The following is a 71,339-nucleotide window of genomic DNA, read 5'->3' as shown; positions in this document are numbered from 1 at the left end:
CATTTTTTAACTCTTTCAATCCTTGTCTAGAATTTATTGAAAGCCTCTTCACAGCTATATCTTTTCCTTCAGGCAATGTACCCTGAAAAATAAAATTGTCGGTATATCTTTGAAAATAATAAAATATAATTGAACTAGTTATATTATTATTTACCTTGTACACAGGTCCAAAGCCACCATCTCCCAACTTGTTGTTGCTTGAAAAATTATCAGTTGCATTAGCTATGACTGCCAAATCAAATAATATCGCTAACTCCATATCTTCCTTCCCGGATTCATTGTCACAATCCTTTCTATAACTTCCTTTGGTCATTCCTGAAATAACAAGAGATGCATGAGCATGAAAAATCTTTGACAAATCTTTTAAAAAAGCAAATTACCCTCCAATCTATTCTCCATGAAAGACCTACTTACTTAAATTTCTTAGCTAAATTGACTATCATGAATCAATCATTATCAGTGTCCGATTGTTACAAATTTACCTTGATTTTTGAGTTTCTTCTTCCATATGAATGTTGAGCCAGCTATTATCATTCCCACAATTAGTAATGTTGAGCCAACTATAATTCCTACTAGTTTCCTCGTGTTGGATTGCCTCTTTTTCTCAACATGACCTGAAAGATCAAAAAGAGTCAGGTGACTTTGAGAATAACTCGTCAAATTATATATGCATTTCGGCCTAGGATAACTGAAGAAAAGAAAGAGACTTTATTTTGTCCATAGTCTGGACTGGGGAAATGGGTGAGAGTAAGAGATGAGGTGGATAAAGCAGTTGAGCTCAACACCACCACAGACACCAATTCCTAGTTTCCCTAGCATTACAAATTGTCTAGCTTGGGGTTGTACGATCAGCTTATTAAGCAAGCTTTGAAATATATTATCTAATGTCTATCAGTGTTGGTTATCCCCCTTAACCTCAGAAAACATGCAGGACAAAGTCCGAAGAAACATATAATAAGCTTGAATAAACATGCAAGACAATGTCTCTGTTTATCAGTATTAGTTTTGATTTAGTATCATGCTGATGATTACTGTGCAGCCAAGCAGAAAATGTCATCTAAATGGTGGGAATCCGCTAATTTTCTATTGCAGGCCCGTTGTTTGTATCATGTGATTTCCCATAGAAAATGTCATCTAAATGGTGGAACTTCCAAATGAAAAAGCTTCTCAGCAGTAGGCAAATATGCATGCTCAAATGTTTTATAGCTCATATGCTTGCAACTGTTTAAAGAAGATGAAATGCTAGTACATATATAAAATCTTCCATCTGCACCATTCGTTAAAATATAAGAACCAAAAAAAAATTTAGAAAAAAAAAAAAGGAAAATCCAAAGAGAAAATAGAAGTGAAATCGTACCCAGTTCTGAAATGGCCATCCTTAAATAGAGGTCTTGCCCACTCTCACCGAGTTCTCTTGTATCAATAAGAATATCAAACCAAAGCAGGCAGCCGCTTCCTCCATTCCTGACATCTAAACTAGCATATGCTGTACAGGAGCAGTTTTTCAAACACATTCCTTCACATTCCTGGAGGGTCATGCTCTTGTTATACCAGGAAGAAGATGTGTCCGGCAATTTCGCCCCCGTATGCTTCAGGAATCCATCTCTGTCATTGCATTCCAATGGAGTCCTTCGAACACACCCATCAGACCAATCTGCTGAATCCCAATCTTTCGGAGACTTGGGTAAGAATCCTTCCAAGCATGCACATACAGGAGAGTTACTGATGTTGCAGGTAGCATATCCACCGCATAACGCATAATTTTCACACTGATCTGCCTGGGATGTAAAGAGATGCTCCCAACTCTGTGTTCGATCCACCCACTGGGATCCTTGCCCAAGGCCTGTTGGGTATATCACAAATATTGTGAAAACAGAAGTGTTAAGGAGTTTGGACATGTAATAGACCTCCTTCTCATTCAATACGAATTCATACTCATATACTGGATTCGGTCTTAACCTACCAGCCGTAAAACGAAGGCCATTCCATGACCCTGGTCTAGCCCTTATTTTAGCTCCCTCCATATTAACCCACTGTGGATACCCACGAAGATCTATCCGTACAGAATACTCACCTTGAGCAGGATCGTCCGTGCTCTTCCAAGATGATAAAAACCTCTCTAGACCAGTTACTAAGTTCCATCCAAGCTTCATTTCCGGTAGGAGTGTGTCACAAGGATAATCAAAACTCTGCCACAAAAACTTCTCTGGATCATCATTATTCCCATTTTTGACAACAAGATTTCCAGTGTCCAAGAGCTGTGCAACTGGATTTTGTGGGGTTGTTGATGTATTAGATGACCAAACAGTACCATTGGTGCTATTAAGAAGCACAAGAACTCCATCATCAGTGACCTTTAAAACTCCCGAGTGATCGCCAAGCGGAGCGTCTCTGTTGGCTACCCATACAGCTTTCTCCGAAGATACTGTGTACCAAATTCCCACGTATCGACTATTGGAATTACCTGGGCTGAAGAATCCCAATTGAAATGATCCGCTAGCTGAAACTAAGGTGTCACCGTCTCTAGAGATTGAGTTGGAGTAACAGTACTGTCTTGTGTAATGGAGATTCTAATCAGAGAGAAGAAGACAGAGTAGACGAAAAGATGGGTAATTGCTCCCATTGATTTTCAAATGGTTCTTTTCTCATTCACTGAAAGTTGTATATCCATAGAAGTTGAGATTTAAGCAGCAACAGAGCCCATTTTATTTCTTCGGAGTCTACCCACCCTTCCTCTCTGTGTTTTTTTTGTTTTCTACAAATTTGATATCAGGAAGAGTTTATGGGCTGTAATGTGACTTGAAAGCCATCAAAAGTCGTTCATGGTGCCCAAGATTGGAAAACCAAGGCAAGGTAAGAACATTCGTTTCAATGGCTGCTGCGTCAACCGTTGGGATCTCTGACACTTCCACAAGGTTGAAAAACCAAGGCGAAGCAAGCCAATCCATTTCCACATCTTTCACCTTCTGCTTTGTCTCTTATGTTTTAGTTTCATTCTCTGTTTTGAATGGATTGTTGGTATTTTGTATATTATATTATTATTTATGGGTTGGTGTTGACTTTGGAAGCTTCCCTCCAGTGGCTCTCCGAGACTTTCACAAGGTTGAAAAATCAAGTCAAAGTAAGCAAGCCATTTCATTTTCATTTCTAGAAGCATTTTACATCGCAAGAAGTGATCTCACGAAAACTTGCTATTTGATATACTTTCTTTCTTTCTTTTTTTTTTCTTTTTTTTCTTTTTTTCAGAGCCAGCTATTTGATACACTTACTGACGTATTGTGACACATTATCTTGAACTCAAGTTCGACAAATGATGTCTTACTTGACAAGTTCTTATTTTCTTGGAGCTATTAAATAGATTTTCCTCTATAAATATATGATATTAACATTTACAATAATGTGGGTAATTATTGTGGGAACTTCAATTGGGAAAGTTGCTTCTTTCTCACCTATGTTTTGCTGATGATCTTTTAATATTCTCGGCTCCTACATTGTAATCTGCTCTAGCTATCAAAGCTGTTTTGGCTGAATTTGATGGGTTGTCGGGTTTGAAGGCTAATCCAAGCAAAAGCTCTGTTTTTTGTTCTGGTGTATCACTGGCTGAGAAGGAGCTTGTGCTCCATTGCATTCCAATGGAGTCCTCCGAACACACCCATCAGACCAATCTACAGAATTCCAATCTTTTTCGAGATTTGGATACAAATCCCTTCAAGCATGCACATACAGTGGAGTTGCTGGGATTGCAGGTGGCATATGAACCACAGAAGGCATAAATTTCACATTGATCTAACTGGGCTGTGGAGAAACGCTCCCAACTCTGTGTCTGATCGTCCCGCAATGCCTGATGGGTTCAACACAAATCTTGTAAGAATTGAAGTGTTTAGGAGTTTGTTCTTGTAATAGACCTCCCGCTCGTTCAACACAAATTCATACTCAAATAATGGATTCGGTCTTAACGAGGGAGTTAAGACCCTGCTCTAGCCTTTATTTGATGATATGCCCAAAGCAATGAATTTTGTGGAAGGTATGCCCAAAGCAATGAATTTTGGACATACGTTTCTTAATTGGAACTTATAGCTAGAGGATGCAAACAAAATACCTTCCAGATTGTGCTGCACTGAGCCACCCCATACCCTTCTTTTTGGCAGACAGATTATTTTGTTGATCGTCACTGCTTGGAAGAAGCCAAGACACTATGGGTGATTGGCGGCACTAATGCCAGCACTTTAGTCTACTTTCCGGTAAACTATAATGAAGTGGCAACAATAGGATCTCCAGAAGCAGTTCTTGAAGTGTGTTGCCTATGTTAAGTGTGCAGGGTGGGCTAGCCCCAAACCAAAGGCATTCTTGAACGGACAAGGGCTTGGAAAGGACTGCTATCATCGGCATCTGTGTTTTGGTTGTAGAGAAGATGAATTTCCTGCTATCATGTCTTTGTTTTTATCAATTTAAAAACTTGCAGAGAAAAGCCACCGGATATTCTTAAGATTTTCAATTATCCCTGTTTGCCCCCCCAATCCATCAGCATTCCAGCGTTTGCAGATAAGGTAATTTCAAGTATTTGGACAAAGACATGAATATTTTTCTACCTTGATTCATTTTTTTGTTTGTATCATAAGAGAATGGGGAAGGATAGAAGGAAATTTTGGAAAAAGAGCAAAAGCAAACAATGCTTTTGTTTGGGATCGTTTATCACGACATATTTTTCTCAGCTCTTTCCAAATCCAATTTCACCACCCTGCTCTTTCTAACAAAACTCCTAACATCAACAATTTTCGCCATTACTGCGACATATAGGACTGACGTGAAAGGGATATATATATATATACACTTGTGGTCGTGGACGAGGAGGAAACATCCTAGTTCTTGATTGATCCAACTTGGGAGCGGCTGTTAATTGTTTATCAAGTTTCCAACATTTTCTTACCGATGTAAAGTGATTTAGATTAAAAAAAAAAAAAAAAAAAACAACAACAACAACAAAGCTTAGAAAACAATGAAATTCAAAATTTTATTAACTTTCAAAATTCATTATTCAACTCCACTTCAATAATGAATTTTGCATGTTTATGTCTGAGTATGTTTTCTTAAGTAACCTACTAGCGTGCAGTCAACTATACAAACACTTTGAAATATGCATAATCACCATTACCGTCCTTGAAACATTGTAGTGGAGATTCCGTTTGTTGAAAAAGTTTCATGCTTGCTAAATGAAGAACTTGCTTCATGTGAATCGGTAAAGAAACCCGGTTGTTTCGGCTTAGGCAATAAATTCTCACTGCTCAACATTTGAACCACTGACGACATGTTTGGTCTATCTTCTGGTCTTTGTTGCACACATAACAGACCCACATGAATGTGTCGTAATACATTGGATATAGAGCACAAGTCACCTTCCAATTCATCCATCAATTCCACTAGCCTATCTTCAATCCATAGTTTCCATGCCTGAAAAAAATTGAAAATAAAATTTTTGTTGGTCAAACTACCTTCAAATTGGCCCATGACTCTTAAAAGAGCATTAGAATAACATAGGCATCATGTGACCCGCTATACGGTTTGTAATTGCAATGTTAATAAGAGCTTTCTTTCAAAAAAGTAAATGAATTAGTAGGAGTTGCCACTCTTTATGCTTACATGTCCGAGAAGATTAAGGTGGTGGTCTGGGTGAAAAAATCCTCTGTTCTTCTTTCCACTTACTATCTCTAGTACTAAGACTCCAAAGCTAAATACATCAGATTTTATTGAGTACTGTCCATGCACCGCATACTCAGGAGACATATAACCACTGTAAAATACCATTGCAAAGAAAATACATTAGAAACATATAAACTTAACCTATAAAAGAAGTTAAAGCATACTTACTATGTTCCAATAATCTTATTGGTTTTGGAATCTATTTGATCTCCTCCAAATGATCTAGCTAGGCCAAAGTCCGAAATTTTTGGATTCATATTGTTATCTAGAAGGATATTACTAGCTTTGAGATCCCTGTGAATAATTCTCAGTCTGGAGTCTTCGTGAAGATAAAGAAGCCCTTTAGCAATACCATGAATAATGTTAAGGCGCTTATGCCAATCTAGTAATTTACTCTTTGCTTGATCTGTCCAATTTCACATGTATGTTAGTACATACCTTGCTATATTCTCAACAAACAATTTCATTGATGAAAGAGGATAAGACTAAACACAAATCCGCTAAATCAGGTAAAGGTCAAGGTACAAACCAAAAATAAAGTAGTCCAAGCTTTTGTTGGGCATGTATTCATAGATTAACATGCTTTCATTTTCTTGAATGCAACAACCAAGAAGCTTTACAAGATTGCGATGTTGAAGTTTGGCAACCAAACTAACTTCATTTTTTAACTCACTCAATCCTTGTCTAGAATTCATTGAAAGCCTCTTCACAGCTATATCTTTCCCTTTAAGCAGTGTACCCTGAAAATCAAATTGTCGGTACATTTTTGAAAATAATAAAGATAACTTGACTAGTTATATTACTATTTACCTTGTACACAGCTCCAAAGCCACCTTCTCCCAACTACTTGTTGCTTGAAAAATTATCGGTTGCATTAGCTATGACTGCCAAATCAAATAACATCGCTAACTCCATATCTTCCTTCTCACCTTCATTGTCACAATCCTTCCTCTCACTTCTTTTTGTCATTCCTGAAATAACAAGAGATGCATGAGCATGAAAAATCTGTTAAAAAAAGCAAATTACTCACCCCCGAATCTGTTCTCCAAGAAAGACCTACTTATTTAAATTTCTTAGCTATAAATTGACTATCATGAATCAAATGTTATCCGAATCCATTTTTCACAAATCTACCTTTGTTTCTGAGTTTCTTCTTCCATATATATGAGACCAGTCCAACTATTATCATTCCCACAACTAGTAATGTTGAGCCAACTATAATTCCTACTAGTTTCTTCGTGTTGGATTGCCTCTTTTTCTCAAGATGACCTGAAAGATCAAAACAGGTGACTTTGAGAATAACTCATCAAATTATATATGCATTTCGGCCAAGGATAACGGAAGAAAAGAAAGAGACTTTAGACTATATTTTGTCCATAGTCTAGACTGGGGAAATGGGTAAGAGATGAGGTGGATAAAGCAGTTGAGCTCAACACCACCAATTCCTAGCTTCCCTGGCATCACAAATCGTCTAGCTTTCGGTTGTATGATCAGCTTATTAAGCAAGCTTTGAAAGATATTATATGCAGTGTTGTATGATCAGCTTATGTAATGTGTATCAGTGTTGGTTATCCCCCTTCACCTCAGAAAACATGCAGGACAAAGTCTGAACAAACATATAATAAACCTGAACAAACAAATAAGAAATCTGAGCAGACATATAATAAGCTTGAACAAACATATAAGAAGTCTGAACAAACATGCAGGACAATGTCTCTGTTTTTCAGTATTAGTTTTGATTTAGTATCACTTGTTGATGATTAGTGCAGCCAAGCAGAGAACTATGGGAATCCGCTAATTTTCTATTGTAGGCCAGTTGTTTGTATCATGTGATTTCCCATAGAGAATGTCATCTAAATGGTGGAACTTCCAAATGAAAAAGCTTCTCAGCAGTAAGCAAATATGCATGCTCAAATGTTTTATAGCTCATATGCTTGCAACTGTTTAAAGAAGATGAAATGCTAGCACATATATATTTCATTCCCTTGCTGTCGCATGCTAAAAGTGAAACTGTTCCAGCGGTCAAAATTAAAACCTTCCATCTGCACCATTCGTTAAAATAAAATAAAAGAAAAAAAAAAAAAGAAAAAAAAAAGGAAAATCCAAAGAGAAAATAGAAGTGAAATCGTACCCAGTTCTGAAATGGCCATCCTTAAATAGAGGTCTTGCCCACTCTCACCGAGTTCCCTTATATCAACAAGGCTATCAAACCAAAGCAGGCAGCCGCTTCCTCCATTCCTGACATCTAAACTAGCATATGCTGTACAGGAGCAGTTTTTCAAACACATTCCTTGACATTCCTGGAGGGTCATGCTTTTGTTATACCAGGAAGTAGATGTGTCGGGCAATTTCACCCCCGTATGCTTCCAGAATCCATCTCGGTCATTGCATTCCAAAGGAGTCCTTCGAACACACCCATCTGACCAATCTGCTGAATCCCGATCTTTTGGAGACTTGGGTAAGAATCCTTCCAAGCATGCACATACAGGAGAGTTATTGATGTTGCAGGTAGTATTTCCACCGCATAACGCATAGTTTGTGCACCGATCTGCCGGGGATGTAAAGAAAGTCTCCAACCTCTGTGTTCGATCCATCCACTGGGATCCTTGCACAACGCTTGATGGCTTTACCACAATTATTGCGAAAACAGTGTTAAGGAGTTTGTACTCGAAATAGACCTCCTTCTCATTCAACACGAATTCATACTCAAGTTCTGGATTCGGTCTTACCCAACGACCAGCAGCCGTAAAACGAAGGCCATTCCATGACCCTGCTCTAACCCTTATTTTAGGTCCCTCCATATCAACCCACTGTGGATACCCACGAAGATCTATCCGTACAGAATTCTCACCTTGAGCAGGATCTTCCGTGCTCTTCCAAGATGATAAAAACCTCTCTTGACCAGTTACTAAGTTCCATCCAAGCTTCATTTCCGGTAGGAGTGTGTCACAAGGATAATCAAAACTCTGCCACAAAAACTTCTCTGGATCATCATCATTTCTATTATCTTTGACAACAAGATTTCCCGTGTCCAAGAGCTGTGCAACTGGATTTTGTGGGGTTGTTGATGTATTAGATGACCAAACAGTACCATTGGTGCTATTAAGAAGCACAAGAACTCCAGCATCAGCAAGCTTTAAAACTCCCGAGTGATCGCTAAGCGAAGCTTCTCTATTGGCTACCCATACAACTGTGTCCGAAGATACTGTGTACCAAATTCCCACGTATCGTCTATTGGAATTACCTGGGCTGAAGAATCCCAATTGAAATGATCCGCCAGCTGAAACTAAGGTGTCACCGTCTGTTAGAGATTGAGTTGGAGTAATAGTATCTTGTGTAACGGAGATTCTAAAGAGGGAGAATAAGAAAGAGTAGACAAAAAGATGGGTAAAGGCTTCCATTGATTTTCTAATGTTTATCTTTTCTCATTCAGGGAAAGTAGTATATTCATAGAAGTTGAGATTTAAGCAGCAACAGAGCCCATTATTTCTTCGGAGTCTACCCACCCTTCCTCTCCGTGTTTTTTTTTTTTTCTACAAATTTGATATCAGGAAGAGTTTATGGGCTGTAATGTGACTTGAAAGCCATCAAAATTCGTTCATGGTGCCCAAGATTGGAAAACCAAGTCAAGGTAAGAACATTCGTTTCAATGGCTGCTGCGTCAACCGTTGGGATCTCTGACACTTCCACAAGGTTGAAAAACTAAGGCGAAGCAAGCCATTTCATTTCCACATCTTTCACTTTCTGCTTTGTCTATTATGTTTTAATTTCGTTCTCTGCTTTGAATGTGTTGGTATTTTGAATTACTGGACCCATTCGAGAAGCTTCCCTCCGGTGGCCCGAGACTTTAACAAGGTTGAAAAATCAAGTCAAAATAAGCAAGTCATTTTGTTGTTTTTTTTTTTTAACGGGAATCTTTGCAATTTGATTGATAATAAGATTAGGACCATAAAATTCTTACATTACATAGCATAAAATTTTGAAAAGTTATAGCCCAAAGCTATAAGGTTATGACGTCATAAATACAATATAGATCTTACAATTAAGTATTATATATGACCTCAATTTTTTCGCTAACCCATGTACAACTGCACAAATCTACTCTTGGGCAAACTAGATCTAAGACATAAGTAGCCATATTTCACGATCTTTATTCTAATCCTGCTTGACCCAATAGTCAGGAGAATAAATCCTTCACTCCATAGATCCCTCATGAGGGCAGATCTAAAGAGAAAAAAACTCTTATTCAAAAAACAAAAACAAAACACAAAAGGGGCGAATGAGATGATGTGCACTAGCCGGCATTGGCTAGTGGTAAAGCGAAAATCGGTTGAAAAGAGTAGATCTAAGTTTAAAGACCTGAGCGATGTTAGAATATATTTGAATGACTCTAAAGTTAGGGGTTTGATGAAGATTAGATTAGCCTAATTTAGAGATTTGATTATGACTTGATCACTGTAAATTAGGAGATTTGATTAAGATTGCATATATGCGTGGATTGGGATCCCCAGCAATAGCTGGGGAATTGCCCATCAAAAATGGCTGAAATCCTAGCCATTGAATTTCATCTAATGGTTTATACACCACCACATGTCCATCTAATAAAAAAATACTAAAATAATATGTAAGTTTTAAAAAGAAAATATAAAACAAAATAATAAAAAAATTAAAAAAATTTTAAAAAAAAAGTATGGGGTGGCCGAAGCCACCCCCAAGTGCCGGTTGGGGGTGGTCGGAGCCACCCCCATGGCCCTAGGGGGTGGTTCGGCCGCCCACTAAGGCCAAACCAAAAAAAGAAATTTTTGGGTTTGGCTCTAGGGGGTGGCCAAACCACCCCCTTGTGAAGCCACCCCCAAGGATCTGTTGGGTGGCGGAAGCCACCCCCTAAGGCCATAAACCATCCCTTAGGGCCAAATCCCAAAAAAAAAAAAAAAAAATTGGGTTTGGTTTGGCCACCCCCAACCGGCCATTGTCTCAGGCCACCCCATACTTTTTTTATAATTTTTTATTTTTTTATTATTTTGTTTTATATTTTCTTTTTAAAACTTAAATAATATTTTAGTATTTTTTAATTAAAGGGACATGTGGCAAACTATAGAACACTGGATGAAATTCAATGGCTAGGATTTCAGCCATTTTTTATGGGCAATTCCCTAGCTATTGCTGAGGATCCCAATCCTATATGTGTAAGCTCTATAAATAGAGCATTTTGTATTATAAACAAATCAATTTAATGAGAGTCTAATATAGCTATTTGGGCTTTATCTGTGAACGTACGTTATAGACTGAACTACGTAAAATCTTTGTGTTATTTATTTTATTATTTTCGCATTTGTTTATGAATTTCTTCATGGCATCAAACTACTTACCAAGTGACAAGGATTAAAAAAAATATTAACTTGCACGTGAGGGAGGGTGTTGAAGAATAATTCCACGTTGCTTGTAGACAAGATCTTAGCAATGTTTATAAAGAATGGGCAACACTCTCTTATTGAACCGGTTTTATAAAATGAATTAGGCTCACGAATTTCTTCAAGCCACACAACACAGAGGGGAACGGAGAGAAAATGCCAAAGTTGCTGGTATGGTTAGAGAGTACAAAAAAAATAATAATAATAATAATAAAGAATAAAAAAAGGAAAAAACCAGAAGGGGAGGGGAAGAAGAGAAGGAAGTAAATCAGATCTGGTTTTCTGAGGAGAGAGGAGAAAAGAGGAGACTCTTCGCAAAAAGAAAGCATTTTACATCGCAAGAAGTGATCTCAAGAAAACTTGCTATTTGATACCCAAATCGATGGATTTGGGTTCCTTCTCCCAAGGGTGTTTTTTCAACTCATGAGGTGGTAGCTTTGGATAGTTCAAGTAGACCCTCACCTTTTTCTCCTGAAGATTGGAATTGCCTTTGGGGCTTGAAATTACAGCATTGATTAAAACATCTTCTTTGGAAGATTACTTGGGATATGCTCCCTGTTAGAGCTAAAATAGGCAGAATTATTCCCTCTCAGGATCCTGATGCTTGGATTTGTCCTTTTTGCAATGGTCCTGAGGAGACTTTGCAACATATTTTCCTTGGTTGTTCTTTTGCTAGGATTCTTTGGAGGAACATACAATGGCCTATTGATACTTCTTCTTTCAGCACCTTGCCTATTTCTCACTGGATTATGGCTGTTGTCAAGCCTCATCAATTTCTATCCATTCCCAAGGAAGATGTTTGGAGATTTCAAATCTGTGCAGCAGTGGTTTTGGACCACATTTGGTTTTCTAGGAATCAAATCATTTATAAAGCTCAACATCCGGAGATCAAAACTTCAATCAGGCAGATTTTCACCTCGTTCAGAACTCACTTCTCAACTTGGCATTCATCTGTATCCAACTTTGTTTGGTCTCCTCCGCCTGCTGGGATTTTCAAGGCCAACTTTGATGTGGCTATTAGAAATGATTTTTTTGTGGCAGCAGCTGTGCTTTCTGATTCTTATGGCTGTATTCTTGCTGCTGCTTCAAAACGTTTATCTTCTGTTGATATTACCTTAGGGGAATCTCATGCTGCCTTGTTAGCCTCTCAACTTGCTGCTTCCACTTACTTCTTGAAGGGGACGTTCTCACGGTGATAACTGCCATTGATAACCCCTTGTTGTTTAGAGATTGGAACTTTTCTAGTGTAGTGAAGGATATCTCTCTTATTTTTTCTTCTTTTCAAAGTTGTAAGACTTTGAAAGTGTCACGTTGTGTTAATTTTAGGGCACATTGGTTTGCTAAGTGAGCCGCTTCTAACCTTGAGTTCGGAAGCATTCCCATAGGATCTCTCATTCTCTCTTCCATTAGGATCAAGAGTGGGAATGATCTTCCCTTGTAACATTTTCCCGCATTTGATTTTAAAAAATAATAAAAAATAAAAAATAAAAAATAAAAAAATAAAAATAAAAATAAAAAGAGAGACACGCTTACTGACATATTGTGACACATTATCTTGAGCTCAAGTTCGACAAATGATGCCTTACATGACAAGTTCTTATTTTCTTAGAGCAATTAAATAGATTTTCCTCTATAAATATATGATATTAACATGTACAATAATGTAGGTAATTATTGTGGGAACTTCAATTGGGAAAGTGGGGTTTCGTGGAGAGAAGTATCAAAAGCTCTTGTGTTTGACCCATATTGAGACCTTTAAGTTATTCATCTTTTCCCATTAACTGGTATTTACGTTACAGAAAATATATCCTTACTGTGAGAATCATTGTTAGAATATATTATGGAGTTTGATTTAGAGATTTGATTATTAATTGTAATCTCCTACGATGAGATTTGATGTAATCATATATATATATATATATATATATATATATATATAAAAGCCGAGTTTTGACGTAAGGAATGCTTAGAATTGCGACACATGTCCTCCTAACTCCATCCCCCACGTCTCTCTCTCTCTCTCTATCTCAACTTAAATGTCATAAACTAATTATATGGTTTAAGACATTTAATTAATTGTGCTAACTCTCACTCTCCCATAATTTGTGTTTCAACCGTTTCCATCTCCCACGTCTCTCTCTCTCTCCCTCTATCTCAACTTAAATGTCATAAACTAATTATATGGTTTAAGGCATTTAATTAATTGTACTAACTCTCACTCTCCCATAATTTGTGTTTCAACCATTTTTTTTTTTTCTCTCTCTCCCTCTATCTCCACTTAAATGTCTTAAACTAATTCTATGGTTTAAGACAATTAATTGTGCTAACTTTTACTCTCCCATAATTTGTGTTCAATCGTTTTTTTTTTTTTTTTTAATTAATTGTGCTAACTCTCATTCTCCCATAATCTCTCTCCCTCCCATAATTTATGTTTCGACCGTTTTTTTTAATATAATTTTATGTTTGAACCTTTTCTTTTCTCACTCTAAAGTAATTATATGGTTTAAGTGTCTTAATTATTTCTCTCTCCCATAATTTTGTCTCTCTCTCTCTCTCTCTCTCCCTCTATCTCCACTTAAATGTCTTAAATCTTTCTCCCATAATTTTATATCTGAATTCTTTTTTTTTTTTTTTAATTAATTGTGCTAACTCTCATCATATTAAATGTATATATATATAAAGCGAGTTTGACATGGCAGAATGCTTAAATTGGAAACCGATGTCCTCTTAACTCCATCTCCCATCTCTCTCTCTCCCTCTCCCTCTGCTCACCGACTTAAATTATGCAATTATATGGTTTAAGACATTTAATTAATTATCTTAACTCTCATTCTCTATAATTTGTGTTTGATGGATTTGTCCCGCGATCTCTATATATCTCTCCTCTATCTCAACTTAAATGTCATAAACTAATTATATGGTTTAAGACATTTAATTAGTGTCTAACTCTCACTCTCCCATAATTTGTGTTTCAACCGTTTTTTTTTTTTTTCTCTCTCTCCCTCAATCTCCACTTAAATGTCTTAAACTAATTCTATGGCTTAAGACAATTAATTGTACTAACTTTTACTCTCCCATAATTTGTGTTCAATCGTTTTTTTTTTTTTTTTAATTAATTGTGCTAACTCTCATTCTCCCATAATCTCTCTCCCTCCCATAATTTATTTATATATATAAAAGCCGAGTTTTAACGCAGGGAATGCTTAGAATTGCGACACGTGTCCTCCTAACTCCATCTCCCATGTCTCTCTCTCTCTCCCTCTATCTCAACTTAAATGTCATAAACTAATTATATGGTTTAAGACATTTAATTAATTGTACTAACTTTCACTCTCCCATAATTTGTGTTTCAACCGTTTCCATCTCCCACGTCTCTCTCTCTCTCCCTCTATCTCAACTTAAATGTCATAAACTAATTATATGATTTAAAACATTTAATTAATTGTGCTAACTCTCACTCTCCCATAATTTGTGTTTCAACCGTTTTTTTTTTTTCTCTCTCTCCCTCTATCTCTACTTAAATGTCTTAAACTAATTCTATGGTTTAAGACAATTAATTGTGCTAACTTTTACTCTCCCATAATTTGTGTTCAATCGTTTTTTTTTTTTTTTTAATTAATTGTGCTAACTCTTATTCTCTCATAATCTCTCTCCCTCCCATAATTTATATTTCGACCGTTTTTTTTAATATAATTTTATGTTTGAACCTTTTCTTTTCTCACTCTAAAGTAATTATATGGTTTAAGTGTCTTAATTATTTCTCTTCCCATAATTTTGTCTCTCTCTCTCTCTCCCTCTATCTCCACTTAAATGTCTTAAATCTTTCTCCCATAATTTTATATCTGAATTCATTTTTTTTTTTTAATTAATTGTGCTAACTCTCATCATATATATATATATATATATATATATATATATATATATATATATATATAAAAGCAGAGTTTGGCCGTAGGGAATGCTTAGATTGCACACGGGTCCTCCTCTAACTCCATCTCCCGTCTCTCTCTCTCTCTCTCTCTCTCTCCCTCTATCTCAATTTAAATGTCATAAACTAATTATATGGTTTAAGATATTTAATTAATTGTGCTAACTCTCACTCTCCCATAATTTGTGTTTCAACCGTTTCCATCTCCCACGTCTCTCTCTCTCTCCCTTTATCTCAACTTAAATGTCATAAACTAATTATATGGTTTAAGACATTTAATTAATTGTGCTAACTCTCACTTTCCCATAATTTGTGTTTCAACCGTTTTTTTTTTTCTCTATCCCTCTATCTCCACTTAATTATCTTAAATCTTTCTCTCATAATTTTATATCTGAATTCATTTTTTTTTTTTAATTAATTGTGCTAACTCTCATTCTCCCATAAAAGCCGAGTTTTGACGTAGGGAGTACTTAAAATTGCGACACGTGTCCTCCTGGTCTTAACTCTCTCTCCCATAAATCCGTAGTTCAACTCCTGAAAGACAAAATTTTACCATAATGGGTTGTGTAGTGGAGGAGATGTGGTGTCATTGATTAATCTATGTATTGAGCAAAACTATGGTTTAAAAGGATCTTATGAACATTTGTCATTTTTGGTGCTAATTAGTTAATTAAGAGAAGAAAATAAAAATTGTTGTTGATAATCTTTTAAAGACTTTTTGAGTAAATTACAAAAAAAAAAAAAAAAAAAACCCGGTGCGTAGGACGGGCTCTAAGCTAGTAAAATCTGATTGATTAGTCATAACCAAACAGCTTTTGTTCCTCAAAGAAGCATTTTGAAGAATGTTCTTTTTGCTTAAGGGCTGGTTTATGATTATCATAAGGAGAAAGGGAGTCCTCGTTGCACTATCAATGTAGATTTGATGAAAGCATATGACTCAGTTAATTGGGAGTTCATTCTCTGCTGTTTGAAGAGTCTCGGGGCCCCGGCAAAATTTGTGAATTGGATAATCGAGTACATAACCAACCCGAGGTTCTCTGTGGCCATTAATGGCACTTTAGTTGGTTATTTTCAAGGTGGTCGGGTGATTCTACAGGAAGACCCTATTTCACCTTATCTGTTTGTTATCTCTATGGAAGTCCTCTCGAAATTGTTTGCTGAAGCTTTGAGAGAAGGATTCATTGATTTTCATCCTAAGTGCTCAAAGCTGCTTCTTTCTCACCTATGTTTTGCTGATGATCTTTTCATATTCTCGGCTGCTACATTGAAATCTGCTCTAGCTATCAAACCTGTTTTGGCTGAATTTGATGGGTTTTCGGGTTTGAAGGCTAATCCAAATAAAAGCTCTCTTTTTTGTTCTGGTGTATCACTGGCCGAGAAGGAGCTTGTGCTCAATTGTTTGAATATGAAGGAGGCCACTCTTTCTATGAGGTGCCAGGGAATTCCTCTCTTATCCAAAAAGTTATCAGCAGCAGATTGTGGAGGTTTGGTTGAGAAGGTGTTGGCTCAAATCAATTCATGGCTGTCAAAGAAGCTTTCTTTTGCAGTTAGATTGCAATTGATCTCATCTATTCTGTACAGTGTTCAAGTGTATTGGTCCTCTGTTTTGATCCTCCCTAAACAGATTATAGGCTATTGGAACAAAAATTTAATAGAAGGTTGTCCTGAAAAAATGCAGCTTACAGATCCTTTTTGCTTGGCTAAATATATTGAATTATTACATAAATCACAGAGGAAACATCTCCCCTTCTGCTCCAACTAATGATATTTACCGTGCTTCTAACAATGTAATGCTGGTTTCATTTGCTGAATAAGTTGCATGCTTGCTAGATGAAGAATCTGTTTTAGGTGAATCTGTATAGAATCCTGGATGCCTTGGCTTAGGCAATAAACTCTCACCGCTTAACATTAAAACCACAGATGACATGGTTGGTCTATCTTCTGGTATTTGTTGCACGCATAACAGACCCACATGAATGCATCGTAACACTTCAGATAGAGTGCACGAGTCTCCTAACGCTTCATCGACCAGTCCCATTGGCCTATCCTCAATCCACAATCTCCACGCCTGAAACAAATCAGAACCATATCAGACTACCTTAAAATATTCTCATGTCTAACAAAGAGCATTAGAAAAAAAGAGCATCGTATGAACCTCCGTACTCTAAGAAACTGCAATGTTAATCACATGTTTTATTTAAGAAGGTAAATTAGGAAAGTTTCATCCTTCATGCTTACATGTCCAAGAAGATTAAGATGGTGGCCGGGATGACAGAATCCACTATTCTTCTTCCCACTGACTATCTCTAATACTAAAACTCCAAAACTAAAGACATCAGATCTTATTGAGTATTGCCCACGTACCACATACTCGGGAGACATATAACCACTGCAAAATATCATTCAAAGAAAACGTTCATAAAAATTAACTCACCATAACCTACAAAAAGAAGTTTAAGCATACTTACTATGTTCCAACAATCTTATGGGTCTTGGATTCAACTTGATCTCCCCCAAATGATCTAGCCAAACCAAAGTCCGAAATTTTTGGGTTCATATTATTATCTAGTAGGATATTGCTAGCTTTGAGATCTCTGTGGACAATTCTCAATCTAGAGTCTTCATGAAGATAAAGAAGCCCTCTAGCAACTCCACCAATAATGTTGACGCGCTTACGCCAATCTAACAATTTCCTCTTTGTTTGATCTGTCCAATTCCACATCATGTTAGTACAAACCTAGCTGAATTCTTAACAAACAATTCCATTAACGGAAGATGATAACACTAGACATGAATGTCCATGGAGTTAAGAGGGTCAAAGTCTCAAACCAAATATGAAGGAGTCCAAGCTTTTGTTAGGCATGTATTCATAGATTAACATTTTCTCATTTTCTTGAATGCAACAACCAAGAAGCTTCACAAGATTGCGGTGTTGAAGTTTAGCAATTAACATAACTTCATTTTTGAACTCGTTCGGCCCTTGTCCAGAATTCTTAGAAAGCCTCTTTATAGCTATCGCTTGCCCCTCTGGCAGAGTACCCTGAAAATCAATCAAAAGGGTAGCAAATTTTGCCAAAAAAGACAGTTTAGCAAGTTAGGATGTTCCTGTTTACCTTATATACTGGTCCATAACCACCTTCTCCCAGCTTATTGCTGCTTGAAAAGTTACCAGTGGCATTAGCTATTGCTGTCAAATCAAATATTGGTAATTCCATGTCTTCGTTCTGGCCTTCATTGTCACAATCCTTCCTATGATTTCCTTTTTTCATTCCTGAAATAGTAGGAGCTAGATTGGTCATGAATAACTTGAAGGGTATTATTGAATGCAAGTGACTTAGCATCTATCTAAATTTCTTAGCTGTAAAATCTACAGTCATGCATTAGAAATTATCAGAGCAGAGCCCATACCTTTGAAAGTAAGCTTCTTCTTCAGTACTATATATGAGACCCCTCCGAGTATTAGAATTCCAAAGACTAATATAGCTGAGCTGACTACCAATGCTACCCGTTTTATCTTGCTGGAGTGTCTGCTCTTCCGAATATGATCTGCAAGATTACAAGTAGAGCGAGTGAACACATATATATGTGACTTTTGGTGACAAATGTTGGTTCTGATACCGCAAAACATATAATAGTTAGCATGTTTGAGAAGCATCCATTGAAGAGCAAGCGAGAAAGTTGTAAAAACAAAAACAAAAACAAAAGACCGGACCCGATGACGATGAAGAAAGGCTTTTGTTTCTCAGTTGTGTCTTTTGGTTTCTTTCTTTTTACTGTTTTTGTTGGTGACTTGGCTCAGTGTCATTGAGTGCTGACACAGATGCTGAAGAGTTAAATAAGACATTGTAGATTGCATACGGCTAATTTTGGAAATTGGAAATCCATACTAAATTCAAATGGGATAAAAATACAGCAGCTGAATATGATTTTTTTTACTAAGAAAAAGGTAAAAAGTACCTAGTTCTGAATTGGCCATCCTTACGTAAAGGTCTTGTCCACTCTGGGCATATACTCTCATATCATTCAGGTTGCCGAACCAAAGCAAGCATCCACTTCCCTTTCCCCTAATATCCAAATTTGAATAAGCTGTACAAGAGCAGTTTTTCAAACAAAATCCCTCACATTCCTCAAGGCTCATGGTCTTATTAAACCAGGAAGAAGATGTGTCAGGCAATTTCATCTCCGTGTACTTCAAAAACCCATCTCCACCATTGCATTCCAATGGAGTCCTCCGAACACACCCATCAGACCAATCTACAGAATTCTGATCTTTTCGAGATTTGGATACAAATCCCTTCAAGCATGCACATACAGTAGAGTTGCTGGGATTGCAGGTGGCATATGAACCACAGAAGGCATAAATTTCACATTGATCAAACTGTGCAGTGGAGAAACGCTCCCAACTCTGTGTCCGATCTATCCACGTGAAGCGTACCGAAATGCCTGATGGGTTCAATACTAATCTTGTAAGAACTGAAGTGTTTAGGAGTTTGGTCTTGTAATAGACCTCCCGCTCGTTCAACACAAATTCATACTCAAATACTGGATTCGGTCTTAACGAGGGAATTCCTGAAAATTGAAGGCCGTTCCATGACCCTGCTCTAGCCTTTATTTGAGATCCCTCCATAGCAACCCACTGTGGATACCCACGAAGATCTATCCGTATTGAATACTCACCTTGAGCAGGATCATCCGTGCTCTTCCAAGATGACAAAAACCTATCAAGACCAGTTACTAAATTCCATCCAAGCTTCATTTCCGGCAGGAGTGTGTCGCAAGGATAATCAAAACTCTGCCACAAAAACTTCTCTGGGTCATCATCATTTCTATCTTTCACAACAAGATTCCCGGTGTCCAAGAGCTGTGCAACTGGATTTTCTGCGGCTCTTGATGTATTAGATGACCAAACAATACCATTGGTTCTATTAAGAAGCACAAGAACTCCATCATCGGTGACATTTAAAACTCCCCAGTGATCGCTAAGCGGAGCTTCTCTGTTGGCTACCCATACAACTGTCTCTGAAGATATTGTGTACCATATTCCCAGATATCGAGTTTTGGAATTACCTGGGCTGAAGAATCCCAATTGAAATGATCCGCCAGCTGAAACCAAAGTAGTGCCACCGTCTCTGATTGACTGACTTGGAGTAATAAAGTCTTGTGTAATGGAGATTCTAAGCAGAGAGAAGAAGACAGAGTATACGAAAAGATGGGTAATGGCTTCCATAGATTTTCTTCTAAATGGTTGATCTTTTCACTAGAAGTATGTAGTCAAGATTTATGCAGCGATAGAACGAATTATTGTTATTATTATTATTATTTTTTTTTTTTTTTTTTTGTCTTTTACATCTATTTTGGTTTTCTACGAATGTGAATTGAAGAGGAGTGTCAAAGTGATTCTCCGACGCCCTTGCTGACCGGCCAATGTGATGCGACTTTGAAACCAATCAAGTCACCCAAAATTGAAAATAGTTGAATTTTGACACATGTTTTGGGCAGAGTGTTCCCTCTCCTACGCTATTTAGGGCTTATTTGGTTCGCAGAATAGACCATTAAAATATAATGGTTATTCTTATAAAACAGTCATTCTTTTATTTAGTATGAGTTTATTTCTAAGAATCACTAATTTCTTACACACAGGAATAGCTATTCCTGACGGTAAGGAGGAGATGTTTCAAAAAAACTTTTTTTTTTTTTTCTCTCAAACTTAAAAATAAAAAATAAAAAATAAAAAATTCATGTAGGTGGCCAACCACCCCAATGGGTGGCGCGGCCACCCCTGATTCTTACCGGGGTTGGCCGCGCCACCCCTAGAGGACCACGGCGAGGTACTCTACGGGTGGTCGGCCACCACCTGTTCAACCTTGTTTTGTTTTTTTTTTTTTTTAATTTAAGTTTGAGAAAAAATAAAAATTAAAGGGCTTTTTAGTAATTTTAGTTCAATTCTAATTATAAAATATGTGTTGCTACCAAACCAAAGAATTGGAATAATTATTTCATTTCAACCTCTTCTATTCTCAGTAATACCTATTCATTTTCTTAATACAATACACATTCTGCAAATCAAACAAGCCTTAAGAGTTTTCTGTTTTTAGGAGTCCTTTTTACTTAGCCTGAGAAATGAGCATCCACAAGATTTTATGTATAATTTTAATTAAAATAACTAATTAAAAATTACTTTTTTATTTTAATTAATAGCTTTTTTATCCATTGTTTTTTCCTTTTTTAAGGACTATATATTTTTTCGACGATCATATTTTAAACCATCATTTTCTGACGGTTATATCCTACAAATTCTTTAAAAAGCTAACATGACAAGTCTAATATACCTTTAGGATCAATCATTATTTAAAAATAATAATAATAACTACTAAACCTTACTACATTAGTCTGATGAAATAATCTGGAAAGCTTGAAAAATATGGAATTTCACCAAGAGAAAAGCTTACTTTGACTTTGAACTCAACATCCAGAAGCTCAAGACCCAAACTTTACAATCCAATTGATTGATTATCAATTGATTGCACTTTAGATGTCATTTTCTCTCTGGCCCTTCAACGATACAAGAGAAATGTTAGATGACCAATCAGCAATTGCATTACCTTCAGGCTTCAAATGTGGAATGTTCCTGGGTGGATCTTTAATTGGGCTAGCCCACTGAGGCCTATTAACACTGTGTTGGAGACCGTCCAGATTGTGCACTTTTTTGGGCTAAATAAACTACTTTTAAAGACTTCCATCTTTCAAGGGTAAGTCTTGACACAACGGGCCATTCAGTTTTTAGACGGAAGTACTAACTGTGTTTATAAGATGTTCACATGTACCATTTGCAACACTTTTGAAAACTGGGGTAAGATTTAATACGAATAATTCTATAAGTCTCTCTTATGTCACTTTTGTGTCCCTTCAAGAATAATGCGACTCTTAAAATCACCATTTGATAAAAATTCAATAATAATCAATCATAAGTCTAATGATTATTTTAAAAGCCACATATATCATTATTGGAGGGACACAATAGTGATACAAATAGGACTTGTAGCATTACTCATTTGATCACGAGGCAAAGTACATATATTAAAAAAAAGTATTTAACTTTTTTTTGTTTTTTTAAGTATTTTAAGTTTTGTAGTTTGTTTTGAAAAATGTGTTAGTGGTGGGTGGCACATCTGAAAGTCTGTTTGGTAACCAATTTTGAAAACAGTTTTCAGTGTTAGAGAAATGATAATAGTTTTTGCAGATTTTCACCAAACCGAGCCTAAATTTTGATTATTAGCCTCTACTATTTTTTATTTATTTATTTATTTTACCTTTTGCTTATCAAAAAGCAATGTGTTAAACTTTTGGTGTTCACTAAATTAGAAGTAATAAACTAAAAACTATATATGTTTATTAATGTGTTTTGGAAGGTGTTTTTTGTTTGAAAAATTGTTTTAATGTAACATAAAGATGAATTTTTTATTTTTTATTTTTTGATTTGTAGTTGTTTGTTAATGTTTTTATATTGAAGACAAAAGACAAAAGACTTGGGATAGCCACCAGGAAATTTTGGCGACTCGTGGTGGTCGCCATGAACGTTTGGCGGCCTCGCAATAGCCACTATGAAGTTTCGACAGACTTGGGATGGCCACCAAGAACTTCTTATGTCCCTGTGGTGCTACCATGAACATTTACTAACCCTGCAATGGTCGTAATGAACTTTTGATAGCCCTGTGATAGCCACTACCAAGACTTTTCAGTGGCTCCACGGAGGTTGTCCTGTACATTCGAGGGCCCTACGGTAGTCATCACTATGAACTTCCATGGTTGCCACCAAGAACTTTTAGTAACCCCATGGTGGCTATCTTGTACACCCAACGGCCCCACAATAAACTTTCAACGGCTCAATGATAGACGTCAAAAGCTTTTGGCAGCCCCACGGTGGCCACCATGAAGGTCTGGCCGGCCCATGTGGCCACCATGAACATCGATAGGCCCCCACGGTATAGCAATGAACTTCTAGCAACCACGCGATTGTTGCCATGAACTTCCGGCAGCCCCACAGTGGCCACCAGAACCGTCTGACACAACCACCACCGTAGAGTGTAAACTACAATAATATTTCTTTTATTTTAAAAAACATTCTTCAATTTTTTATTTTTCCAAAACACTTACCCAAATTTTACCAAAGAATTTTTGTTTGTGGATTTTACATGCAACATTTTTAAAAAAATATGGGTCCCACTTAATCAATTCTCAAGTTTTACAACTTTTTTCAAAACTAAAAACACTTCTCAAATCTTTATAAACATATTTCAAAAAGGTGACAATATGTTCCTCCTTTTTTTTAAGATTAGTAATTGCAAAACGGCCACAAATTTTCTACAAACTAATTTATATGAAATTTTTTAAAAAAAAATTATTACAAACCAACCTCTCACCTTTTGGCTCATCTTGTGCGGCTCTCCGATTTACCTTTTGCTAAAAAAGTAAAAACTCTCACCTCTTGGAAGCCAGTTCTTAAAACATTGTTGTCCTTGCAAAAGTACCTTTTTTCTAGAAGTAACAAAATGTGTTGGCCAGCTTTTTCCGCAACGTATGATGAAGGTGGTGTGATTTACGTAAAGAATCTAATAATTTACCAGCAAACGAAGGACAACTTTCCTTTGCTTTCTTTTGTTTCTGTAATAAATAGTGGGGTTCCCGCCTAAAATCTGATAGGATTGAGAAAGCAACCGTTAAGCCAAAAGTATATGAATTCCATGCCTCGTTGAACATATGGCCCTATAGGACAAAATGTACGCAACCCCTGTTCCCTTCTTTTCCTCCCTTTTTTGCGTGAGGAGGGAGGTTCCTACAGCTTTCAGGTAATCATGTCAAATCTAATACGGAATTTGATGCATGTATCTATCGGACAAAATAATAATTATCATATGATCCGTTACGCCAAAAAGTTAGAGCTAAAAGAAAATGAAAATGAAAATTTTAATCTCAAATCTATATTTGAATATTGGTGAAGAAAGGGATTATTATGGGTTGTTGAAAGGTGTGAGTTTTGTTGGGCTTCTTCTTGTTTTACTTTTAAATCTTTCGCTATTTGATGCCATGTATGTTGAACATATTTGTTGTACTTCAATTCCATGCCTTGTTGAACATATTTGATGCAAGATTTCTGTTTGGATAAAATCTTTAGCTTCGACCCAATTTCTTGGACTGGCGAAAAGGACTTCTACTTGAACTAAGGTCGTAAATGTGGATAAATATTAATCGTAACTATCCGTTATCTGCATATGCAGATGCAATTAGTAAAAACAACTATTCGCATATATATATATATATATTAAATTCACCAAAATGACATTGTTTTGCGTTCAATACTAAAATGAAATCATTTTGGATTTGACAAGAGCTGGTTGTTTATGTTATGTTTAGGTTTTTCCTATACCTAAAAGATAACACTAACAAAACAATTAATAAACATCCAAAAAAAGGCCTAATATGCCCATTACCTCTCATATGTGGATAACGGAGAGCGGATAATAACCGTGTGGATGCGAATAATAATTGTCATGATGCGGTTGTGGATACTTAAAAGTGATAAGCATATTATCTAGATGAGGATATTGCTAATAACCACATCCGCATTTACAACTCTAACTCAAATACCTACTCTAGTAGGTGGGCCTCACAAAGTCCCTCTCACAATTGCTTATCAGACAAAAGTTGAACATTCATGGTATAGGTTTAATGTTCACCACATTTGCTTAAAGTTAACCTCGAACGTTCAAATTAAAGAGTTGTCAAACGCTCGGATTAGGGTTGTCTCGAATGTTCTAGGGAGATATTTAAATAACATTTCTTTAATGTTATTTAAATCGTGAGGTTGGGTTTTATAAAGCAAAATTTTGACAAATAATTTTATTTATTTATTATTATTATTTTGGGATATTACAAAAGGACCCTATATACAACATTTTTTTAAATTATAGCCCACGCTTAATTAATTCTCAAGTTTTACCTTTTTAAACACTCTTCAAAATCCAAAACTCAAAACGCTTCTCAAATCTGAATTTAATATACTCCAAAACTTTTAACAAACATAGCAATGACCAATAATATCTTGTTTTTTCCTCTCTTTTTTTTTTTAATCATTAATTGCAAAAGGGTTTCTTGTAAAAAAATTTCTTCAAACCAACCTCTAAACTTGTTGAAAATTCCTTCAAATCAACTTCTAAAATTTTAAAAATTTGTTCGTATAAAAATAAAATTTCTGTCCTCGCAAAATTATCTTTTATAACGGTAACCAAATGTGTTGGCCGGCAAGCTTTTTCCACAGCGTATGATGATTGATGAAGATGGTAATTAATTTACTTAAAGAATCTATTAATTAACCAGCAAACGAATTAATGAAGGACAGCTTTCTTTTGTATCTGTAAATTGAAAGTGGGCTTCCCACCGAAAATCTGATAGGGACCATTGCGTTGGCAAAGCAACCGTTTTCCAAATTAAATATATCTCCATTAATGGACAACTAATTAGCCCAAGTGTGAATTCCATCACTTCTATGCCTCGTTGAGTACATATGGCCTTATATGACAAAATGTACCTTAAGAGTTAACCTTTTGCTTTTTCCTTTTTATCCTTCTTGTCTGTGAGAGGTTCCTAAATCTTTTGGGCCATAAAATTAAAGCTGTCATGTCAAATCTATAACGAATTTTGATGCAAGTATCGGACAAAATAATAATTACACCAAGATCTATAAATTAATTGGTATAAGTTAAAGTTTTTTCCCAATATTTAAAATTGCACTTTGCATTATGTGTTTTAAGAACTGTTTGGATTAGGAGAGTGACATTATTGCATATCAATAATTTCAAATCTATTATTATATATTCGTGAACGGAAGAATTAAGGATTGTTGAAAGATGTAAAAATTTTTTGGGCTTCTTATTGCTTTTTGTTGTACTTTTAATGGGTTTGATGAGTGGAATTGAGTTAAACCTAGCTAGGCAAGGCAACACCCTCCGCAGGCTGCAATAGTGGTGAAGATGTTAAAGAACAATGAGTTTAAGAAGGTTGCCTTGTTTGGGAATGCGATTTTTTGGTTTAAAACTTAATTCATTTTTTGGTTGGTTTTATTTTTTTTTATTGGGAATATCGAGGAAAAAAAGAAGCTGAAATTATGTTTGGATGGTAATTGATAAAATTAAGCAAAAATTATATATATATATATTTAAAAAAATTATAGGCAATATTGAACCACCCCTAAGGATGGCCAGACCACCACCAAAGGGTGAATCGGTCACCCCCCAGGTGTCTAAAGGTGGCTAAGTCACCACCGGGAGTGGCTCAACCACCCACGAAGCTAATAGGGGTGGCTCAGCCACACCTTGCAGCGAACCACCCCCAAATTAGACGGGGGTGAGGGTGGCTTGGCCCCCTCCATTAGCTTCATACTTTGGGGGATGCCGATCCACCCTTAGGGTGTGGATCGGTCACCCTCAGATTCTTAAGCGTGGTCCGGCTACCACCCGGGGTGTTCCGACCACCCTAAATATATTTATTTTTTTATTTTTAAAAAATCTTTATTAATAATTTTTATTAATTGGGTTGAAAATTTTTGAGTTGAGTTTAAAAAATTGCCAAAAATGAATTTATAAAAAATTTGAGTTTGAGTTGGAAAATCTTGGTTCCCAAACAAGGTCCACGTAATGTTTTGTTTTTGTACTTCTTTTCATATCAATGATGTGGCACCTACTAGTGTATTATACTAACGTGGATGCCGACATGCCAAACTACACATATGTAGCAGATGGCTCAACAAATAGACCTATTTGAAACTTGACCAAAACCTAAAAATTTTATTGTTGAAATTAGAAATCCAAAGATTAAATCAAATAAGACGAAAACTTATAGACTAAATATGATTTTCCTTAATAATAATAATAATAATTATTATCATTATTATTATTATTATTATTATCTCAATATATATTGATACAACTGTTTATGAATAATGCGTTGATGACATAGAGGAAAAAGACATCCAAATCCAACCTCACATGCATAAACATGAAAAGGTTCGAATTAATTCCAACCCTACCTGATCACAATCTTCTCGGAGCAAATCATTTCAAATCAATAGAAGTGGAGGAGTGCAAGCTTTGATCCCGTTGTTGAGGGCGCGCTGGAATTGAAGGAGCGGCTGAAAATAATGATTGAGCTGACTTAAGCGGTTCACGGGTTCATAAATGTATTTGTTTTCTCTGGAAGTATCGGTGAAAATGCATGTTATATTCTACGTCAAAGTTCAAAGTCACTTCACTTAAATTCCCCCATTATTTTTTTTTTTTTCTTTTGGAGTGACATAAAATATTAATTAATTTGAAAATAATTTTCAGTTTACCAAGAAAAATAATATTCGTAAGGCGTAAAATGGCTTACGTTTAATTCTTATTTGATTAAACCATTTTCTGCTATGTACTCTTCAACACCTTCAATCAAATGAGCTATTGTGAGAAGGCCCTTTATACGGTCTAGTTATCCAAGCAAGTCTCGACAAGTTAATTTAGGATCAGGGTGGTGGGTGGGGTTAGGGCTGGTAATTTTGACACGACCCGCGAACCCGACACGAAGTTAACAGGTATTGGGTTTAAGCTTATAGGGTTCAGGTCTTAATCGGGTCTACCCGATTAAGACACGATTAAATTCGTGTCTGGTGGGTTGACCCGTCGGGTCAAACCGCCAGACACGTTTAATAAATGGGTCTGGCGGGTTAGTCGGGTCTGGCGGGTCAATCGGGTCTGACAGGTCAATCGGGTCTGGCGGGTCTCGGGTGACCCGCCAGACCCATTTATTTATTTATTTATTTATTTTTTTTTTTTTTTTGTTTTAAAAAACCTATGTCTAAGTTCTAACTAAGTTAACCCTAACACTTACCGACTCACTCACGGCTTCATTTCACTTTTCACTTCACAATTTCACAGTCTTCACTTCACTGGCCTATTTCTTGTTTTTTCTTTACTTTTTCTATGTGGGTCTATATATTAAAACATTATCTTTTAAATCATTATTTATATATTAAAACATTCTTTTTTAAAACTTTGTATTCTTCTTGGATGGTTAAGATAAATTTGACTAGTCCTTTGGTCTAAGAGATCCCTTTATTAAATTATTTTTTCCAATTTTGACTAAGGGTTTTTTTTAAAAAAAAAAAAAAAACGGGTCGGGTAGGGTCGGGTTACCTGTTTAGCGCGCGAGTCGTGTCTACCCAATATGACCCGTTTAGCTAAACGAGTCGTGTTCGTGTTTCGGGTAATCAGGTCGCGGGTCTTAGCGGGTCCTAATCGGGTCTACCCGATTACCCGTTTTGCCAGCCCTAGGTGGGGTTGGAAGATAGTATGCCTAATCTATGCTATGTATGTAAGCGCTCAATTCAACAATATCACGCACTCATGCGTTGCGCTCAACATGCAAGATTTCTGTTGGATCACATCTTTCACTTTGACGAAAGCTTTTAGACCTAGCGAAAAAGACTTCTGATCGAACACTTGCCCTAGCTAGTAGGTGTGCCCCAAAAGATTTCTCTCACAAATTGTTTATTCAAATTACAAGCAATATGGGCAGACAATTGTACTAAATCTCAATAATCTCACCCCGGATGCCTTTTATTTTCACACGCTTTCTACTTTTGTAGCTCCTATTTTAATCATTTTCCAAACATAATCATTTTCAGAATCATTTTCCTGAAAAAATGATTTCATCTGAAAAATATTAATTTTCCAAAAAATAACACTTAACACCAAAAAAAACAGGGTCTTAATCATGTTTGGAACGCATGCAGCCAATTGCCTCCCAACCATACACTCAGCTCCAATGATACATATCATGTGTGGATCTACGGAAGCAAGCAATAGAGTGGTTAAAACATGGTGAAAAGTGAAAACATGTGTTACTTATTTTCACGTACTATCTTCAAATTTTGGTGATGATTTTAATGTCCCAGAAGCTAAATAGTTGGTTCAATTGTATTGATGGGTTTGTAGAATTGGAGGATTTTATAAGGCAAATGCGACTGTTTGTGTGATCATTAAAATTCGAAAGGCAAAAGCCAAAAGAATGTCCACTATGTGTACTTCGAACGGGGAAGGATAAAGGAAGCTGCACTGAAACTTCCTTTTGTCGGAGAGATGCAACCAAACACAGCAAAAACTTTTACCTCATTCTACAACACCATTAGCTCCTACTCCATTTAAATTTCATGTATAACAACAACATATTCTGAAACTGTCCTTTATATATTAAAAAAATCGATGAACTCCGTTTGTTAATGAATTTTGGTTTGTTTTTTGTTTGAAAAAATATTTTGATGTGACATAAATGTAAAAACAATTTTTGAGTGTTTTACGTTTTAGGATGTTTACTAATAAAGAACAATACTACTCTTCACACTCATTTATCATACCCATGTCACGTCGGCTGACGACATGATGTCTATGTTTTAAGTGGTTTACAGTGTCAATCCCATTTAAAAAATACAAAAGTATAAGCCACTTCAAATACGTCATATTAGCCGATGTGGCATTGGTGTGATAATTGAATGTGAAGAGAGCCTGGGGGAAAATCCTTTCTTTTCTAAATTATTGAAAATAAGGGTACTATAATAGAGTTGAACAAACAAAAGCAAGGAAATACTCAAAGTGGTTGAGGTGAGAAGCTGTTTCTTGTGCTTTTAAGTTGGATCCATTTCCTGAGTTTTCAGGAGCTGATTCAAAAGAAGCATGAAAGTTATGTTTAGTCAGAATTTGATCCAATATTTATTGATGACTCTTAACTCCAATTGGTGAAGCAGCGATTGAGACAGGAGGTGATGGGGTATTAGCTCCATCGATCCCGGCCACAAGCATGAAACACCCAATTCAAATTCATATTCCTCTTATAGCTTTGAGAAGAACTATATATCCCAAATGGAATAAGGATACTCAAAGTACATCAAAGTCAAATTAAGGACACCGCACATGCCAAGCATTGCCCGACATACCAAATTATAATAGCTTGCTGTTTTTCAAACTTCTCGAAGCTTATTAATGAAGAGCATCTTTAGTGGCTATTTTAGGTATTCAAAAAAAAAAAAATTTATTTTTTTATTTTAGTTATATATTAATTTTTTAATACAAACTCTAACAGATTATTTATTTAACTCTATTCTTTTTTTAAATATTATTTTTATTGTTTGTTAAGGGAGAAGGAGAGGGGGAGAGAGAGAGGGACCCGGGGGAGGGGGGAGGAGAAATGATTAAAATAATTGTAAAATGTGCTACAATAAACTTTCATATATAAAGGTTCACATACTATAACAAAGTTTCTAAAATGGGTACTCAGTTGGAGACAAAAAAAAAAAAAAAAGGCTTATAATAGTTAAATATAGCTATTATCAGTCTTTTAGAGCATCGGTTGAAGATACTCTAAAAAGTAAAAGTAACATTACATCTACACTCATCTCTCATGTTAGTTTTTAATTAGATCAGTTCTTATAAAAAAATTTTACAAAAAAAAAAAGGTAAAGCTAATTGACATTGTCAAATCAGTAAAATGGATCAAAGAGTATTATTTAGCATTACTCAATAAGCAAAGTTTTTCCCAACAATATTGGTTTTTGGGCTTCACATTATTCAATTTGAGTAACACTATATACCACACTTATATCTAATCACCATTATTCAACTACGCTAATGTGGCATTGCCCATCTCCCATTGACTTTTTTTTTTTTTTTTTTTGTTAAATATTTTTTTGCCCCTTGTGGTTTAATTATTTTATTTTTTTTCTCACCTTACTTTCATTTTGTATCGTAGATGGTACCTAAAAAATGGCTAAAAACAACGATGATACCTTCTTCAAACTTCCGTCCAAAAAAAATTGACAAAAATATACATCAATGCCCTTTAAAATCCGACATGTGTCCTAAAACCTCATTAAAAATTAAAAATTGAAATATTATTAAAAATTAAAAATAAAAATTGAAAAATAAAAAATAAAAAAGGTTGGCTTGAGCCACCCTTTTAGATAAAATGAGGTAGCCGGCCACTTACAAAATAGTAAATTTTTACTATCACATTATTCCAATACTTGTATGATAGTTGTCCTACAGTCTACAAAATAATATATATATATATATTATCTTTTCACAATAGTAAATCTAAAGGTGGCAATACTTACTACACATAAGTTTATGATCTGTGATTTAAGTGGACATACTCGTAACGTCGGTGCCAAACTTATAAATGCAATATGGATTTTAATGGGCTAGAAAATGACACAACACGTACATGCGATCCAAGTTGATGAATTATTCAAGAATGTGTCACAATCTGGTTGCGTTAATTTGTTCTAGATTAATTTACATTGATTTCTTGTTTCTTGTAAGAAATAAAATTTGGACCACACATACACATACCATGCAATTAATGCTGCTCATTTGTATTTTGTCATGTTTATCTCAATAAACAATAATATAACTGTTTGGATAATGAGTAAAGATTATGTTTCCCTGCATTTTTTTTTTGTGTTGTTTGAGTTATACATTGTCACTTTTGTATCCCGCATTTGTTCCTCTTTGATAAATCTCATTAAGTTCTCAGCAATACTTTTCCTGTAACCACGATGGGCTTCTAACGTAATCGAGCCATTTTATCTTTGTTTATCGCTTTGTGCCGCCCTTAAAAAGGTTTGGCTATTTTTTATTTCACTGCCTACTATTTGTTATCACTTTTTTTGTGTTTTGTTGTTGGCCAATTCACGATAACCTTTGTCCCATTATTAAATAGAATAAAAAAAAAAAATTTTAAAAAAAATGTATCTTATAACTATTTTATAGTACTACTGGGACAGTACTCGACACTGCCTAGCTAAGTGTCGCCTAATATGCACATGATGAGGAGGAATGCGATGGTAAATCTGTAATTATCTCCTAATCCAAGCGTAGTTAAAGAAAGCAAAGGGCCTATCACTACGAATATGAAAGCCTACATATATTCCATGCAACTTCCAGGAAGGAGAAGCTCTTTCACAGATCCTGAAACATTTGTTGGCTCTTCAATCCCCCCTCCCTTTCCACGAACTCGTCACTCACCTTCCTCGATCCCTTTGCTTATATAATACACCTCCCGCTTCCTCATCTCCCATCACTCCTATTCACAACCTTATTACAAGCAATCAAGCTATCCATCAAAATCCCAGCTCCCTCCTTTTCACGTACAAGTTTTTTTTTTTTACGTACTAAAAGCTCAGTGTCCGTCAACAATGGCGCAATATCTGGTACTAGATAATGCTTTGGACTTCGAGGACTACTTCCCCTCCATGATCGCACGGCTGGGAACAGAAGGGTTCATAGCAGAGATCTGCAGCGGGTTTCGTCTGCTGATGGATTGCGAGAAGGGTCTCATCACGTTTGAAAGCTTAAAGAGGAACAGTTTTTTGCTTGGCCTGCATGATATGGGGGATGAGGAGCTCGTTTGCATGCTGCTGGAGGGTGATCTTGATGGCGATGGGGCGCTGAGTCAGATGGAGTTTTGCATTCTCATGTTTCGGATGAGCCCGGGCTTGATGGATGGATCTAAGAGGTGGATGGAAGATTTTGATGTAGCTGATCAAATGTAGCCTCCTTTAAACGATGATCATCACCTTCTGATCATTCATCCAGGAAAAATTGAAGAGAAGAAAAAAAAAAAAAAAATTGTGGGCTTTAATAATTTCATATATATATATATATGCCTTCTTTCGTATCTATTATATGAAACTTTAATCTTTTCTGGATGAATTCAATGTCTATTTGGAATAAAGAGATTACTTTTTAGTACATGCTGATGAGTTGTATATGGATGCAAACTGCTACATGCATGCCTTCTTGCTTCTGCTTCAATTATATATCACCCAAAAATCAATAAACCATTTTGTGGTGGTTAAACATAAATCAGCTGGGCAAGAAAATGTTTAAGCACAATTCTGCCAAGAAATGTGTTCTTAAATGGCATATATTTTATTTTTTAATGCAAGAGGAACAACTTCAGAATGCAGGTTAGTTATGGGACTCTTCGAATTTCTTACCTAATTAAGCCAAATATCTTACCAACTTTTCCCTGTAAGATGTCATAGTGGGGGGTTGTTTGAATAAAATCTGGATTGGGTGGTGTGGTGTGTGTGTGTTTAAAGAGTATCTGGGCTTTTGTTTTTTGCAGCGGCGGCGGCGGTTGGAGAAACTGGACTTTGAAAAAAGAAATTACCGTTAAGAAAAAGTAAAACAAAAAAACAGATTTAAATAATGTATATAACTCGAAAGGCGGGATGCCCAAGCCTATGATGCCAATCATCGACTGATGCTGGCTCTCACCAACATGGGCTTGAAGAATTCTAGGAACGAAATTGGGAAGGAAAAAAAAAATGAGAAGAGCCCATTAGAGTCGGGTCTGCAATGAAGGACTAATCCCAAAGCTTGAAGCAAGGCGTGGTGGATTCGCAAAAGCAAACAATGCAAGATTTATAATTCTTTTTCAAAATCAAGATAGGATAGAAAAGAAAATGATCACTCCCAAAGTGCTTCCCAGTTGTTTCCATTGATAAACTAATGATCAAAATACACCCAAAAATAAGACTTTAGACAGCCATAACATATATTTATACTATCTAGGCTCCTAAAGTTGGCTTACAAAAATTCGTTGTAGCTTGTTCAAACATGTAAGTGGCTTGTTTGGACCTGACTAGGGTTTTATCGTATTCTCACTTGAATTTTCAATTCACTCGGAGGCTCATTTGAACCAACTTCGGATGAATTATTAAACGAGTACTTCTGTCAAGACCTGGTTCGAATCAAAATTCAGATAAGACTACAATGAGTGATTCTGCCTTACTTAAATTTATTTTTCCCATCTCTCGTTGGAAGTACTTGACTTCAAATGAAACGAGTTTTCAGGCAAGTAGTTCTGCCTTCACCAAACCACCTCTATCGTTTGAACCTGTGACTTCGAACAAGTCTTCAAACATTCTTCTTTTCAAGAAACAATAAAATAACTAAAAAGTAGTCATGAGAATGAATATAATAAGGTAACATTTTTCCTACACTGAGTACCTAAAGCCTACTCAGAAAAATAAAAATAAAACACAAAAAAAAAGTACCTGAAGCCTAATTAGGTTGACAAACACTTCAGCAAAAAATGCCTAATTTACATTAGCTAAAGATAAGTTATTGAACATGATTTTTGCTTTATATATATATATATTTCATGCATGTCCACACAAAATAAGGGAACACGAAAGAAGGAAATTTGAACAAGTGATTTTCAATTCACTTCATAAAGGCAGTTTTGAAATTCCAGGATATGACTGATCAAGCAGTGAAGACGACGGAACGTATGTCGAATAAAATGGGCCATCCATTAAAGACACCCACACAAGTACCGGCCCGCCCCGAATTCAGCTTGATATTACGATCAGTAATATATTATATTATTCCTTAATCCTAATATCTGCATCCACTAGCACGGAAAGGCGAAAAAGGAGGGTAAAGTGGGCCCAAAGTTATCATCGCAATCTGTTAAGAGACATGACATATGAAGGGAAGGGCCCAGTGCGTGGGAGCTGCGCCGATCAAGTTTGCTATTAACTCCGTCATCGCTCAATCAATTGGACTCCCGCTCCTCAAAATTTTCACAACATAAAAGACAAACGTAGACGTGGCTATCAACGCAACGACAACCATGCAACCATTGTGGAGTATGTTGTCGGCTGAGACAATAGAGGCTTCCTTTCTCTTCATGTTTAGCCAATCAGTGGGCCCCTCGTCATCCTCAATACTAAAAAAATTAATTTTTTTTTTTTTCTCTTATAAAGTCTTGGTTGACTAGGAGGTTAATATTTATTATCAGTTCATTTTAATTGTATATTAATTTTAAGAAATTTTTTTGAAAGAACCCTTACTAGAATGCGATTTAAAAATGTCTTTTTGAATTTTAAAACCTCTCAATTTTACTCTCGAACTTTTAATTTGATGCAATCTACACTCCTTTATTAGTTTTTAAATGTTAAAAGTAATGAAATTGCATTTATACCCTTAAAACTTTTATAAAATTCTAAATTTACCATAAATTTTAAATTAAAAATTAAAAAACGAAAATTGAATGATAATTTGGTCTTTTTAGTGGTTCCGTTATGGTTTAACGGCAAAAGTTGATGGATTAAGTTAATTGCATCAAATTGAAAGTTTAACCAGAGAAATTGAGAGTTTTTTAAATTTGTGAAAGTCTTTTCAAAACGCATGATAATTTAAGGGTCATAAGTAGGGGTCGCAAAATGGGTTGGCAGGTCAACACGATTACGACCCGTAATGACCCGCCACCCAATTAACCTAAACACGACCCATTTAGATAAATGGGTTGAACTCTCAAACACGAACACGACACAAAAAATAACTGGGTAACCCGATACAACCCGTTACCCATTTAAAATAACGGGTCGTAGCATGTTGACACAACTCGTTTACTTAAAAGATAACACGACCTAACACATTTGAATGAAAAATATGAAACATAATGTAATAATAATACCAATGCCATTGGGATTCGATAAAATTCACAAATTACAATATAATAAAAACATAATAGGTTTAATTGTTAACAAATTGTCATTCAATAAAAACATTCACAATGATTAGCAATTTTCTACTCCATAGTCTATCATAGCAAATAACAAATTTCAAAGTATAAAGTTTACATGGTAAATGATTTGGAAATTGCCTCTAATATGTTTAATTGTCTATTCAAATAACAATTCCGTCTCTTGGACTTAAACCTATAAAACAACAAATCACTTACTTAAAATCATATTAAGAAAAAGATAATAATAAAAAAAAGCTAGCAAAAACAAAATAATAAAGAAAAAAGAAACAAAACTCTATCATCGTTAGGTTAGGCTCTCTTTAGGTTTTTTTTTTTTTTTAAGGTCTATCGTGGCTTAACCTGCGAAACACAAAAAATAACCGAGTCATAAACGGATGACCCGAGTATGACCTGAACTCATTTAAATCAAACATAAACCTAATAACATCATGTCGTATTCGTACTAGGTTCGCGAGTCGTGTCAAACTTGTTGGTGCTAATCATAAGTGAAGCTATCTCTTAATTTTAAAAAACTAACTCGCCCCTAATATTTTTCTTAATTAAATAACATTAATCACTCGACAAAATTTAATGGACATATTAGTTGTCACAAAATTTAATGGACAAAATTTTTCTTAAACTAACTCGCCTCATGGCTGAGAGTCTCCTTCTCTGCTTTGGGGGAATTGGACATTCACCCATCCCCATCCCCATTCGGCCATTCCCCTCTCTCAGTCACGATGCAAAGAACCTAATATCTTCACTGTCCTCCACACAATCCTCTCTAGCACATATTCCCCCACACCACATGAGTGGCTCACACTCGTTCAACCCCTCATACGACGCCACGTCGTCTAAAAAGATTTTCTAAGACCGATCTAGTCGCAACCCACGTCGGACAGCCCACGTGAAACTAACTGCCACATCACCATCTCAGGAATAGCCACCATCCACATTTTTTTTTAATAATATTGTTATGGTTTCCAAGCATTGACAATGTCGCAACCCCATCCATGCCCATACATTCCTGGGACCTACATCACTTTTTTTTTTTTTTTTGGGTGGGTGTAAAAGAAATAAATGTTATCAGCTAATTGGATAAGAGTGATGATAAATAAAAAAATGCTATAAAGGAAGAGGATCAGGCGAATTATTTGGACGCCGAAAGCCGAGGCGTGGATCAACGCAAAGGTGGGTCCCATGTTTTACAAAACCCCAGATGCTTTTGAGTTTTGATCAATATCTAGCCCAGGTGGGCATCACGTGGGTCACGAACCGTTGTGGACAGGAACCCTCCACGTAGGAAAGATGGGAATCTAAAGCTGATACACAGAAGCTGACACGTCATAGTAACAATCCACCAAAATATCTTGAGGGACCCAAGTAAATGCCCTTAGACACGCAAAGGTCCTGGTTCCATGAAGACGCGACACGTGTCAGAATATCAGCCGGGGAGCACGGTCGTGGGCAAAGCGAGATTTGCAGGGTATATATCTGCTACAAAAGCAATCACAGTTCCTAAACTCCAGGAACCAATAGTTCTTCGCCACAAGAGTAAAGCGTTGCGGGAAACCCAGCAATCCATGACGTGGCCGAATTCCAGTGGATAAAATAAACAGAAGTTGTGGTCTTTTACGCACAGTGAATACAATTAGTCTAGGTACGGCCCCTGGTTGAGAAGTCGTCTTGAAGAATCAACAACTACGAAGGGGAGAGATGGTAAAGATATGTTTTTTCACTTCGACTTGCGAAACGACGAAACTACCCCGTACCTCGAAGCCCAATTAGCGGAGAAAATCTCGTAATTAAAATCGAAAAGCGAGGGCGGTTTCCATAAAACCCCTCAACTTGGTCTTTTGCTTTCTCTGCGCCTCTTATTTCCAGCACTGCGAGTCTGCGAGAGAGAAAGTCGGAGTGAAAAAAGAAAGAGAGAGAAGATGAAGGGGTGCGAGCTGTGTGGGAATGCGGCGAGGATGTACTGCGAGGCGGACCAGGCTAGCTTGTGCTGGGACTGCGACGAGAAGGTGCACTGCGCGAACTTTCTGGTTGCGAGGCACTCCAGGAGCCTGCTCTGCCATGTGTGCCAGTCTCCGACTCAGTGGAATGCCTCGGGGCCCAAGCTCACTCTCACCGTTTCAGTCTGCGACGGCTGTGTCGAGAGCCACCGCAGATCGGTATGCGACGGTAAGGATGAGGTTGTAGTGCTGAGCGATGATGGTGGTCATGATGATGAAGATGATGATGATGATGGAGAATATAGTTTTGCTGGGTATGAGGATGAGGATGAGGATGAGGATGAGGACGAGGATGAGGATGAAGAGGGAGAGAATCAGGTGGTTCCCTGGTCTGGTACTTCTTCGGAGCCTCCGCCGCCGCCGGCAAGTTCTTCTGGTAGCGAGGAGGACGGGGAGGCGGAGCTGTCGACTGCTTTTTCGGCATTGAAGCGGGCGCGAGAGAGTACAGATCTCGATTCAGATGTGAGAGTTTTGTTTTTGTATTTTGTTTCTGGAACCTCTTAGTTAGAAAAATTGATGATTTTCCTCGGTTTTCAGTTCTTTTTTTTTTTTTTAATCCAACGATTTCTCAGCAACCAAACAGAGAAGTAGCTAATATTTGACTCTAGTAGAAGATTTAATGGTGAGATTCTTGACGTGTGCAGGATGAGATCGGGTGCTCCTCTGTTAGAATGGCCTCTGGAGCATCAGCCAGTGAGGAAGCGAGCTCTTCGGGCTCAACCAGAGCTACTAAGCAGCGAAGAATCGCCGATGCGATCCAACCAGAGGGAGCCCGAGAAGAGTCAAGATCGACGGCGATCATAAGCACGCTCAGACGTATCCAAAACGACAAGATCGTGAACGGTGACAACGCGGCCGCTACAGTTCTTGGGATTTGCAAGCTGAGCAGAGACCACAGCCGCTGATCTGTGAATCTTTTTCTTTCTTTTTTCCCTTCACTAACTCCTTATTATTCCTAACCACAGAATTTGGGGTAGTTTTACTTTTTTCCCCTCATCCATGATTGTGCACATCCATGTTTGAACTAAGCTTGTTTGTGAGTTGGTGGATTTTTTCTTTTTTTAAACCTAATATTCCTTTTCTGTGTTTATTGGCATCATTTGCAAGAGTGATCGTCTTATAAACATTTTCTTTTTGCATATACACAACGTAAAGAAAAAATTGTTGAACTGGAAAATTTGTTTAAACCCCAAGTTAGAAAATGGCATATCATCTATTGCTGAGGAGGCTAAACCAACTTTGTATTTGTTCTGAGCAAAGATTTTGGCACGTTGAGTTTGAGTTGCATTAATATTAGGTTAATTCTCTAATTTAGGTTCGTGTCACGTTTCAAAAATTACTAAGCCATTGGATCTTTAAGATTGCATCATTTATCATCTTTTGCTAAGAAACCGAGGGATATCCGTGCTCTGGAGAGGAGCATATCCCAATCCCAATAGCTAATGGTGCCGTGGTTCCCCCCCATTATTTTGTCTATTTTAGGAACTTCAATATCATTGTTATTTTTATTTTTTTTATTTTTTTACATGTCGAGGAAGGAGAAGAGGAGATTCAAACTAATGGTCTCTGCTTTATTAGGCGTCGTCTACAGCAGATTGAGTTACCCATTTGATACAATGTCGTCGTTTAATAGGCATGACTTGAATTAGTTGGAACACGGCTCAAATCAACTTAAATGATAGTTTTATTTTTATTTTTTAAAAAATGTTTGATGAGACAAAAATATATTTTTACTATAACTAACGTATTAGTTGTGAAAATTAAATGCTATGTTTTAAATAAAGTAATACAAAAATTTATATTTTCTAACTTATTATTATTCCGAAATGTTGATGTGATTATTTTAATCAACAATTGGATCAATTATTATTAAAAAATTAATAAAAAAAATTAGTAGTTAATTGCGACTGTCATGTCATCGTGAGATTATAAAATAAAAATATAATTTTTAATATTTCTATTTTAAATATTGTCTTGAATCGGGAGTCGATCTATATTTATCTTTGGAGAGAATGATGTTCGAGTCAAATGACAAGATTAAAAGAATTTGTATCCGGCTCAATAAATTTAATTTCTCTTTCAACTAATTAATTCTTGTTATTTTGACTAGCCCAAGTGTTAAAATTTGATTGCTTGACTAGTTGTGTATTACAACACTGCAATTGATCAAAACAAAAAGAGTAGCTCTTCTAGGGGCAAAAAGAGTAGCTCTTCTATGGGTGAAAAACCGCAAAACCCTTTTGAAGGGGTTAGTACAAACTTCTAACAGCCTAGACAGTTAGTAGTTAATGGTTATATATATATATATGAAACAATGTTAAATGTTGTATGATATTATCGTATTACTATAAAAATATCGTTTTGACTTTTTTTTTTTAAAAAAAAAAAAAAACTAAATTTTTTAAATTTTTTCTTTTAAAAAGTGATTAACGGTTATTAAAATTATTAATCATTAATTGTCGGTTAACTACTATTAATAAATTTTATTAACCACTTAAATAATTACAATTAACAATTTTAGTCGATAACTACTGCAACCCGCATTTTCACCGACTAAAACTCTTATTTTGAAACCGGCAGTTTGTTTGACTTGAAGAAGGAGGGCATAAAGAAGTGGATGAGGCAAGAAGATGTGGATGCGGTTGTTTGTACTTGGTTCGTTTTTATAGATTATAATGATGAGGAGATGACTTTTTCACTTTAGGGATGGTAGCTACTCAAATTATTTGCTCAAATTCAACTTTTATCTTCTTTTTTTTTATTAAAAAAAAAAAAAAAACTCAATAGCAAATGAAAAAATGTGTGAAGGAATAATATCTATTTTTTATCCTTCTTTTATTTAGTGTTTAAAAAAATATAAAATGATATTTTTCTTCATAAAAAGAAAAAAAAAATCATTTTCATTTTTTAAAAAAATACAAAATGAAAGAAAGACCAAAAATAGATATTATTGCTTCAAATTTTTTTTCATTTACTATTTATTTATTTTTTTAAAATATAAAAAAAAGGTTAAAAATTGAACTTAATTAGGACAAATAAGTTAGGAATCTATCATTTTCCTTTTTACTTTTCACTTTTCAGCTTAGGACACTCCCTCTACCACATGTCCGTCCAAGAACGGGTGGCGAGTATGATCGCTGGCCACGTTTTTAAGAGGTAGTCCCCACCCACCACTTACCCACCCGGGCCACCCCCAATCACCCACGGTAGTAGGCTAGACTCCTAGTAGGCTAGTAGGGCAGTTTTGGTTGGATGTGTGAGGTGTTAGGTGTTAGGTGAATAATGCGTACAGGATTTTTGGTGGATAATTATATTCTGCGGTTCCAAGCATGTGTCCCATTTTTATTTTTTTTTTTTTAACCAATTCTGCATGCATTTAACATGAGCTACTAAAGTTGGAATATTGACCCAATTGGATGTACTGTTGTTGATACAAACAAAACCCCACCACCAATATTCTCTCTCTCTCTATATTATATATTTTTTTTAGGAACTTATAGAATTAAAATTCATCAACCTAATAAATAACATTTTTTTTCAATGAAAAAAAAAAAATCTTTATTGCACCAAATATTATGAGAAACCGTGCAACATAGGCATCTAAGCTTTAGGAAATAGGAGGGTTAATGCATTAAATAACTCGAATTGAATAAATCTATTTATTTTTTATTTTTTTAAAAAGGTACCTTTGACTATTTTATGGCCGTAATAATAAACTTAAATAAATTGATGCCTAAGGACATGAGGTTGAGGTTCACCTATCAAATCCCAATTGCCTTGCGGGAAAACTTGGATATATTTTTTTTATATAAATATAACAACGACCACCCATCAAGCTAACCAGAGCATCTATAAGTCATCATCACATATACTCTCATAACATATAAGTAGTTCCCATATTTGAATTAAAAAAAAAAAAAAAAAAAAAAATAGTCGTTCCCATCCCATCTATGATTCCAAACTTTGGCCAGTACATATCCAACCACCATATCAAGTCTTTATTTTTATTGTTAAAAAGTATTTTATGGGTCGTGTAAAATTTAAAAAGAAAAATGGAAATTGTTAGGGGTTCTTTGGGAAACATGTTAAAGAGTAAATGTTATCTTAAAATGATTGATTAGATATTTAGATAAGACATTCTTGTTTTCCCCTTTGTCCATTCACTGTGGGAATAAAAGGATTGCTTGTCATGGAATCTTTGAGGGAGAGACTCTGAATCGCTTATTAAACATCGATTGCTGAATAGAATTTATAAAGATCAAAATCATAGAAGCACCATCGGAGAATAAAGCAAAGCATTCTTCCTGTACTTTCATTTGCTCTTTCCAGATAAAGCACCCAAATTCTTCCAGGTTCAATTTAATATAAATTGCAATAATATTAATATGTATAATGAAGTGTAGCATGTGATGATGTCATGTCATTTCCATGTCCATGTCAGTTCCACTACCCTTTTTGCCGAGCAATTCATAGTATTTTGTCCTTTGTTTTCTTTCTCAAAACAAAAACATATTAACAAACAACAAAAAAACACACGAAAACAGTTTTTGCAATCACATCGTTAACACTTCTTCAAATAAAAAAGAAAAAACCCCACAAAACACAAACAAACAAAGCCGCAAGATCACTCATCCTCAGCTGCCAAGAAAGAACGCCGACTCAACAGTGAATTTGATCAATCCTACAAAATTTTATAGCTGATTTCAGAATCACTCATCCACGAAAGCAAAATGGAACACCACCTGGAACTTTAATCTGACCCTTTGAAAATGGGCGGAAAATTTTTAAAAAAAAACAAATCTGTCTAAATCATTTTTCAGTCCCACTGCGGATTGCCCATCATCATAGTCACCCAAATTCATTAACACAGCAAAAAAGAAGGAAGCAAGATAGTTACGTAAAAATCTTTTAAGATCAGAATGGGGTCTACATCACAATGCAGCATAAAGCCTAACAGATACAGAAAAATCTCCACCACACACGTATCATTCCTAATCCACCCATAGTTCATACATAAGAGAATCATTTGACACGAGACAAAGAGAAAGCACTCACTCTACAATCCGCCTTTTTAGCAAAGGTTTCAGCAACCAAGAACAAAACATTCATTCTTCAGTGTGTCAGCTGATCCTGATTGAATCAGATGCCTTCTATGCTTCCTACAACACAAAAGCAAGCTGAGATGCAACCAAGGATCCAGATGATAAAAGTGAGGTTAGCACTTGCAGGAAACAAAACAAAAGGTTGCATTGCAATGTACTATTTTGTAATGGGTATAAGTTTAAGGTCCATCGTATTGGTTATTGCAAGTGCAATATGCATGCAGAAAGTATGAAACTCAATTTATATAATCCAGCACTGACCAGAAAAGAAGCAAATTACTAAACCGGAAAAACTTGCAAAAAGCAATCATAAATGAAGAACATAGATAGGAATGTTTAACACCTATATTCATACCTGCAGTTGAGAGGATCAAGCCATGACACCATCTACCTACTAAGCATCTGCTTCAAAATTAGCAACAAATAGGGATGTTAGTTTTATGAGTGATAATTATATATTTCAAAACAGGAAAGATAGCCAGTCAACTATTCCAACGTTTCAACCATCCTAGTGCATCCGGTTCTAAGATGTACTTTTATTAAATTGAAGAATCACTTGCAAGAACTGTTATGCAGGCAAAACCTCCGATAACAATTTGTTACAAATGGATTAAAATTTTGGAAGACATACACGTAGAGAAGGGAAGAAGAAAATAAACCAAACACATATGTACCGACATTTACTTGTTTCAGCTTGAAAACCTACATTCACGGGCAGAGATAATCAAGATAGAGTACATAAAGGTGGGGAAAGATACTCAAGCCTCAGACAAGACATCTAAAGTCTCACTCACTCATACATCTTTCAACCCTAAAAGCCACCCAGCTACTAATACAAGTAAAAAAACACTTTGGGTAAAACCAGCACTTGGGCTTGTGCTGAAGTCACTTAATGTTTAGAAGTAATTCTTATTTATAGGCCCTGATTCATATTCTTTGTTCAACAAGATATACCAAATTATTATTCATTATTAAACAAGGAATACCAATAACTTATGTCTCCAGTTCTTATTCCATGTTGGACAAGGAATACCAATTACTAATGTGACAAGGAAAACATTTACCTCTCACACCATAAAACTTAAATATGTCACTTATTCAAAATAGGAATTTGAGGCCACTTTCAACAAGAAATAATACACCAAGATAACTTCATAATTTGTTGTTCCCCACCTTTTGAATTCTTAAAGCAAAAAAAGCAACAGTACTGCAGTTCAAAAGTGGTATGAAGTCTGTTTGATAGTATATTTTCATATTCATCTAAATAAAATTTGTGAGCTATAAATAGACATGTAGTACTATTGACATTGTCAAGTATATCTCAATGCAGTTATGCATGAATATGGTATATCAGAACAGAAGACACACTTAGTAGAACTCAGCAATGTGATACTAGATAAATCTTCACTCTGAACCATTATTGTGATAATAACCCACTTTCCATGCATTAGTAATCAATAGAAGCTATGCAATCCTTTACAACTACTTTTGGATCAAGGCAAGATCACAGTTAAAGGAAGCCTGATTTAAATCTTTATTAGGATAAACAATTAAGCATCATCCCTTATGCAGTTGTCTTTATGATAGTTCATCACAGTATTTGTAATTGGTCAAACGGGGATATACTTATTAGGCTTATATATTAAGTTCAATGCTCTAATAAAAGCAAGCAGTTTTTTTTTTTTTTTTGGAGGGGGGGGTTTACAATCTTGTACAGTAGCTAAAAAAAAAAGTGTTTCTTAAGACTCTCCAAACTATGCCTAATTAAAACGAGGGTGTTCTAATGAATAAGTTAATGGGTCACACGATGCTGAAATTTATTAGGAGGGGTTTGAGGGGAGTTTTCGAGGTGTACTAGCTTTGAGGTGGGTGACAGTTTGAAATGTTAGTTTTTGACATGACATGTGGTGTAGGGCGCAGCCCCTTAAGGTAGCATTTCTGGAGTTGTTTAGCATTACCTACTTTAGGGAGGCCTCCGTGGAAGATCATCTTCAGTTATCTACTGGCTTTTCTTAATAGGATGATACTTTGTCAAAGCAGTGCATGATTGGGGAGATGGAATTCTTTACTTCATTCTTCAATCAATTGAATTCCATTAAGCTGAGACAGGGCGGTGAGAACAAGCTTTGTTGGGCCCTTCCAAGAGAGGGTTGTTTGATGTAAGATCATTTTATAATGTCTTAATTCCCCATGTTAGCACTTCTTTCTCTTGGAGGAGTAAGGCCCTCTTGAGAGTGACTTTCTTTGCTTGGTTGGCCGCATTAAGTAAGATCCTCCCTTTGGATAATTTAAGAAATAGGCAAATAATTGTGGTAGATTAGTGTGGGATGTGCAAGAAGAATGGAGAAACCATAGACCACCTTTTACTCCATTACAAGATAGCTAGTGCCCTATGGAACTCTATCTTCGGTTTTTTTGGATTAGTGTGGGTCATGCACTGCCGAGAGATAGATCTTCTCACTTGTTGGAGAGGAAAGTTCGGTAGTTCTCGAAGTGAAGCTGTTTGGAAGATGATTTTGCCTTGCTTGATGTGGTGTATCTAGAGGGAAATAAATGATCGAAGATTTGAAGATAGTGAGGACGGTGGTGGAGATAAAGGCTTCCTTCTTTAACACCCTATACCAATGGATAGCTGCCTATGAGTGTTTTCATATTTGTAGTTTTCATGACTTTTTTATTCCTTTTCCTTTTTTGGTCAGGTGTTTTTCTAGTATAATTCTTGTGTACTTGGGTGCGCCATTTGCATTTTTAATGAATTTCTTTTACTTATTTAAAAGAAGAAGAAAAAAAATTCCCATGTTTCACAAATCTTAGGATTAAAACTTGGTGCACTATGAACTATGGAAGAAAGACGAGCAGTAAAATCCACAAGGAAAAGCTGCTGTTCCAACATGGGATTCTGATGAGAGAGACATCTTTAGTAAACTCCAGGGATTCCATAATTTGCCCAGAACAAATACCCAAAAAGCTTCAGCAACATAAGGTTCAATTTAGAACTAGAAATTCCATGGCTCTAAAAGATCCTTTTATTTTACTGCTTATAGTAGTTGACACAAACTACACCACTCACCAATACCTGCAGCTACTAATTCAACCCTGATGTCTATATCAAACAATAAAATATTGTTATTAGGAAGGTCAAAGGCTCCCCGAAATGACACAAGCCAAACATCTTGAGCAATCCATAGCATATATGACAGGGAACCTAAAATGTCAATGAATTTGGATCTAATAAATTCATGGAAAGCATAAAAATTCACCTGTCTGAACCCTAGTTCTACAAATCGAATAGAGATTTACAGCTGCCTCAAGCGTCAGATATTTTATCCTTTTTTTTAAAAGAAAAAAATTGAAGAAGATAAATATTAAAGGGGAATCTAAATTTGAGGTATTCGCACCAAATTTGAGGCATTAGCACCAAATTTAGGATGATCGAATTCCTTTTGGGTGATACAATCCCTAAAAAGTTAACCTTCCACCCCTAAATTTTAGTTTCAAATTCAAAAACAAGTTTTGAGGCATTAAAAATTAAATATTAACTCATAAAAATTTAACTGAAAAAATAACAAATTTTTTTTTAATACATGTCTGACGCTAGGCTGCCTTTTGGCAGCCGCATAGCAGCAATCCTACAAATCAGATATTGAGGAAGTGCACTACAGACTTCATCTCATGCATATTAATCTATACTTCTCAGATGTGTTAGTTTGCAGATGTAGTTTTTGAAGCACGTTTTATTCAGCAATTACAGTCAGTTTGTGGCTCTATACAAGATCCCCACAGGTCATTTAAGGTAAAACTTTGTCCCTCATGAATCCACACATACAAATCTGTGATCTTTATCACTATATTAAAGAGTCAGAATTCCACTTATAAATCTCATATATTATCACCAGTAATGTTACAGTCAAGTAAATGCATCCCAATCTCCCATCTGATTAAAAAATTAGACCTACCCAAACCAGACATACATTGGACCTACCCAAATAGTTACTCCAACACTGCATCTTTTTCCAGAACATTTATATGTGGTCACTCTCATATACCCTAAAATGACAAGATGAGATGTTGAGCAATCCTGCTAATTCGTGCATGCTCCAAAAATGAAACATCTTTATACTACTAAACCACAAACAATCACAAGTTAAGAAGGCGTCTAAGCAATTTCATCCACTTTCAAACAGCATGCAATTTGGCTTTTGTAGCATACCCAACCTTCCCAATGAGAATTGGTCCATAATTAATAAACTAACACATTAAAAAAATCAATCCCACCCTAAATGCTGTGCCATTCCTTGCTATAATTTCCTCTTAACAGCTATGAACAAAAATAAAAAAATCCTCCAACCATGCAAATAACTTTGGAAATGGTGAGCGTCTACAAGCTCATTCCCAAGTCACACGGCAATTCACTCATCTCAGTCCCTATACAATCAAATCATACCTCAAGCAACAAAACAACCATCACTCATATAGCTGAAATTAGACACACCAAGTACAAAAACCAGTCCCATAACCAATCACAAATTTTACTAATTAATTTTCTTCATACAAACATGATTTACAAAATCAAAAGAACAAAAGCAAAAACCCTAACCTTTCCGATCGTTCCTCTCCTCCTCTCCCTCTTCCGGCTGCTTCACGACCGCCACAGCTCGGGCACCAGCATCGGCGCCGTCGCCGGCGTCCTTGTCTTCGGGGTACCGCACCACGACGACAGGACAGACGCAGTGGTGGACACAGTAGTCGCTGACGCTGCCGAGTCTACCGTCGCTGCCGCGGCGCGCCGCACCGAACCCCCTGCTCCCCATGATCACCGCATTCAGGCCGAGTCTCTCGACCTCCAGGCACAGCCTCTCCCTCATGTCGTGGTCCTTCACGATGTGGATCTTGTACGGGATCTGCGCCTCCCTCAGCGGCCTCGCGATATCGGCGGCCTTCGAAGCAGTGAACGCGTCGAAGTCGTCCACCAGCTTCTGCTCAGGCACCTTGGTGCCCGTGGAGGAGACAACGCCGTGGCTGTCGTCCACATCGGCGGGGGAGATCGAGTGGTCAATGGAGCCCCAGTCGGCCCCGAAGAGGACCGAAGTGGGACTGACATGAAGGAGGATCACGGCGTCGCCGGGTCGTATGTAGTGATTCACGGCCCAGCGCACGGCGTAGGCCGACTCGTCCGAGAGATCGACTGCCACTCCAATCTTGCGGCGGGCCCCGGCGGTGGGCGTCGGAGTGGCCGCCGACGTGGCAGAATGGTGGCGAGGGGAGGCCGGGTGATGAATTTTGATGGTTGGGAGCTGAGGATGGTCTGGGTCAAGTGAGGAGTCGTATTGAGTTTGGTGGTTTTGGGGATGCATTTGGCCAGACACAGAGAGAGAGAGAGAGAGAGAGAGAGAGAGAGAGATTGATCGGAGTCAGAAAGAAAGAGGTTTCTAGACTGACTGGTTAAAAGAGTGGAGTAGTGGAAGTCGGGCTAAAGGAGTTAAAAAGGAGTTATGCTTGTTATATACCAGCATATAGAATCTTCCATGGGCTGTGTCCGCGTCCAGCTGATTTCACTACTTGGGTTGGGTGCACCTCACACCCTCACAGCCCACGCAAGAACAAGGTTACCTTCCGCTGGTTGTTACAAAAAATTGATATTAATCCTTGCAAGAAAAGTCAAGAAAATTGATATTAATCCACTAACCGCATTAACTGCTAACCACTTTTTAAGGCAATTTTTTAGAATTACTAACCGCTTAGGCAGATGCGGTTACAGTTAGCAATTTTAACTAATAACCACTAATCGTAACCGCTTTTTCACCCTATTAAAATCCAAGTTACGAATGAATTTTAGACTTCTATATCGGGCCGGCAAATATATATATATATATAATTGTGTCTTATAAAGCGTTGTTTTGAGAATTTTAATCTCATGACACCGTTGTTGTTGTTTTGTCTAAGGAAATGAGTAGAATAGTTAAATCTTGTCTATGCTACAAGATTTTTTTTTTTTTTTTTGAATTCATTTTTCTCGTAGAATAGTTATTCCCGAAATCTCCAAAGATCTTTGTTTTGGTTTTTGTCATCTTATTAACTATTTTAATCGGTGGCCGGCAGAGTGAACTAAAACCATACGTCAAGTATTTAAACTACGCGATCTTCCCATCAACGTGGACGTGCCGGAGTGGTTATCGGGCATGACTAGAAATCATGTGGGCTCTGCCCGCGCAGGTTCGAATCCTGCCGTCCACGATCTTTTGGTACTTTTTGTCTTTTCCATGCACAACACATGTACATGGACAAAGCCTTTTAAATTTTCTTAATTTACTATTTTTAACAGAGTAGAAGAAGTTCCTTTTTTCTTTTTTTTTTTAATCAAAGCGGGCGAGAAGGCAAAGGAAAATAGTAGAAGAACAGATTAATTACTTTAAAAAAAAAAAAATTATTATTTACGATTATATATTTCATTAAAATCAACACAATTTATCAACTAATTAATAAACTTAATTAAAATCAATGTGAATTTTTGGTCGATGAATACGAGTCAAGAGGTTACCCTTCTGTTTTCAATAGGTAGTTCAATCGGCTGTGAACCACGCCTCATGAAGCGAATGTCACTAATTCAAATCTCTCCTCCCCCTTCCCTAGTGTGGACATGTCAAAAAAAAGAGGTTACTCTTCTCCCACGTTATATATATATATATCACTTGATCGACTATTAATAGTAACACTTTTTATACGAAGGAATACATAGCCGTGATCCTCATGGAGAAAAATGTTTACCAAAATTAAGTAATAATCAGTTGTAGTGTGTACGATATTTGATACTCTAACCAGGAATGATTTAATTGCATAGCCATAATCTTCAGGAGCTTCAACCTAATTGCTTTTTAGTGCATGGTCTTCTGCATAATTACACGATCAGCTTTTCCAACATATGCATGCATGTAGTCACATATATGTAAAGATCTCGTACGTGCATATATATTATTATGTAGGATGACATGTATATACACTATATTCTTTGCCAATAAAAGGGGGAAAAATCCAATACTCCTTAAACTACCATCCAAATTTAATGTTTTTTTTTTTTAACTTTTAATTGTGACAATATTTTCTAAGATACCAAAACATTGACAATGTCCCCCAATGACAAAACTACCTTAGTAAAATAAAAACAAAAAATACGAAAACTTCTTTAAAAAACCTTTTAAAAAAAATCTTTTAAAAAAACCTTTTTATAAGAAAAAAAAAATTAGATTTTTTTTATAAAAGTTAAAAAAAAAAAAAATCGTTTTATAATTTAAAAATAAAAATAAAAAATTTTCGTTTAAAAAAATAAAAAATTTCGTTTTTTAAAACAAATTTTTTTTAAATAAAAATTTCAGTTTAAAAAAAAAAAAATCGTTTATAAAAAATCTTTTTTTTTAATTAAATTTTTGTTTAAAAAAAATTCAATTTAATTTTTTTTGAATTTATAGGAGTATTTTTGTCTTATTGAGAAATATATAAAGACATTTTTATCTTTTTGTTAGTCTTTAAGAGACATTGACAATGTTTTAGTAGTTTGAATGAGACATTATCAATTTTGTAGTAGTTTGAAGAGAATATGTCAACTTTACCCAAATAAAAACTTTAGAAAAAGTACGTTTATCTCGTCCTCTCAATCTACTATTTAATTTGTCATATCCTCCTTCCCGTTAAGATTCTCTCTTAACTTAGATGACAAGCACATCACATGACCCGTTTGTGATGTAAAATGTTTGTTTTACCCCCATAAAATTTTGAAAAATAAAAACCCCTAGTTGAGAGGTGGGTCTGTCGGCTTTCTTGCTTTTTTATTTTATTTTGTAGCTTATGCAATGTATTTTTGTTATTTGTTATTTCAAGCCACGTGAAATGTTTATTATACCCACCTTTAAATCTTAAAGGGGAAGAAAAGGTTAAGAAGATAAGTAAAAGTTTTCCATTAAAAAAAAAAAGATTTAATTTAATTTTTTTTTTTTCCACCGTGTTCTAAAGTTCAAACATTAAAACATGGCAACAAAGAAAAATACAAATTAAAAAAAAAAAAAAAAAAAAAAAAAACAAGAGGATTTTACCATAATAGAGATAGCAAGATAGAGGAAGAAAAAAGGAAAAGGTGGTCATAAGTAGGACGACAGTGGGGGGGATCACTGACGAACCAATCAAAAAAGGAGTTGGAAAAAGCTTTCCACAACCTTACTTGTACTGAGACAAACAGTCACCTGCCTGTCTTACTAGCATATTTATACTCATTACACATTTGTACTGTCGCGGTGTCGTACTCAGCAGCAGCCACCACCCCACTGATGATCATCACTGTCGTTAAAGCAGCGAGGGTAGCTTGCTAGCAGTTGCTTTCTTTTTAATTTTTTTTTTGTTTTCGCGGTTTTCAAAGCACCCACAGAAGGGATTGGCTGACTCCTATAAACGGAAAGCCAGAGATGGCCACCTTGTGTTTCAGCACATAAAGATGTAAACTAACTCTGGAACAGAAAAACGGTCCTACTTTATAGAAAACAACAAGCAAGAGTGAGAAAGAGCTGCTAGGGTTTTGAGCTCCCTCAAGTTTGAAGTAAAAGCTCCTTGAATAAATATCCAGCCTGTATATATATGTAATAAGTTTTTACCGGGATTTGTTTTATTTTTTATTTGTTCTCTCATATATTCTTTTTAAGTTTGAACTTATCAACAAAGTAAACCTATGGCCTTCAAAGAAATGAAAGCTCTTTCTTTGTAGTTGTACTCAAACCCTTACAGAAGAAGAAGAAGCTAGAAAACAAAAAAAAAAAAAAAAAAGAGCCATTTTTAAGCTTTGATGAACCCTATTTTAGAAGGTCATGATTCATTTCTCCACATTATCAAAGTGGTGGGCAATGTCACACCCTCTGTTCATTGTCTACACTTGAAACATCTTATGGCAAAAGTGCCACCTAAAGAGAGATTATGTTGGTGTTTGAGAACTATCTTATGCTAAAAATCCACCCGATTCATCTGGGTACATCCCAGATAGTACAATCAATAGATAATTTGTCTCAGTGCTAGATCTCTAAGACACCGTGCAAAGCACTTTCGATCTACACGGGTCGATCGAAAGTATATATATTCTTGGACTAAATAACTTGCCACAAATATATATATATATATATATATATATATATATATATATATATATATATATATTTTACAGCAAAAACCTGTTTCTGTCCTGAGTCTGTCCTGAGCAACATGGCCGCTTGTATCTGTATAGTACTTTTGGTGCTTTAGCTTGTTTGATTCCATTCATCATTTAAAAAAAAAAAAAAAAACCAACGGGTAGCCATTAGGCTTTGTCCTATATATATATATACACACACCCGGGTGTACATTATATTACAATTAATATTAGGGCTAAAGAAATAAGTGTTTGACACATAAATAAGCATTGGTTCAATTAATTAAATAAGGTCTCATATATACCTAAAAAGAAAAAAGAAATAAAGAAAATCAGTGAGGGATAGAACTGTATTGTAGTTTGACAGCGTAAGGAAAACCAAAAGGCTGTGTTTGGGATGTTTTTACACGCAATACACACTGATGTAAACAAAGTAATAGCAAAAAATAGACCCATCTTTGGTTCTAATATGAAAGCTTGAGAGACAAATCAACAGAACTAGAAGTGGAAATATAAGCAGTAGAAGGAAGATAATTAGAAGCTTCACTACCCACAGCATCCGAAGCTTCTGTAGGAAATTCATGCCCCTCGGAAGAAGTGCCCCTTTTCTCAGGGAAAAACTCATATTCCATCAAAACGCTTCCGCCACTACCCCTTGAACAATTTGATGCCCTCCTGTGAACTGCCACCACCTCTACACCCTACACAACCCCATAAAAAAACAACCAATCTACAGATGTTAGATTATAATTAACAAATATAAGAGAAAGTTATGGAAATTTGCTATACATTAATTGTGTATACAAACATATTTTGCTTTTTAAGTCTCATGAGTGATCTCCCATTTCTGTTTTCTTCGAAATTTTTGAGGTTTAATCTACCTCGCCATGGCTCGCTGCTCTGGGACCAAAATTGCCGGTTTCACCGGTGAAGATTGGGATGTTTTGCAGATTCGGTCCGGGAAAATTAGAGCCATTGATTGGAGATATCTCAGTATACTTGTCTCTGCCCCCATTAAGCCCTATATTTCCCCCATGGCCTCGCTTTTTCTGCAACAAAAAACGACATCACAGTTAACAAAGAAAAATAAAAATAGCAGCATAAGAATTGAGATAAACACGTAAAAGACTATCTATATATAACGTTTCGTTTTTGCAGAGAAAAACGTTAGAAGGAAAATATATACCAGTGGAGCAGTGCTGTTCTTATGGCTTGGTTAAACTTTATTTCATTTGAAAAAGTCTAGAAAGCACATGATTCGAAATATTTATTTTCCCAACCGTTTCCTACATTTTCTCGGGAAACAAACAGAAAGACTAAAAAAGTAATCGAAAAAACTAAACCCAAAACCTTGGAGCAGACATCACAGCGGTGAGGCCCTGAGTACATCTTTGGCATTGAAGAGAGCTCTTTCGAGGCCTCAAACACAGTCCCAACCAAAACTCTCGGATCCGGGTCTCCAGTCCCACCATACGGATCCATCCCAACCCGATCCACCATCACCAACGTCCCTCCCATCCCAGAAGACCCACCATAGCACAACCCACCAAACCCACCTCCATTTCCAACCCTCTGAGCCACCAGACCCCCACAGCCATTAACAACCGGTGAAGGTGCACCATAGAGTACCGGTGCACCGTACTGTACCGGAACAGACACAACCTGGTCGGTGAAGGGCACCGCTGGCGTCCGGGACAAACGCTGAGGAACGGGGAGCTGGTTGGTGGGCTGAACGTTGGGTATTCCGGTCATTTTATTCCAGCGTTCTTGGAGCCTGAGGCGCTCAAGTGTAGCCACACCTAGTCCTCTCTGGGGTGGTTTTTTCTGGTTTTGTCCTCTGCCGGGCTTTCTCCCTCGGGTTTTTGCCGATTCGGGTTTGGTTTCCTCCATGGCGGCCATTAGGAGCAGTGGATGAGTATCCATTGAGTGGTTGTTTTGTGCTAAAAGATGCAAGAGAGAAAGTGAAACAAGAGGCGAAAATTAAGGCAGTTGGGGTACTTGTAAATTGTAATAAGATTGAGAATGGTAATGCTTTTTGGGTGGAGAGCTAGAGTTTGGCTTCTTTTGGGCTTACAAAAAATAGTAGTAGCTAAATCCCTAGCTAGAGAGAGAGAGAGAGAGGGAGGGGGAAACTACTAGTACTGTGAAAAAGCTAAAAAGACATGGCTCTATGCATGTCTATGCTACTTTGTGTTTGTAATTTGTTCTGTAGTGATGAGTCTCTCATCTCTCGTACATGTTTTTACTATCTCCACGCCCGTGTCTTTTCACTAGTTCCACGCCCATATGATCTCTCTTTTGAACGTTGATTTTTCTCCTTCCGGATTGTTGTGTGCGAAAACCGAACACAAGAAGTGGGATAAGCGTGAGAATAAACCAACAACATTTTACGGAGCGTGTGCTTCAGTCTTTAGTAAGTTAGATGGAGTGTAGTGGACGCTCTTAGTACACACGTAATGGAGTGGCTCCGACATGTGTCATGGTCTGAGACCCAACGGCCGGTTTATTCTGGCACCTGGTGGGAACCATGGAGCCATATATTGTCTAGGGCCAAGAAAAGGAAGCCAGGTTGCATTGTAATTTGTAGGATACAATCAGTTTTGGCAAAAAAATCAAAAGAATCATTATTTTATGCGGTAAATGTTTGTAATTTTGCACATCAATTTATGGGCAATCACTTTAACGATCATGATCCTCTGATCATGGGGATCAGGTGGCCGGAAGGTTGAACATTTATAAACCCTATTGGACAATCATATAGCTAGAGTAAGATTTTTGGTCATGATCGACTTTGTGATCTGCCCATGGCATGCATAGGCCTACAATGATAATTAACCTTCTGGGTTTGGGACACCATAAATAGGATGTTTTAATTTCTTGGATTAGTTTCAATATGATGTTTAGTTAATATTGCATTTAATTAATTACTTTTTGCAATCAATATATTAATCATGATAAAAATGTCTTATCAACAAGTATAATTAGTTCTTTGTTCATACATGCATGTCATGACCATGACCGTTATTGATGATCATACAAAGAGGATAAAAAAAGGTATTGAAGTTCACATTCAACTGTCATGCCCAGTATATGTCAATTATCAAGACACCCACATACATGTTCCAAATTTACCAAAAGAAAGAAGGAATTGAAAGAGAAATAAAAGAATTATGATGAAGTAATTAAAATGTAATTTGTGGTTGTCACTCTAGCAAGAGGTTCAGACCGCTATATAACTAAATCAACGGACTTTAATTAGTGGGAATATAAACCCTAAAATAATTACTAAATAAATGTTAAATGATAATTAACATGATTTTAGATTTAGTGAGGAAACCTGGGATCTATCTCTTTTCCTTTTACCTGCCTAGCTACTATTCATCTATGAAAAAAGAAAATATTTCCATATACTATCTCAACAAGTAATTTAAACCTAAGTTCTTCAAACCTGCACTCATTGACCTAGTTGGTGATAATGGAACTCTGGCAATGGAAGGGAAACAAAGAACACCAAAAAGTAGCAGCTGCCATAAAATCCATCCCAAGTTTTTGTTACCCATTTCCTTTACTATCAAATTTATTATGAAATTCTTTTTGGGATTTGTTACAAAGCCATCATGCATGATCCAAACATATCCCTAGCTCCTATAGGATAAAGAATATTTTTGTACCAAGCTATATATGATGCTAGGCATCATTTGGTTTCTGACCTACTCCAACTCAAACTAGGTCTAACCATGCATAATCTTTATTAATTAATCCACATTTAAGACTACAAGATGATATGATCTTCACTCTCAACTGTCAATAATTAATTTTAAATGCCCGAATCTATTCTTTACAATTCAATGGGTCCACTGATTCATCACCTAGAGGGCTAAGAGGGGCTTCATAAATGAGTGAAACCTAGCCATACCTGTGCAGTCCATCACCATAGCAAGCTCACTAATTACATGTGTAATTAATGCCGCATCATCTGATCACATATATAGGAATGGTAATTTGGATTGGTGTTTCTAATTGTGTTGGGTCAATCAGCCTGATAAACTCGTTAAGGATCAATTTTAACATAACCTTTTTAATTAAACCAGTTAAACCTTTTAATTGTGACATGGTCAATTTAAATAAGTTGATGACACATTATAACCATTTTGATGTACAGGTTGTGTTGAGTTGACTCGACACGACACCGATCCACATAAAACTCGCTTACTTTAAAAAAATTAAAGAAAAAAAAAAAAACTAATATAGTATACAAGTCAAACAATTCACATATGAGTTAAGTGGGTTGGTCCAAAATTAACTCATTTATTACATATGTTAATTATGTCGATTCGAATTGACATGAACCCAATGATACAAAATTTTAACAAATTAATTTCGTGTTGAGTTCCTATTTAATTTGCAGGTCGTGTAAAAAATTGCAAGTTCTAGGCTCATAATTGGTGTATTTGCACTTCAACAATGCCATTGAGCCATATTTCTTGGTCGATAAATACTATATACATTTGCATTCACGCTTCTATGTGTACATTATTTGATGTTATAATAAAAATTACTATTAAGTTTTGAATAAATTACTATTAAATTTTAAATATAATGATAATTTTTAATATCACTTCACAAAAACTTAATGGTAATGTTTATTATTAGGAATCATTATTAAATTTTAAATTCAATAATAATTTTTATGATCAGTTACAAAAATAAAAAATATATACTTAAAATATATATATATATATATATATATATATATATATCAAATGAAAGGAGTGTTTGGATGAAGCCAAACCGTGTGAGCAACCAAGGCGTGTAGGGTGTACGAACTCGCGCCGGCCACTATGCCGCGACCATCATGATTTATGATCAAGGCCTGCCACCTCACCCATTTGGGCTCCACTTTACCTTGAATCTTGATGGGCATTGATCTTCCCTAGATTTGGACCATCAAAGAGGAATCAAAGGTCCTGATGGCAGCACTACTCGTTATCAAATCCTGCAAAGTTGTTCTTAGAGAATCTGAAAAGATTAATTTTACGGGTCCCACTTCCGGTGGACCCCGCCTCTAGTACGTGCCAGATGGGGGACCAACATTGGGGTGTGAGGTACGAGGAGAGGGAGAGACACGAGAGAGAAAGTATGCGTGTGTGGGAAAATAGGCGGCTGATCTGAAAGAAAAGAGAGAAGAAAGGTTGGCACGTGCGAAGGTAAGGTGGTTGACACGTGTGAGGATGGGTTTTGGGTTTGGCGGTGCAGCTGGTTTGTGGGGTTGCTGGGTTTGGACAGACACGGCGGATTCTTGGGTTCTGGGAAGCAGATTGCCCCCCTGCATGGAATGCCTAGAGGGTGCAGGGGATGCGGCTAGCAGGTGTGTTTTCGTGGGGACCAGTTCACACGTGTGAGAATCCATATTTTCTGCTTTGGGCTTACCAATCACCAACTGCTAATTAATCTGTCTCAACCATCTTTTACTCTAATCTTTGCAAATTAAATGCGTAGCAGGCTACTAAATAATAATATTTGTTTTTAATATCATATTATTAATTTGTGTAAAAAGCATGCAACCATCTACTAAATAATAATAAAAAAAATTATTAGATAGGAGAAGTGGTTGTAAGTGGCGGCATGGATTAAGAGTGCGTTTAGAATTACGATTTTTTAAGAATAATTTACGTTTTTAAAAAATATTGTAAAATTTGAGGTATTTGGTATTGCGATTTAAAAAATACTTAATTTAAAATTGAAAAGAAAAAAAAATTGCTATTTCTACAAACAGGTTATGAATGCTTTTTTTTTTTTTTAAAAAAAATGAATTTAAACTAAAATCACGATTTTGCATAATAAATATTTGATATAAAAAAAAATAATTTTTAACATATTTTAACAAACGCATTTGTAATTTTAAAAAACAGCGATTTCAAAAATATAACTTCAAACGGACACTAAATCTAATAAATGTACATATTTCGCTGCGAATATACCTTTCATTAACTACCGATTATATACGATGAGCCAAACAAAAAAGAAAAAAAAAATTACAATGATTTTTCTCCAAAGGTGCACCATTGCCTGTTCAACGCGCTAGCTCATTTTTTATAATTTCCCGCATTACAAAAAAATAAATAAAGCAATTCGAAATAGTATGTCCGTGACTTACTTTTTTCCTTAAAAAAAATAAGACATTTAATTTTCACCCATTTAACAGTGTAAAATCTGATGGACAATTTCTCACGCTGCAAAACTGGCGCTCATTTTTTAGGTTGAGTTTTGAGAAGTTTAATTAGTTAATTCTCGACTTGTCAATCATATACTTAAAAAAATATTTAGGATATTACAATGTTTTAATTCACAATTGATAAAATAATTAAGAAAAATTAATAAGCAAGATTTTTGGCTTAATTATTTCACAAATCATAGGCTGCCATATCAATTTGTAAATGACTTTGTAATATTAGCTATAGTACCTCTAGCACTATTCTACACTCCTAATAATTTTACCAATTACAAACTGTTACATCAATTTATAAACGGTTATAGTGATAAAAATTATAGTACCCAAAACTATTATCAATTGGACCGTTTTTTGAACTTTTTTTTTTTTTTAACAGCACCTCGGTCGCGATAAGATTTCCTAAATCATTATTATGTTAATGTGTGGTTAGGATTGTTTTGTAATAATTAATGTGGAGGCATGGGAGTGGAGAGTGAGCAGTGAGCAGGTGAGCATTAGAATTGTGTATCCTAGAGGCTGCTATAAAGAATGTAGCTGTTAGAGTAACTGTTAGTTCTGGCTTTATGCAACTGGTGAATGAGCTACCTATTTTTGCACAAAGTTGCAGAAGATCATCTGCCCCCCCTTCCCTTACATGTATTTATGTTTTTTTTTTTTTTTTTTAAGTCATAAATAAGGACCACAGGAAAGATATTATTATAATAGATCTCAATCTGAACTGAGATTTTCTTTCAATTTCATTCTCTCACTCTTCGTGTTTTTACCTTTCTGCCCCTACCCACCAGACCCAGATGGACCATTTTGCCCCCCACCACCACCCACCCTATTCTTGTTGACGTGGCATGTGGGGGCAAAACAGATGCATACATAGTACGTGTTTTTACAGTAAGATTTATAGGAAGGACATGATGAGCAGCATGCAAATGTTGGGGATAAATCTGGGCCGTCCAAAGAGGACAAAATCTGAGTACGAAAATCTGAGGACAAAAGCCAGTGTCTATGGCATTTATGTACACATTGGTTTTTTGATTCAGGAAGAGGTCGCTGTCATTGATTAGTTGTGTTTGTACTGCACACAAACAATACAAAACAGAGACTCAGACATTAAAGCGAGATATGTCTCGATGTCTGTGAGGTGTCTGGGTGAAGGATAGATCACAACCCACCCTGCAATAGTGCAATATGAAATTTGGACTTTTTATTATTATTATTATTATTTTTTATGAGATTCAACTTGCCACTCCTGTGCCATATATTTGACATTTACCTTCTTTCTTTCTTTTCTTTTTTTCCTGCTTTTGTTCTCTTCTGCTAGTGTGTTAAGAGTATATATAACAATTATAATGCTTACAGGAATTACTATTGGGTGGTGGTGACTAGTGTTTGCATATCAGGTCGTGTCGAGATATGGATATAAGATATATAAGTAAACTATAATATATTTGACTTATTTAATTAAACATGTCGGACATCTTAACCTTAATTCTTTAATTTTATGTTAAGTTCATTTCATGTTCGTGAGTTTTGTCAAAAATTGTAAACCTTAGTGTCGCAAGTTGGATTTCGGCCGTGTCGAGATATATGTATAAAATTATGTAAGAAAACTCTTACTTGATCCATTTAATTAAACGGATCAAAGCCTACTAATTTCGTATTGAATTCGTGTCGAATTGATGGATTGTGTTGAAAATTGGCACCCCAGTTTGTAGGCTACTACTATTTGCTGTATTGGTTGCGGTAGCATAATGCACCAAATCACCAAATAATATTCATATTTATTTCTACCAGCTCGTAAGTCAACTTTACAGATGTAGCAGAGCCGGCAATCACCTGTTATGCTACTGGAATATAAACTCCTCAATCTAAAATGCCTAGAAGCTAGTTATCAAGCAACCAATCAATTTAGAGTAATAGTAGAAGAAATACTTTTTTTCTCTCTTGTTTACGTAAGAGTGGGGTAACTTTTAAAATTATCGTTAGATTTATAATAAATTGTTATAAAATTTTGATCTAATGGTAAATTTAAAAGTCAAATCACCTTCACAAAAAACACCAAAATCTTCCTTTTAGTATTATTCATCATGGACCTACGTGGATGCTTTGTCAGCACTCTCTCAGTTATCTAGAGATCAAGTGATAAAAAAAAGTCAAAACAATTGCCAGGTTGAGAATCAGAAAATGTTCCTTTCTTTGCTGTGGAGGGAACTTGTCCAAAAGAGCTCAGTGAAACATGATAATTGTTGTAGATACCCTTTTAGGCCCAAACGTAACTTCTTTTTAACTTTTGGCATAGAGTTAGGTTTCTCAAATTTCTCTCTTTTGGCATTCTCTGCTCGCCAAACGATTTCACTGGCATTTTTTTTCCAATAATAAGACGAGTACAACCAATAACATTATGAACATTGGCAAAATGACTACATAAATTAACTACTCCATATAAAAATGCATATATATCTATAAATAGAGAGTCCATATAAAAATGCATTTGAAAATATCGATTTTATAATTGATGTTTGAAGAAATTACTACACATTACAATACAAAATTTGGGTACAGCCTACCCTCAGCTTTTTACACATCTAGTTCACTATCTGCAAATGCTACCGTTTCAGGGAGGACAAATGATGCGCATAGCATATATTTTCCTGGCGCAACAAGGCGTACTCTTCGCATTTCTACATCAACTGCCATCTCTTTCAATGCAATTCTTATTCGCTGAATTAAAATTATTACAGAAAAGGATGAGGGAAGATATATTTCAAAACTAATACTATTTAGTAGATTACTATACGATTGCCATAAAATTAGGATGATGTGACAGTGAAGATCGGCCACATCATCCTAATTTTGACTATTACATCAATAAGTTGTATGGCAGTCGTATAACAGTCTACTAAGTAGACGTACTCATATTTCAAACAAACAGCCTGGATTTTGTTCAATTAGCCAAGCAAATAACACATGCATGTTGTGTGAAATTTCAGAACAGACCTCATGAAAGTCAAACTCTGGATCTTGAGCTTTAGAGAATCCATAAACATGGATCATTGGGAACGTGAAATCTCCATTCTTCGGTCTATGTCTGAATATTCCCCTGAATGCATCTGTTCATCGAGGCAAAAACATTCACATACAAAGAGGATGAATCAAATATTTTACAACAGAATTGGTCCAAAATACTAACTTGATAAACTTAATAGATTTCAACTCCGCTGATCATTTTTATAGACTGCACAATAGCACTAGTAATACCCCAATCTAATGACCATTTACAATATGATATTTACTCATAAAAGGAAAAAAGAATGAGATGAAGTTCGTTCATAAAATTAGCGTACCTAGATACTCTGCAGCATCATTTGGCAGATTCATAACCACTTGTGTGATGCGCTTAGCTTTCTCACTTGCAAATATGGCCTGGATGAACCTCCTCCCGTCCATGTTAAAGACCTGGGAAGAGAAACAGGGTCCATAAGAAGAAGCATACAACACCATTCATAAGAAAACTAATACTGTAAAACGCCTAGGCAATGTATCTCTGTATTAATGCCACATAAATGGGTATGAATTGAAGCGAAAGATCTTGCGGGATACATTTTGCAAATAGGTTTATTCATCCTTTTGACTTTATCAACTGTTCAAGAAACCTTCAAGAATATATACTTGTTGCCCCTACTAGATAAGTGGCTTATCTTGTATACTTACTATATACATAAGATGCCGTATGCTTTTAATGATATCTCGATTATTTATCAAAAGAAGAAGCCTCCAAGAATATCTCTGACAAATGAATCTTCTCTTATTCATGCTTACTAAGAGAGATGCTTAACAATCCAATGAGTAGAAACCAATGAGCTTTAGCTTAAATGGTACTTTCTCCTTTGTAGCAAGGTGGACGGTGAGGTTGTGGGTTCAAATCCCAAAGGTGCATGTGTAACTTACTATTAAAAAAAAAATCCTGTGTCATACTGAGTGTCTAACTTATCAATATTCTGAGAGGAATTATTCTCATCTGCCCACACTGTCTTGATTATTTACATACCACAAAGAAATCCTCCTCCCCCCTCTCCCGCCCTATACAGTCAAACTAGAAGAGAAAAGCAACTGCCACTAAATACTAATACGGCAACAAGTCAGTCACATACCTCAAGTTTCTTCTCAACTTTGTTGAGCACACAATTCCTTTCTAAATATTCAACCGCATATGGGTTCAGATCATTAGCATAAACACGTTTTACTATCTTTGCAGCCGATACAGCTAGTGGACCAACCCCAGAGAAAACATCGCCTGTCAATTGCATAAAAGACAACCATACACAGGTAAGCACGATGGTTTTATGACAGCATTGGAGACATAAAAAGTATGTGGAAAGTTCGAAACAAGATAAGATCACCTAACATAAAAACTAAAAAGCTAGCTCTATCGGCACTTTGCTTTAGCTTCATGAACCTCTTTTCATGCGTTCATAAATTTACAAGGGCTCATGACAAGTGCAAGAAGCAGAAAGTGTTTTACCAAGACTTGAACACAAACAATGCCAATTAATGACCACTACTCCGAAACAAAACCTGAAAATGAAGGCAATTTTTTTTTTAAAAAAAAGATTCTTCTCTTTTTATTCTATAGCACTAATAGTAATACGCACTCATGTACTCCTGCTTCACCATACGCTGATTTTTTTTCTTCTTGTGTTTCTTTCCTGTAATTTGAGAAAGCATATTACTCTCAAAGCTTTTGGGAATCCTCCTTACTCTAACCTAATGGTCATACATGACAGCAAAAAACAGAAGTGATATCCACACAACCTCAAGCAAAATCTACAAACATAATGCAAACACAGATAGTCATTTTAGAAGGCTCAGGTAGTGGAGTGCAACAACAATATGCAGGACTATTATCTCCCGTGATGCCAAGTATGGCTATTGATCTGTTTGCTTATTGACAAGAAAAACATGATCATTACGAGACTAATAAAATCTGGAAGTCTATTCTACTCATGTGAATAAATTGTAAGAGAAGATATAGTCAGACTTTTGAACAGATCAAACTCGTGTTGATTTCAATTAAATCTTTACTCTTGAAAACTTTGCATGATTTGATGTCTGTGCCAGGTAATGTTTATTTCACTTCTTAACTAGAATTTGGTTGATCTTTTAACTTTCAGATTGCATTTCTTTAGGAGTTGCTTTAGTATATTTCCTGTGAACTAGAGCATTCTCCTTTATTTTATAAAATATTATTTACTTATCCAGAAAACAGAAAAAAAAAAAAAGAAGGGGCCAAGACACAAACATACAAACAACATCATGGTGAGTAAAGCCATTCAGAAGCCTTTGTCTTTCGGTAGCAAGCCTTGAATTCCAATACCTGCATAAAAGAGAAAAACCATCCAGAAGCCACTGTTATTCAGTTGCTGCCTTAATTCTTTTCCTTTCTGTAAATCCTTATAGTAAGCTTGACAAAACAATTTTTTTTATAAGTAATCAAGATGTATATAAAAAACATAAGACGTCCTTAGGAACACAAGAAGTATACAAGAGAAAGCATCTAGCTAGAAGGAGAAAAAAGATCAAGGAAATCATGAAAATTAAGCACAAAAGGGGATACAAAAGCTGCTCTCCTTGATAAAAACGAATCATAGGGATTATTCTAGAAAACAGAATATCAAATTTATTCCCACCCAATAGATAGAATGTCAAACCAGGCTATAGCATATTGAGCGTGTTGTGTATCCAAAGACATAATAATAGACTAGATTTTTATTTCCCTATTTTTCTATCCAAAGGCATAAGACTTTTACAAAGTCAAAGACCTTCATCTGACTCCAATAGAAATTAACTGAAGCAAACAGAAAAAAGCAACCACCTTATGGTGTTAAACTCACATAATCTGTCTAGTTGATGACTATTTTCCTTAGTCAGAATATCACATCCTAATTCCAAATGCCAAAACAATTTTTTCAGTTTTCTCTTTTTTTCTTGTTGGATGAGAAGGGTTGTATAGCTCGAATACACAAAAAGGCAAGTATTTCTTTTTGTTTGTCTTCATGATATTATCATTACTGAAATCAAACTACCCAATAAGTCAAACTTGAACAGAGTTGAAACCAACTCTAGCTATGAACTTCCAATATAACCAATAAGGAGCAACTCCTACATTCATGTATACCATGCCACTCAATTCCCTGGCTACAATATCATGATTCCAACTATTTTATCCAATGCCTATGATCAATGGCCAGACACTACCAGGAGAAGGAACTACTGAGTGTTTCTTGTAAGTTTCACTCAAGGTCAATAGTGCTAAGCGTGAACTGTGTATCTAACTCACATGCCCAAATTAACTTGTGATCAACAAATGCATGAGCTAGAAAGATTTAATACTGGCTGCCATTATTCTCTTGAGGCAACCTTTTAGATAGAAGGTGAAGATGGATTTTATTGTTCAAATTAATAGATATAGTTATTTATGAATTGCTAATTCACCCTAAGAGGTCAATCGAAGGCTGTAACAATTTTATGGTTGGAAACTTGCTGTATCTTGTATTTCCAAAATATTACCTTTAGGGCTTATTGCTTCCAAATAAATGCAGCTAAAAATCGATTTTAAGGCTATAAGAAGTTTTTTTCTGGATTACAATCACACAAAATGTGTGTCAGAATTGATTGAAGATTCATAGGTGTCCAGAAAAGAAACCTAAAGGGAAGAAAAAAAAATGGAGATGCAACTCAATATTCAATCAGAGTTTGGCACATCCGAAATGTATACTGCTGCACTAGAACTTTGCAAGGGTAGGCTTGCAGCTTTACCAGAAGCAAATAATTGGAATCATAGCATGACATTGGCAAGCATTCACCAACTTTAATGGACTTCTCCCATAAAGCTTGCAGTCAAAGGGAAACATACACTGTTGTTAAATCAACATGAAATCGCATTCCATTCTCAACTACTGTTGTCACAAGAGAGTGGTTTCCAGCTAAAACTTCCAGCTGCATTGTTCTGTAGTCATTATGAATGGCTTCAATCTTGTTGACAACTGTCTGTATCTTTGGCTTATTTTTGTCCAGAACAACCTGAAAACGAAAACAGCCTTCTTCTGTGAAGTGACAGTAAATTCACTTCTCGTTTCTTTTCTTTCCTTTTCTTTTATTTATTTATTTATTTTTTAAATGATAGATATAAAATCACTTTTTAATTGTCAAAATAGTAAAACAGAAATTCCCAAAAAAAGCACCTTTGCTATAAGATTCTTGTACGGTAGATGTTCTTCCTTCAGGTTCAGGTGAATAATATGCCCAACTGTTTCAAAAGCTGATGGAACTATTATACCCTTTGGTAGCAAGCCCTCCAATATCTGCAAGAACATACAGGACCTGAATATCCATTGATTCTGCAAACTTTCAGCAATTTCAGTGTGGCAAATCCCCATAATATATGAATACTAATACCTAATCAATAGTCTATGCCCTAAACAAGAGAGTGAGCTTAAAAAGATACAGAGGCCACCTATCTAGATGTGTGATAAGGCTCTACTCTTCAGAGAAATATGTGAAACAATGTATATGGCCATATGGGTCTACTACTAAAATGGGGAGACATGTCAACCTGCATTCTTGTGCATAAAAAGGTCAAGTGACAATCAGAATATTAATTTTACGTATTATTTGTGTACTGTCATTTCCAATAAAGCAGTTAAGAAAAATTATCAGCGAATACTTCAGGTAAATGAAGGCCTCTTCTCTCCATCTATCATCTCATATGTCAAAGAACAAAGTAAAGTGTCCAGTTCTTGGTCTTCAAATGCTTCACATCTAGAAGGTTCAGAGCATAGTTTACTTAAAGATGTCACCTAGCCAGTAATCATAGTTGTTGGATGCCCTTTGTGTCATTTACCTCATTCATCTGCCAGTAATCATAAAACAATGTCAGCGTGCATCTAACGAGCTCAAAAGCTGATTCTGTACTTTCCTCCATATCTTCTTTCAATACAGCCTGATAATTCGATGAGAATATTAATTAAATAGATGAAAAAAGTAGCTTGCGTACAAACCCTTCCATAAAAACAAGAATATATGAGATGTTCATCCGAAACAAGGTAAGATGTTTGTGCAGAACATGGATTTCCATAGAAAAATAAACCAGAGAGATTAAAATAAGTTGATAAATAAATAAGAAAGGAAACAAGCTATATAAGAAGGAAAGGGCCACTGTCTCCATACCTAAGGTCACAAGGACTAAGACAAGTTTGTAACTTGAGACTAACACTTCCGATTGGGTACAGTGGCTGCTTTGAAAATAAGGTAGATTTGAGAAAGTGGTAGCCTCATAGCCGAGCAAACTCAATCATTAAGAAGTGAAAGGAGAAGGAGAAGGAGAAGAAGAAGAACAAGAGGATTTCTAATGCGAATTTTAGCAAAGAAGGTAGACATGTATCTTCCATCATAGCACCATGCTATGGAAACTTGACAAGTTAACCTTGATGGATACCATGCTACTGGTGACTTTAGCAAAGAAAGTCGACACATAAGTTCCACCATAGTGGCATACTATGGAAATAATGTTTGAACAAACCCAAACATTGATTGCAGTACAATATAAGTGCACTAACAGAGCTGCATGATATGCACTGGTTGTGAAGATCAACTACCCCAACCACAGTTAAGCTTGGTGCCCATAGCCAAAATTGTAACCAAGATAATGAAGAAACCTCACTACACTTCCCGAGAGCTCACCAATCAGGACTAGAAATGTGACGTGCCAAAGCCTAGATAAATAGCTCTCCCTCATGTCAAAAGGGTGCCCTGGGGGGCGGGGGGGCTCAAGTTCTACCAAGAAACCTACACTTCCACTCGTTATCAAAATACCATGAGATATCTTTGGCAAATATGACACTAATGGTTGTACCATGGCAATTTGAAACTCCGACCATTTAGATAGTGTCAAAAATCTTGGGATGCCATCATTTACACTTAAAATGCCTGACTACTTAAAATGCCTGACTAGTATCAATAAATGAAGGCTTAGAGTTGCAATAAAAATGAAGACGTTGCTTGAGGCTCAGGAACCTAGAGAGAGAACTCTCCAGGTGCAAGAAGTATTATTATAAGCAGACACATTTAGTTATGCCTTGATATCAAATTTTGCCTTCTCATTACATAAGCAGCCTGCCTAAACTCAAGGTCATGAAATGCACCACGACATATTTAGTTACTCTTGGTAGCCAAAAATGTTGTCTTAGCAATGTGCAACCAATGCCGTAACAGATGCTATACAAGATCATCAACAAATCTTATATTAAGAGCTGTAAAGAGCCTGTTCCAATCAAGACGCAAATATAATATCTAACACCAGGAAACACTATCGATAGTCGATACCAATCCATACAGCACAAAGCAAAGAAAAATCTCAGAAAAATCTTCCAATGAACTCACAGAGTATCAAAGTGTTGGGAACAGCCTTTTAACCTTGATTGCCTCTGGCAAGTCCTCCACGTCCCTCGCCGCATACCGCTCGTCCAAAAGCAACAACCTCGTCGAACCCTTCCACTTCCTCGTCTTCCCCTTAAACTCATCCCCCAACAAACCCTTCAATTCCTCCCCTTCCTCCTCTCCCTCCACAACCTCCACCAAAGCAGTCTCATTCTTCCCAATTCCCTTATTGCCCCCACCCATCTCCTCCTCCTCCTCCTTCCTCTTCTTCTTCCTATTCGGCCTCGAAATCCTCGCCAAATTCCTAAATCTCACATACCCTCGCGAATTAAACGTCCTGGCCAGCTTATCCCTGTACAACACCGGGCTCAAAACGTCGCCGTCGCCCTCCGCTTTTCCGTAAATTCTTCGTTCCAACGAGACTAGATTTCCTTCTTCTTCTTCTTCTTCAGTGCTTAAACCTTGGCCTTGGCGTCCTAATAGATCTATGACCTCCGGGTCGACCTCATCGCCGGGGACTCGGGCAATATTGCGAATGCGAGGCCAGTTCAAGAGGTGGCCTCGGAGTCGACTCTCGAGAGCAAAGCAGTCTTTTGCGGGGACACGAAGCGCCGCGAGGTCGAAGACCCGTGTGAAGCTTTGTTCGTCGATTATGTCATCTCGTTGCTCTTGTTGTTGATGTTCGGGTTGCGGTTTGGTTCCTTTGTGGAGGGAGGGTCCGTAAGAGAGGACCGGGTCATGAATTCGGGTTTGGGTTAGGGCTTGGGTGGTGGTGGAGTAGCAGAGACAGACTGTGAGGGGGGGCAATTTGGGGAAGATGAGTGTTGGAGGGAGTGTGGTGAGGGGAAGAGAGTGAATTCTGAGGAAGAGCCTGGTGACGACCATGTTTGCTGTGAATGACTTTTGGGATTGAAATGAAATGAAACGTTGCGGGTGTGACGGAGGGTTTATCCAGGGTTTAAGGTGTGGCATCGTTAAAAATAGTTTGATTAACAATTTCAGTAAAGTTAATCGGGTTTATTAAGGAAAATTCATGTCCTTTTTGTATTATCTTAAAATTTATGTCCTTTTTATTCAGTAATTATTTATCACAAAACGGTAATATCTCATGAATCTATTAGTCCCTAATCATCGTACACCACAAACATTTTTAGAAACATATTTATAAATAAAAAATAAATAAATAAAATCGATTATGCTTTATTACGCTTGCCATATCACCAACTCAAAAATGATTTACACGTCCTTCCATGATGACCTTCTGCTTATACTTCTCAAAGGCAATCCCTGAAAACTCCTTCCCATCTTGTGGAGATACGTATCTGGTGCTCCGAGGAACCAAGTAAAACCACGTTGAAGTACAAAAAATAGCAACAATCTTGCCCCAAAAAACCAAAACCAAAAGACAAATAACAAGCAAACAGTAATACTGCCCGCCATTAGAACCATAACCTCCATTTCCGTGCTTTTCGGCAGTATCCTGCTGTCTCTGTTCAGGCCCTGCTGAATTTGATCTAAACGAGTCGCCTCTTCTGGGCAAAGAACGCGAAGGGCCCGTTGAAGTGAAGGGTGCAGAATGACAACGGGAATTAACTCTGAGTTTTTCATCATCGGACAAATTATTTTGTTTATTCGACGCCAGGTATTCCTTCATCGAGTTCGATGTCTCTAACCGTAAAGAGCTGCTTTGTCCAAGATTTCTTTCACTGCTCCTCTTCCTCTTCGCCCGCCGCTGAAGACAATGTATGGATTAATATCAGTTTCACAAATAGCAGGAAAGAAGATTACAACAAAACGTATGGAATGGGATTGGCAAGGAAATAAATTAAGTATATATCTATATATGTGTGTGTGTGTGTGTGTGTATCAAGCAGTTGGTATCACACAACGTATTGATCAATCAACTAAATCCAAACGAAGAAAGAAATAATATAATAAATCAACTAGTCTAAGTCAAGCTAACATCAAATTAGCGTACAAAACTTGTATTTCAGTTTGAAAATTGATTACATAATGATCAATTAGTTTCAAAAAACAAACAGAAAGCGAACATTTCTGTGGTCAAGTGTATATTATGGATTATGGGTCTTCTCTTTTATGCAAAGTGGAAAGTCTGAAAACAACAATATAATCAAGAAAGCGCAGAAACAGAGAGAATAAAAATTCATAAACAGAGTAAATCATGATCACCCAAAAACCAAAACAATAAATAAACAGAGAAAATATTACAATCAAATTACTAACCAAGGACGTCCTTGGCAAAACCGCTTTCAAAACCCTCAATAGCTTGCAGATAGCGCTTTTCTCTCTCCGGCCACCGTCGCCTTCTTCTTTATTTATAACCGGTGCCAAATCCGACGGCAATATCTTCGGGAACACCATGCCCTCCTTCCCTCCCACATGAGCGGAGTAAGTGAAAGCCGGTTTGCTCGGTCCGTCCGGACACGGCAACCTTTTAACCGGACCGTCCATGGTGGCCGGTCTAAAGCACAGAAAGAGCCCACTCTTTCTGTTCATTTTGCGATTCTTGTACTCGTTATTCTTTTTGTTCTTGTTTTTTAATCTGGCGTTGTTGGATTCCATGAGGGTATGGATTCGAATGAACTGGGGTGGTGGTGGTGGTGGTGGTGGTTGCGAGGATTCAGAGGGGTGTTTGTTTACCGAGAATGGTGGGTTTAAGGATCCTGAGAAAACGAGGAGGAAAAATGTCTTGCGCTTGTGTTTGCGTTGACGTCTGTGTTGAGTGTGCGATTTATATAATGGGAGGGGCGCTTGGTTTTCATCCAATGGCCGGCTATGCCGCGCTTCGTTTACCCTCTTGCTCCGTTTAAAAACTACCCCGGCAAAGTGTTCTAAAAAATAATTATTTAAAGGGTGGTGACTAACAGTGGGTACTGTTCTTCTATTGGAAAAGTGGATTTATGATTAGTAGCCATCCTCTAAAAACATTTTTCTTTTTTTATTAAAAAAAATTGACAAATAATTTAAAACATTTTTAAAAGACCAACAACTTTTTTTATTCTTATATCAAATCAGAAACATTTAAAATAAATAAATAACAAAAAAAATATGATCTATAGAGCATTAACAATCAAAATTCTTATATTTGTTATTGTACGGATAGATGGAAACATGTTAATTATAGTAATATTATGGGATAATTTCATTTAAGACTTTTGAACTACCACGCGTTTTGAGAAAACTCACAAATTTTAAAAACTCTCAGTTTCACCCCTTGAACTTTCAATTTGATACACTTGACTTTTCGTCAATTTTTTCCATTAAACTCCAACGGAAACCACTAAAAAAACCAAATTACTTTTCAATTTTTGTTTTTGTCTTTAAATTTTCAATTTGAAATTAGGGGTAAATTTAAAATTTTATAAAAATTTCAGAATGATAAAAGTCATTTCATTACTTTTAACATCTAAAAACTGACGGATTGATAAATTGTATCAAATTAAAAGTTCGGAAGGGTGAAATTGAAAAAATTTTAAATTTTCAAGGGTCTTTTCAAATCGCATAATAGGTTAGAAGTTCTTAGTGAAGTTTTTCCTAATATTATAACATCTTTAAAATACTCATGATATTTCTTATATGTAGATTCTATTATTTTATTGTTATTGTGCATAGTCAACCACGATATTTTTATTTTTTATTTTTTAATTTACTTATATATATGGTCAGGCGATATAGTTAACATTTGAAGAGCTTTCTATGGGTATTTTTGTTTTTTATTT

General features: G+C 36.2%; 6 protein-coding genes, 1 non-coding gene and 2 pseudogenes across 8 annotated transcripts; 3 read left to right on the top strand and 6 right to left on the bottom strand.

The window, feature by feature from the left end:
* The window catches only part of LOC132174507 (uncharacterized), an 11,546-nt pseudogene extending 8,923 nt beyond the window's left edge, over positions 1–2,623 (bottom strand).
* A 2,510-nt stretch (positions 2,624–5,133) lies between these two features.
* LOC132174506 (uncharacterized) lies at positions 5,134–20,273 on the bottom strand (annotated as a pseudogene).
* An 11,814-nt stretch (positions 20,274–32,087) lies between these two features.
* Positions 32,088–32,870, top strand: LOC132175933 (calcium-binding protein KRP1). The gene has a single exon (XM_059588030.1). The coding sequence runs from the start codon at positions 32,315–32,317 to the stop codon at positions 32,669–32,671; it is 357 nt and encodes a 118-aa protein (XP_059444013.1). The 5' UTR covers positions 32,088–32,314; the 3' UTR covers positions 32,672–32,870.
* A 4,537-nt stretch (positions 32,871–37,407) lies between these two features.
* On the top strand, positions 37,408–38,747 carry LOC132175012 (protein transport protein SEC7). The gene is made up of 2 exons (XM_059586802.1): positions 37,408–38,138; positions 38,321–38,747. Exons 1-2 carry the CDS (start codon positions 37,599–37,601, stop codon positions 38,579–38,581), a joined length of 801 nt encoding a protein of 266 aa, XP_059442785.1. The 5' UTR covers positions 37,408–37,598; the 3' UTR covers positions 38,582–38,747.
* Positions 38,748–41,962: 3,215 nt separating this feature from the next.
* Positions 41,963–48,272, bottom strand: LOC132174785 (universal stress protein PHOS32). Of its 2 annotated transcripts, XR_009439371.1 has the most exons (4): positions 47,376–48,272; positions 43,134–43,180; positions 42,732–42,835; positions 41,963–42,357 (listed from the first exon to the last, which is right to left on the bottom strand). XR_009439371.1 is itself a non-coding variant. In XM_059586462.1 (3 exons), the coding sequence occupies exons 1-2, from the start codon at positions 48,130–48,132 to the stop codon at positions 43,173–43,175; spliced, it is 765 nt and encodes a 254-aa protein (XP_059442445.1). In that variant the 5' UTR covers positions 48,133–48,272; the 3' UTR covers positions 42,570–42,835; positions 43,134–43,172. The 2 variants fall into 2 exon arrangements, 1 of the variants encoding a protein (XP_059442445.1); XM_059586462.1 differs by lacking the exon at positions 41,963–42,357 and having other exon boundaries at positions 42,570–42,835.
* Positions 48,273–48,930: 658 nt separating this feature from the next.
* On the top strand, positions 48,931–49,012 carry TRNAS-AGA (transfer RNA serine (anticodon AGA)). The gene has a single exon. It is a non-coding gene; the product is annotated as a tRNA-Ser (tRNA).
* A 3,280-nt stretch (positions 49,013–52,292) lies between these two features.
* Positions 52,293–54,023, bottom strand: LOC132176426 (protein SPOROCYTELESS). Its single transcript, XM_059588622.1, has 3 exons — positions 53,289–54,023; positions 52,820–52,987; positions 52,293–52,639 (listed from the first exon to the last, which is right to left on the bottom strand). Exons 1-3 carry the CDS (start codon positions 53,859–53,861, stop codon positions 52,403–52,405), a joined length of 978 nt encoding a protein of 325 aa, XP_059444605.1. The 5' UTR covers positions 53,862–54,023; the 3' UTR covers positions 52,293–52,402.
* A 6,567-nt stretch (positions 54,024–60,590) lies between these two features.
* LOC132175456 (tRNA (guanine(37)-N1)-methyltransferase 1) lies at positions 60,591–68,519 on the bottom strand. Its single transcript, XM_059587408.1, has 9 exons — positions 67,636–68,519; positions 66,065–66,163; positions 65,406–65,525; positions 65,078–65,244; positions 63,468–63,538; positions 62,316–62,458; positions 61,509–61,620; positions 61,162–61,274; positions 60,591–60,885 (listed from the first exon to the last, which is right to left on the bottom strand). The coding sequence occupies exons 1-9, from the start codon at positions 68,482–68,484 to the stop codon at positions 60,742–60,744; spliced, it is 1,818 nt and encodes a 605-aa protein (XP_059443391.1). The 5' UTR covers positions 68,485–68,519; the 3' UTR covers positions 60,591–60,741.
* A 260-nt stretch (positions 68,520–68,779) lies between these two features.
* Positions 68,780–70,208, bottom strand: LOC132176638 (uncharacterized). The gene is made up of 2 exons (XM_059588901.1): positions 69,844–70,208; positions 68,780–69,331 (listed from the first exon to the last, which is right to left on the bottom strand). Exons 1-2 carry the CDS (start codon positions 70,180–70,182, stop codon positions 68,825–68,827), a joined length of 846 nt encoding a protein of 281 aa, XP_059444884.1. The 5' UTR covers positions 70,183–70,208; the 3' UTR covers positions 68,780–68,824.
* Between the last annotated feature and the right edge of the window lie 1,131 nt (positions 70,209–71,339).

The sequence above is a fragment of the Corylus avellana genome, chromosome ca3, assembly GCF_901000735.1.
Source record: "Corylus avellana chromosome ca3, CavTom2PMs-1.0".
In the NCBI taxonomy this organism is placed as follows: Eukaryota; Viridiplantae; Streptophyta; class Magnoliopsida; order Fagales; family Betulaceae; genus Corylus; species Corylus avellana.
This window is presented reverse-complemented; position numbering and strand designations above follow the sequence as displayed.

Excerpts from the sequence above, each read along its gene's own strand:
- LOC132175933 (XM_059588030.1), top strand. The coding sequence starts at position 32,315 with ATGGCGCAATATCTGGTACTAGATAATGCTTTGGACTTCGAGGACTAC.
- LOC132175012 (XM_059586802.1), top strand. The coding sequence starts at position 37,599 with ATGAAGGGGTGCGAGCTGTGTGGGAATGCGGCGAGGATGTACTGCGAG. Across the intron at positions 38,139-38,320 it reads GTACAGATCTCGATTCAGAT|GATGAGATCGGGTGCTCCTC; the intron begins GTGAGAGTTTTG and ends TGACGTGTGCAG.
- LOC132174785 (XM_059586462.1), bottom strand. The coding sequence starts at position 48,132 with ATGCATCCCCAAAACCACCAAACTCAATACGACTCCTCACTTGACCCA.
- LOC132176426 (XM_059588622.1), bottom strand. The coding sequence starts at position 53,861 with ATGGATACTCATCCACTGCTCCTAATGGCCGCCATGGAGGAAACCAAA. Across the intron at positions 52,988-53,288 it reads GCTGTGATGTCTGCTCCAAG|AAAAAGCGAGGCCATGGGGG; the intron begins GTTTTGGGTTTA and ends TTTTTGTTGCAG. Across the intron at positions 52,640-52,819 it reads GAGCAGCGAGCCATGGCGAG|GGTGTAGAGGTGGTGGCAGT; the intron begins GTAGATTAAACC and ends GGGGTTGTGTAG.
- LOC132175456 (XM_059587408.1), bottom strand. The coding sequence starts at position 68,484 with ATGGTCGTCACCAGGCTCTTCCTCAGAATTCACTCTCTTCCCCTCACC. Across the intron at positions 63,539-65,077 it reads CATGTTGATTTAACAACAGT|GTATTGGAATTCAAGGCTTG; the intron begins GTATGTTTCCCT and ends TCTTTTATGCAG. Across the intron at positions 61,621-62,315 it reads AAGTTGAGAAGAAACTTGAG|GTCTTTAACATGGACGGGAG; the intron begins GTATGTGACTGA and ends TTCTCTTCCCAG.
- LOC132176638 (XM_059588901.1), bottom strand. The coding sequence starts at position 70,182 with ATGGAATCCAACAACGCCAGATTAAAAAACAAGAACAAAAAGAATAAC. Across the intron at positions 69,332-69,843 it reads TTTTGCCAAGGACGTCCTTG|CGGCGGGCGAAGAGGAAGAG; the intron begins GTTAGTAATTTG and ends CATTGTCTTCAG.